At 38.9% G+C, this 72,089-nt stretch overlaps 2 protein-coding genes across 16 annotated transcripts; both read left to right on the top strand.

Annotated features, from left to right (window-relative positions):
* Positions 1-40,602: 40,602 nt before the first annotated feature.
* LOC105035509 (uncharacterized) lies at positions 40,603-42,114 on the top strand. The gene has a single exon (XM_010911081.4). The coding sequence runs from the start codon at positions 40,652-40,654 to the stop codon at positions 41,162-41,164; it is 513 nt and encodes a 170-aa protein (XP_010909383.1). The 5' UTR covers positions 40,603-40,651; the 3' UTR covers positions 41,165-42,114.
* A 520-nt stretch (positions 42,115-42,634) lies between these two features.
* LOC105035510 (uncharacterized) lies at positions 42,635-68,239 on the top strand. Of its 15 annotated transcripts, none has more exons than XR_012138570.1 (10): positions 42,661-42,704; positions 43,931-44,261; positions 44,791-44,865; positions 44,976-45,102; positions 45,313-45,426; positions 45,909-46,107; positions 46,245-46,290; positions 48,651-48,726; positions 66,011-66,333; positions 68,001-68,239. XR_012138570.1 is itself a non-coding variant. In XM_073251799.1 (8 exons), the coding sequence occupies exons 2-8, from the start codon at positions 44,809-44,811 to the stop codon at positions 66,187-66,189; spliced, it is 798 nt and encodes a 265-aa protein (XP_073107900.1). In that variant the 5' UTR covers positions 42,660-42,704; positions 43,931-44,808; the 3' UTR covers positions 66,190-66,563. The 15 variants fall into 15 exon arrangements, 1 of the variants encoding a protein (XP_073107900.1); XR_012138568.1 differs by having other exon boundaries at positions 44,778-44,865; XR_012138569.1 differs by having other exon boundaries at positions 43,931-44,348.
* Positions 68,240-72,089: the final 3,850 nt, after the last annotated feature.

Below are 72,089 nucleotides of genomic sequence, written 5' to 3'. Positions count from 1 at the left end.
ATATATCGTGTTATGATCAAAAAAAAAAAAAGTAATTTTGAAAAGAATTGCATTCAATCATAATACTCTATCTATAAAATCATACATTCTAATTCATAGAAATGCATGCCAATTAATGTAAAGATAAATCAAATGACAAGCTAAAGATCATTTTGCATAAAAAATAAAAACATAAGCTACAGAATGGTAAATCTAAGATTTGCAAAATTTTTCGAGTTTCTTATCTAGAAAAGCTGCACAAAAACATAATAATGGTAAAACATTGAATGAGACAAGGAGAATGACATGTCAACACTAATCAAGATTATGATCACCATTGGAATAGAAAGCTGAATAAAAAGACTAACAATGGTTAATATAGTAGAGAAGATATGCAAAGTGAAGAATTTAATGAGCATATAAATAAGAGCAAGAGCACTTTAAACAGACAAGCTGCAAAAAAGAGTATGGTACAACAACAACGTGCATAGTATTCCAAAAAATTAATAGAAATATGCTACTAGAGTTGAAAATTGGCCTTGGATTTCTTGATTAACTCTGGATACTCAAATAGAAAAGTGAAAATATTTTATGCTTGATATTGTACTTTCTAATGGTAAACATTGCTTTCTCTATAGTGGATTGCTATTGTTTGAATATGGTGCTTTGACAGGAAAGGAATATGACATGCTTCCAAGATTTCACAAGGAAAAACTCGTGGTGGGGCCGATGACATGTGCTGCATGCATGCACAATGAAGAGACAAGAAAACATATATGCATTGTGTGCATGCATAATGAAGAGACAAGAAAACATACTTTAGGTCATTTTCTGGAGCCTGACATATTATATTACTGATTTATTTGTATATATGTTTTGCAATGGCTTCTTCGAGGTACAGATCTTATTTTGCTGATAGAGTGTAGACTCATTTCACGGGGGCACCATTAGCAAGGCAGTTCCCGTAACTATGCCTAAAGTCATCTTCAGGGGCAAGAAAATATATCATCAATGCCGAATTAAAGGCTAGCATTCATATAGAGAGATTTTTGGCCATCATCAATAATTATCATACAATGCAAACATCAAACATTTGTACTAAAATATAGATGATCGGAGATTTGGTGCATTTAAAAAGCATTTTGTTCACAATCCTTCTTCCTGCTCTTTATTCTCTTGGTCCTGTGCAGGGCCGGCCCTGGGGCAGGTCGAATTGGGCGACCGCCCCAGGCCCAGGCCCTGTATTGATATTCCAATAGGGTGCAAGGATGACTTTCTACAATATTATAATAAAAAAATAATTACATAGGTTAATGATGGGTTTTATATGCTACTTAACGAATATATCTATAGAAAATTATTGTACATAAATTAATTTTTTTAATGATAATTAATGTTTAAAATATGTTACTTTTTAATAGAAAAAATCTCATTATTTAGCCCCAGGTCTAAAAAATATCAAGACCGGCCCTGGTCCTGTGCTCCCTCTTTTCCTATTCTACTACTGCATAGTGACAGAGAGAAGAAGAAGGGAGATAAATCCTAAAATAAATCAAGGATCGAAAATTCTTGACCAAGAAGAAAAGAAAAGAAAACCAAAATCTAGGTCAAGCTTGATCTACTAGAAAGAAGGACGAGAGAAAATAGAAGGACAGAGAAGTCATTAGAAATGAACTGAGAATAATTCTCAACAAACGTTAGCCAGCGGCAGTGATTGTTGAGGAGTCACCTTCGGATTCCCCACCTCCCGCTATTAAAATCCTCATTAGAAGGATTTATAAAAGGCATTACCTCCATTCTAACCACTGGTTAGGAAAGAGCACTCGCGTCGGATACTGTTCTGGAAGAATTCTCCTCATCGAACACCGGTTGGGAGGGACGCTTATTGTCGAATGCTCGACAAGAAGTTGATGGTCATTGATCACCGATCGAAGAATACTGGTTGTCGCTTGCCAGTCGAGAAGGATGATGGTCACAGGTTGCCGGTCAAATAAGGATGCCGCATGATGGGGTGGGGAAGTGGGAAGAAAATCTTAGCCATCAGGATGGGAAAGGGATAAGGCTTCGAAATCTTGGTGGGCAAGGCTCTGAAATCATGATGGGATTAGGGGAAGGAATTAAGAGCATGTGGATGTGGCCACAATCTATGGGATGTTGGATCCGAGAGACCAAGACTCATGTTAATTATACAGATATCTGGACCTGAATCCAAAACAAGGCATAGATTCGTATTTGAATCTGTAATCGACTAAATTTCTAGTTAGCTATTTGGATCTATCTTCAGATCTGATTGGACTCAACCATATCTATCTGAATTCTGACCAAATTAGATGTTGATATGGATACAGATGGATAAAATCTGACCTATTTTCATTCCTACTCAAAACCTCTTTTCCTCCATCCAAATCTCCAAAACTTTCTTCCCCACCTTTAATCACTTAGATCTAAAACTCCATTACTCTTTTTGTGGTGGATCTAGCTTCTTATCTCCTCCTATGGCACCCAGAATGAGGTTTCCCTAAAGAAAAATGGTGACTCGAGTCCTAAAGGAAGAAGAAAGGAGAAGGCAGCTCAAGCACATCCCATGTTTCCCTCTAAAGACTCCAAGCAAGGTACCCTTCTCTAGTACAAATGGTGCTTTGGGAAGGAATATAGACTTCAGATTTTTAGAGAGAGAGGGGTTTACCAATGGGGAGAAAATCAAAGCCCGAGGATGGGATTTTCTATGCAAACTTGGAGTTCCAAATTACCTTCAGCTTGTTCAAGAATTTTATCAAAATTTAAGGTGCAGGGTAGGGTAGTGTGGCATTTATGGTAAATGGGGTTGAGATCGTCTTGGATGAGGACATTTTGGGTAATGTTCTTTGTATGCCTAGTGATGGTAAGGACTGTGATGTATTAGAGTAGATGCACCTTGGCCTATATTGTATCACAGGTAGAGATGATGTAGGGGAACTTGAGAAGGTGAATGCTAAGAAGCTTAGTTTAGAGATGAGACTTCACCATATGGTCAGTATGATTTTCTTCTCAAGGGCAGAAAGATATGATTTTTCAAGGGCAGAACATCTATATCATGTATTATATTGTGAGTGAGATTCCTTTGAATCTCCCCGCTCTCATATTTAGATAGATACATGAGGCCGTGACTTGATCAAAGGCCCCATTGCCATATGGGATGACATTCACCCATATATTTAGATAATCTAGCATCAATCTTAATGGTGAGGCCGCTAGTCAGCTAACACATGCAGACATCTACAATAACCACACTCTACATCAAATGGAATTTAATAAAGTACATGGTTGGTGGGTGAAGAGCAGAGGTGCAGATAGAGATGATAGATATAAGGATGAAGATGAGGATAAAATTGAGAGGAGGCACCATCTTCACCTCCTAGAGAGTTTGAACCAAGCTAGGAGTTTCACTTTCCTATATAGGAGGTAATAGGTCCTTCCACAATTCGAGATGAGTCTGAGTGACGTGTAATACCTAAGCAGTACACTCTTAACACATTTGGTAGAGATTTTGTCGATGGCTTCCAGTTTGAGCCATAGTCAAACCGGCTTGAAAATAACACACAACCTACATCATTTAGGCTTTAGGATGATCAACTCAAGAACATCTCAGTACAGATGGTAACATTCTTTCAGCAGCTAGGAGTTTGACTTAGGTGGAGAGCACATATGTGACCCCTTTAGTAGAGATGATCATGGTGCCCCATATTTTCACTATTACACCGATGCTAACCAAACAGAGATTTAGGATCGAGCATCTTCAATCCTTAGTCACCAGGCTATGCATAGAGTATTTGACCTTGAGATGGAGATGAGGAAACAAATTCTGACAATTGCATCGAGCCATAATGATAGCACTCACTTGTCAAGACTGACCATCAAGGTAGGGATGCCATGAGGGATGATTGAGTCGGGGATTTGGCAACTAAGAGAGGAGATGAAAGGTATGAGCGACTTAGGTACCGCTAGCATCACCTCTCTTCTTCAGTCCATGGGTAGGCTGATTGGATAGCTTAAAACACTCATTTCTTCAGCCAAATAGTCTCTAAGATCTCTAGTACCACTTTCAGGCCTCCTAAGCAATGGACTCAGATAATCTATCAATCTTTCCAATTTTTCTCTTCAAGACCTTCTTATCCCCTCATTGACTTTGGGCCTTCTAGCATCACTAGAAACTGAAGAACCGATCCCTCGTGTCCAGAGCATCAGTCCATCATGAGATATCTTCCTCATCCGATGAGGATTAGAGCTTCTCTTATTTCTAGTTTCTATTGATGTCAATATCCCATGTATCTTAGATTACTTATCATGGATTTGTGTCTTACGACTTATCTATGTGACTTGTGTATGTGCTAATATAGAGTATGTCCTTGTGCATCTTGTTTTGTATCTTATTTTGGACCTACTTATCTTTTTTATGGATGTCTTTTATCTTATTGTGCTATGTTTAATCTACCATTGTTTGTAATGTCAAAAAGAGGGAGTAAATATGCTATGCATTATGTGGTGTAAGTAGAAATAATTATTAAAACTGAAATAATTGTAAGGGAGTGAATATTAATTGAAGCAATTGAAATAATTGAGGGGACTAAATATATGCTTGATGGCTTGATGCATGGTTGATTTTTAATTTTTACTCTAATATTTGAACATTCTATTTTATTTTGATACTTGATTGCATGGACAACTTGCTTTGATATGCACTATTTTGAAACTATCATCTAGTATGCATGTATTAGCTCTAAGACTAGTTGCTTGTATGCATATATGCATGGCTTATACACTCTAATGTCTTGGCACACAAATGATAACAATCTTGATATATCTACATGCACAACTCCCTAGCATGAAGATAATCTAGGGAGAATTAGAATATTCTTTATGCAATCCATATTTATGTATGTATATATATGTTGTGATATATTACCTTGAGAATCTGAGGAATATTTATTTACTAATGCTCCAATACAGTTCTTAAAGATTCATGGAATGCTCTGATACAATTCTTGAAGATTCATAGAATACTCTAATACAATTCTTGAAAATTCATGAAATATCAATTAGGTGTTAATACATTAACTGTGATAAACCAACCCCACTTTAACCTAGTTCTGGTCCGCTTGACTGGCCTAGTTGCACAACATGGCCCAAAACAAAAAAAAAAAAGAAGGAAGAAGGCTCTTAATAGGAGCCTTCTTCTCCGAGGAGATTGGATCAAAGCTAAAGACCTAGGGCCATCAAGACTCTAGGGGGCTTCTATAAGAAGAAATTCCCTCCCCTCCACAACACTCTATCATTGAGCAATGCCCTCCTTTTTTTCTATTTCTTTCTTTTTCTTTCCTCTTGAGATTGTCGCTTCCTAGCATTACACCCATCAAAAATTGAGGCTATTTTAGATGCTGTCAGAACCAAGATAAGTCCCAACCTCTCTTCTATTTGTTTTTTCCTTCTAAAGCCTTAAACTATTATCATTGGCTTCAACTTTGCCAAACAGTCAATCAAAAGGAAAACCTCTATTTTCTCCTCTGTTTTTTGGCTGATTTTTTTTTTCCAACTGTTTCAGCCACCAACAGTTGTCACTGAGGCCCTCAAACTTTTTCCTGCATCGACCCTTGGCTAGAGCTGGAGCCCCAGCTAACGGTAAAGAGGCTAGGATCCGAGAATGGCCAAGGAAAGGACCCTTATTTAGCCCTATTTTTCATAGCTTTCGATCGATCAGTCACTGCCATCGGCTGCTTTCCATTATCAAACCTCTGTCTTGTTGCCCCTTCTATTGCCGGTCCTCTAGACACTAACCACCACCCCTATTTTTCTCCTATTTTTCCAAGAAGAAGAAGAAGAAAAAGAAGGGAGAAGAAGAAAAGAAAAACAAAAATAGAAGAAAAGAAAAGAAAGAGAGAGAGAGAGTTTCTCTCTCTCATCTCTTTCTTTCAACTCTCTTTTTCTATTTTTTCTCTCTTATTTCTCTCTCTAGAATCTTTTCTCTATCCTCCAGACACTGGTCACCCAGATAGATGGGCCACAAACCATCCTGGTAGTCGAACAGTATGCCAGCCGCTTTTCTAATCTTTGTGGAGCATTGTGGTATTTGACCCTTATCATGCCAATATCTTAGCCTGACCCCTTAATCTAATTTGATTATGTTGATGAGTTTGACTTGGGCCATTAGGCACCCTCACTTGATCAGCTCTATTATCTTTCCATTCTTGTATGGGAATGGAGCCAAATTCCTAGTAGTACCTTGATCTAATCTAAGTTCTTCAAGTTTTTTATTTCATTTAGCTTGTAAAATGTTGAATTTCAATAACCTTGAATAGATGTATTTGACTTATTGGATTGAAGTGTGGATTCATGAACACTACTTGGATTTGCCGCTGAAAGAGAATAAGCTAATACTTCAAAGTATGTTTTCTAATGATCTTTGAAAAATTATAATTAGTTTATTTAATTTGATTTATACTCTATATTTTCTATTTCATAAAATGGATCAAGCATGTATTATCTTATTATTTTAAATAATTTATTTTGAACATATGATTTGCTTTGACAAATAGATTTGAAAATTTTGATTAGAGCATTTGTAATATATATATATATATATATATATTCTCAGCATGTCTATGATGTGTTCCCATAATAGTAAACCTATCAATTAGTAAGCTAAGAAACTAATTTTGATACTAAGCATCGATGATTAAAATAGTAGTTTCTATTATCTGGTACTTTATATAATGTATTTTTATCATCAGACTCATGCCACTAGGTTATGTGGCCATGCTTCATATCGAGTCTATTATCAGTTTATGAAAAGCAAGTATTTTTTAAAAAAATATGTATTATTTGAGATTTATTCTTTTCAATCAATGTTATATTATTTATTTGCTCAAAAAGCTTAGATCTCACTATAATGTGTTATGTTGCTTATTGGGCTTGTATAGCTCATTATTTTTTATTTATCTATTTTTTATATTTTCAATCATGATTGCTTGGGACTTGGGGAAGCATGCTAGACTTATTGGAGATATTCGTGTTAGTCAATCTTCTTAGGCCCTATTTAGGATTGCTGTTGATAGAAGAGTTTTTAGAGCTTTTGAAAGTACAACTTTCAAGAAATAGAACTTTTGGAAGCAGAATTTTTATGGAAAGCTATTTAATATTTGGTAACTATATTTATAAAATACTTTAAAATTTTAACATATATTTGGTAACTAAAATAAAAAAAAAAATTTTGGTATGATAAAATGATAATAAAAGATATTATATAATATTATATTATAAAAAATAAAATAATAAATTATATTATATTATTATATTTTAAAATATTATTATATTATATAATATTATTATCATATAATATGATATAATATTATAATATATTATAAAATTTTTATATTTATAATGTAATATATAATATAATATAATATAATAGATTATAATATAATAATACTATAATGGATTATATTATGTGTTCATAATATATCATAATATTAATTTATTATTATATTATATTATATTATATATAATATAATAATATAATATTATATGATATAGGATGTAATTATGAGATTTATTGGTGGATATTTTGATTATAAAAAAATTTATTTAAATTAAAATAACTTCTCAATATTGGTCAAAAAGTACTTTTGAAGAGAAACTCTAAAATAGAGCCTTTGTAAGTAGACCTTTTCAGCTTTCTGGAAAAGCTAAAATAACTTTCTAATTTTTTATAACAAATATCCTTATTCCATCAAAAAGCACTTTTGAAGGCTAAAAAATACTTTCGAGCACTCCAAAAACTTTGCCAAATAGGGAATTAGTCTGGTTTAGTTTAGTTTAGATTAGTAATTTTAGATTTTTACTTGGTTTGAATGGATAGTAATTAGTGCAATATTTTGACTCTTGTTTGCTTAGGATACTTGATTATGAGAATGATTTGATTGAATCTTTATTAAATTGATTTTTCAAGGATGGAAGAAACTTTTTTATTACTCTAAAATTATAACTTGATCAGTAGTCTTGCATGCTTGTATGGTCCACCTTACAGGAATATGATATCTATTACGTACTTGGTTTGGGGTGTGATAGATTAAGCGATATTAGAGCTTAGGTTTAAGATCATTAGATATTGTAGCAATATTAAATAGTGGTATGTTCTTTGATCTTTAGGACTCATCAGAAAGGATGACAGCTGGGTAGCATTCAGGAGACGTCTCTGTTTGCTTTTCTTATTGATTAGTTTGTATTATCTTATTTGTGATGCCTATTTTATTTTCATAAAATTAGAATGCTGCCTTACCATGCTCGTAGCCAAAGTGTAATGAGCAGCTTGAAACTTCTCGGGGTAGGGAAATTTGTGTTTAAGGTTCTAATTTGTTGGATTTTGATTCAAAATTTAGTATAAGAGGATTTGCCATAGAATACTATTGGGCATAGTGATTATTTATTTATTGATTATTTAAGTAAATTGGAAGCTTAATTTGATATGGTGGTATACTGTGATATTACTTCTAGGTTGAAAGTCAATTATTTTGGGTGGTAATTTAGGGTTCATTCATAAGAAGCTACTCAAGGTTTAGGTGAAGAAAGACTTTTATGATATTGGATTGAAATATTTCTTGAGTTTCAAACTAATATGTGGATTATATGATGATTTTAAATATGGTAATTGGCTTATGGATTAGTCAAGATGGATATGCTCAAGACAATTTAAGAATGAGAATCAAAAGTTTCTCTTTAGCTTTCCCTGAAATTTGAAGTTTTGGATCTTATCAGTCTACAATATAGAGTAATATTTTGGTTAAAAATCATTTAGTAAATCTAAAAAATACCAGGAGGTTAAATCAGAGTGTGCGGTAGAAGTACGGTGATCTAGATTATTTTAAACTAGCCAGTAATATTAACTCTTTAAAATAGATTGTTTATGCTAGAAGATCTGATTTATTTTTTTTCTTTTAGAGAATTTCATTGATAATGGAAAGGACAATGTTTTTGATTTTGATGTCTTTAGTGATTTTCACTAGTAGGTCACCTATCTGTTGCGCTAAGAAAAATTTTTAACATATTGGTTTAGGGCTAGTGGACCATTAGCTCTTGATTTCAGACTTGAAATATTTTAGTATAGATTTCTTTCTTCTAGGTTTGACGTTTATTGTTTGAAAGAGTGTGAGATGTTTATTGATCTTATATTCTATACTCAAATGTTCATTTACTAAGAGTAAATTAGAGTTTATTCATGATCTTGTGATGGATCGATTAAATCAAGAGTAGTTGACATTTTTATAAGAAACTTGATTTTCTTATTTAGAATTAAGATATTAATTTTGATTATAAAAAATGAATGGTTCTAATTCAAATCAACACCTACGGTATTGAACTTTTTGTTATAATATAATTTAATGATGTATCACATTGACAATTAGAATACTCAGAAACTTGAGGATGAGACTAGAACTATGTATCTCTAAATTTTTGAAAGCATAAGATAAGAAAATTTTGAGGATGAAACTTTTTAATGGGGGAGAATGTGATAAACCAGCCTGAGTTTAATCTAGGCTGATCCACTTGACCGGCCTAGTTGCAAAATATGGTCCAAAACACACAAAAAAAAAAGAAAGAAGGAAGATGACTCCCAATAAAAATAGGAGGCTTCTTCTTTGATGAGATTGGATCGTAGTTGGAGTCCTAGGGCTCTTCTATTAGAAGAAATCCCCTCCTCTCCACAACACTCCATCATCAAGCACTGACTTCCTTTCTCCTTGTTTTTTCATTTTTCTTCCCTTTTGAGATCATCGGGTCCTCGCATTGCATCCATCAAAAATGGTGGCCAAAGATGCCATTGGAACCAATGTAAGTCCCACCCTCTCTTCTCTTTGTTTTTGTTTTTTTTTCTAAAACCTTAAACCACCATTATTAGCATCAATTTTGCCTAAAAAGTCAATCAAAAGGAAGTCTCTATTTTTTTTTCTCTTTTTTTTTGGTTGTTTCAGCCACTAGCGGTCGTCGTTGATCAGACCCCACTACAAGAAATACCATTTTTTGCGATGAATTTATTTACGATAAAAATATATTTCATCGTAAATAAAGATATTTACGATGAAAATAAAATTTCATCATAAATACATATTATTTATGACAAAATAAATCATCATAAATAATAAAATATTTATTTTAATTTTAAATTTTTAAATATTAATGATGAAAATAGTTTCATCATAAATAATGAAACTATTTGTAATAAAAATTAAATTTTTATTGCAAATACATATTATTTATGATGAAAAATTTTTATCACTAATATTTAAAAAAAAATAAAAAATTTTAAAAATTTAATAATTAAAGATTATTTGTGACAAAAATATTACATCATAAATAATAGAGCATTGACGATGAAACCTAAATTTTTGTTGTAAATTAATATTATTTATAATAAAAATTTTTCATCACTAATATGTGAAAAGAATAAAAAATTTTAAAAATTTTAAAATTATAGATTATTTATGATGAAGATATTACGTCACAAATATAGGAGTATTCACAATAAAAACTTATTTTCTATCACAAATACTAAAGTATTTATGATAAAAAAATTTATCACTAATATTTGAAGGAAATAAAAAATTTTAAAAATTTAAAAATTATAGATTATTTATGATGAAAATATTATATCATAAATAATAGAGTATTGATGATGAAACTTAAATTTTTATCTCAAATATATTTTATTTATGATAAAAAAATTTTATCATGAATATGTGAAAAAAATAAAAAAAATTAAAAATTTAAAAATTATAGATTATTTATGATAAAAATATTACATCGTAAATGATGGATTATTGATGACGAAACTAAAATTTTCATCACAAATATATTTTATTTATGATAAAAATTTTTCATCACTAATATGTGTAAAAAATAAAAAATTTTAAAAATTTAAAAATTATAGATTATTTATGATAAAAATATTACATCACAAATACTTGTATATTTATGATGAACAAAAAATTTTCTGTCGTAAATACTCCAGTATTTAGGACATAATATTTTCATCGCTAATACATGAAAAAAGATAAAAAATTTAAAAAATTATAAATTATTTATGATAAAAATTTAACGTCATCAATAATCGAATATTGATGACAAAAACTTAATTTTTGTCATAAATATTTTATTATTTATGATGAAAATTTTTTTTGCTAATAAATATGAAAAAATAAAAAAAAATTATAAATTTAAAAATTATAAATTATTAACGATGAAAACTCTATTTTTGTCATAAATAATATGTATTTGTGATGAAAAATCTATTTCTACTGTAAATAATCACTATTTACGATAAAAAATTTTCATCGCTAATATTTAAAAAAATAAAAAAATTTAAAAAATTATAAATTATAGATTATTAGCGATGAAAATTTTTTTATTGAAGGATGTTTAGATATATTATAATAATTTTTTTTATATCTATAAAAATAAATATTAGATAATTTTTAAAAAATAATATGTGCACAAGAAAAGTATGTAGAATATTAAGATGTCTCCGATCCTCAATCTTTATAAGGCTCTATCTGTGGCATCTTGAACTAATCCAAAATCAATTCTTGGAGGATGGATCAAGAGAAAGATGGTTGGAAATTGAAGCTGAGGATGTCGTCATTCCTTTAGCTGCCCATTTGAATCTCGCTCAGATGACATTCGATCTTTTGGACCTTTTGCTCGAGATCTTCCTCCCGATGAGATTTTATGAGGCACGGAGAGTAGCCCAAGGTCGAATCTCCGTTGGAGGAGATCAGAGAATATTGACATTATTCTTCTTGTCTGGACCCTGATAGGATGATGATTGTCGATCGATCAGGGCAGAACGATGCGCACCTCCAGGGAGATTTTCTAGAAGCAGTTTTGCTAGCTACATGGAGAGGGCACAATTTGAGAAGCATGTTGCGGGGGTTGTCATTGCTTTGTGGTTTGTTGTAAATACTGGACGGTGTTGGTCAATGCTTGGACCTATCGAATGAGGTCGTTGAATCGTTACGGGTCCTCTATAATAGGTGGTGGTATAGGCCCTTGAGGAGTGGATGCTTGCACTGTATCATCCATGCTTCATTGAGATGACTGTTGATAAGAAGCGGTAGAATTATTGCAAGTTTTTGTTCTTACCATAGTTCATCCATTTCATTACTAAAATATTCTGAAAAGTTGATATATTTACTACATCAGCTATATATATATATATACATACACACATATATACATATATTATTGCATTATTATGGCTAAGAGATGAATCAAAAATGAATGGAAGAAAATAATACAGGGAACAAGACTTGGTCAGGAGAAATTCTTTTTTAAATAAAAAATTATTTTTTATTAATTATTAGCGATGAAAAAAATTTTCGTCGCTAATTACGTAATTAGTGATGAAATAGAAAATTTTCGTCGTCAATAATATTTTCCTGGGATTGAATTTTTTCAGCAAAATTTTTTTTTTTACGAGAATTATTAGCGATGAAAATTAATTTTTCATCACAAATATTTTTTGTTCGAATTATTTGCGACAAAAATTGATTAGTAGCGATGAAAATTTGCATCGCTAATAGCCCGCATCCCATCAACTCCCATTAGAAACTCAATTTTCTTCCTCGTTCCCTCCCCCCCGACAGTCCGGCTTCCTCCCCCTCCCACGAGCTTCCTCCCCCCGGCGTCCCGCATGCCTCCGATTTCCTCTGTTGCCGCCGCCGTCGAGGTGAGTCGACTTCATCTCTATTTTTTTTGGGGGGGTGGGTTTCGGCAGGGGACGGGGACGAGGAACGTGCCGGGGCCGGCATGTCGGGGATGGCACACTTGGGCCGGGATGGTGGGCCATGGCCACGTGGGGCCTACGGGCCGCGATGGCGATGGTGGGCTGCAACCATGTGGGGCCTGCAGGCCACGACGGTGATGGTGGGTCGGGGACGGTGACGTGGGGCCAGTGACATCGACTCTTCTTTTTTTGGGGGGTTGGGCTCGGGCCAGGGATGGGGATGGGGAACGGCACGGGGCCAGCGTGCCGTGGCCGACATGCCGTGGTCGATGTGCCGGGGATGGTGCACCAGGGCAGGGACGGTGGGCCGCAGCCACGTGCAGCCTACAGGCCGCGGCCACACGGGGCCTACATGCCAAGACGTGCTGGGGCGTGCCAGGGCCGATGACAGTGGGCCAGGGAGGGGCCGGGGCTGGGGCCACCGAGCCAGAGCCGGTGACAGTGAGCCGGGATGGGGTCGGGTCGCGGCTGTGCCGGGGCCTGTGGGTCGGGCCGACGACGGCGGGCCAAGGAGGGGTCGGCGAGTTGGGGCGCTGCTGTGCTGGGGATGGTAGGCTAAGCACGCATGGCTTGTGGGCCATTGGGCCTGCGGGCTGGGCACGCATGGGTTTGGATGGGTCAGGCCTGGGTTGGGGTGGGTTGGGCCTAGATGGGGCTGATCGGGCTGGGTCCGATCGGGCTATCGTGGGTAGGGTGGAGCCAGGTCGGGTTAGGCTGGGGTCGGGGACGGCGGAGTCGGGGTGGGGCAGGTCAGGCAGGGTCGGGTCGGGCTGGGGCTGGTCGGGTGGAGCTGGGTCGGGTCCGATCGGGCTGGCCTGTGGGCCACGGGGCCTGCGGGCCGGGCACGCATGGGTTCAGATGGGTCGGGCCTGGGTTGGGGTGGGTCGGGCCTAGATGGGGCCGGTCGGGCTGGGTCTGATCGGGCTACCGCAGGTCGGGTGGAGCCAGGTCGGGTTGGGCTAGGGCCCAGGATGGTGGAGCCGGGGTGGGGTGGGTCGGGCAGGGTCGGGTCAAGCTGGGGCTGGTCGGATGGAGCCGAGTCGGGTTCGATCAAGCTGGGGTGGGTCGAGGATGGTAGGGTCTAGGTTGGGTCGGTTTCGGCTCGGGCTGGGATGGGGTGGGTCGGGCTAGCATGGGTCGGGTCGGGTTGGGGCCGGAGACGATGGAGCCGAGGCAGGGCGGGTCAGTGGTCGGGTCTAGTCCAGTCCAGTCCAGGTTGGGTTGGGGCCGGGTCGGGTTAGGGCGGGCCGGGTCGGGTCGGGTCGGGTTCGGGTCGGGTCGGTTCTGGGTCGGGTCGGGTCGGTTCCGTGTCGGGTCGGGTGTGGTCCGACAGGTCTGGTGTGGTCAAGATTGGTTGGGTCGGGTTGGTTCTAGGTCGGGCCTGGTCGGGCCGGAGTGAAATTATTATAATTATTGCATATTATTTTTTAATGTTACTGCTGAAATTATTTAATTATTTGACTAATTATTTTTTTACTAACACAATGCACATTATTGTTACTTGTTATAATTAAATTATTTTATGTGCTGTTTTGTATGCTGCTAAAATTATAAATAAAAAAATATTTTTATTTTAAAAAAAATTTTATTAAAATTTTTAATAAAGAAATTTCAATACAAAGTTATTCTTTTTTGATAAATTAAAAATCTATATTCGAATGCACGTTCAAAGATGGTACTTAAATTACATTGAGCCGTAGATTCTCGTTCAAGTTTCGATCTTTATCAAGATCAAAACTTGGATGTCCCGTATTCGAACTTTTTAAAAAAGTAATAATATTATTATTATTAATAGTTGATATTTCATTTCATTATGTGGTATTCAGTAGTTATCTGTCCATTATTCTCTGAGTATATGGTGGATAGGGTGCATAGGCACCATATCCACATCGTATCCTTGGAGAACCCTAAGAAAATGCTGCCAAAATTTCTACGAAAATGAGATGAAATATCCACTAATAACAATAATGAGATTATTACTTTTCTGAAAGGAATAGAGCCACACATGTTAGTAATGATTTGAAAAGGATAGGATCATGCATTTTGTATCAAGTGATCTAGATCTGGATCCGGATCGAGATTTTAGCTGGAATTCAGAATGCGATTCAGTCCGAAATTCAAATCGAGATCTAGAATATCACTAAATTTTATTTTAGTTGTTAATAATTTTGTATTTGTTATTAGATGAATATCAACAAAAGTTGGATGAATGCTAGAGGTATTTTTTTGCCTGAATATCAAAAAGGAGTTCAAGACTTCATTGACTTGGCACAGCATAAGGCTGACAGTGCTAGTCAGATAAAGTGTCCATGCAAGAGATGTGTCAATTTGATATATCATCACATAACACTTATTGAGGAGCATTTGCTATAATATGGTATGGATAAAAAGTATACTTGTTGGATATGACATGGGGAGGATGATCCGAATGAAGTGGTGCGCGACGATGACGATACTGAAAATGATAGTACTGATGGTGCTGAACCTGTCGAACATAGTGATATTGAAAAATTGTTAGATGATTTACATCAAGGTGCTTGTTCAAATGTAGGCATGAATACTGCTGCATCTGAAAGCAATTTTGATCATGAGCATAATATTTGGCTTGAGGTAGAAGGGACTTCTAAACAGTTTGCAAAGATTGTAAGGGATTTACGAGAGCCACTCTATCCAAATTGTATAAAGTTTTTCAAGTTAGAGTTTTTGAAAAAAATTGCTTCATATTAAAACTGTGAATCATTGGAGTCAGAAGTTATTTGATCAAATTTTAACATTGATTAAAGTAGCTCTGCCTGATGGAGAGAGACTTTTGAAATCATATTCTGAAGCAAAAATATACATGCGGGAAATGGGACTTGGTTATACTCCTATACATGCCCGCAAAAATGACTATATATTATTTTATAAGGATAACAAACAAGCAACTGAATATCCGAAATATGATGAGCCTAGATACAAAATCGATAATAGGAAAGTAAAGAAGATACCTTAAAAGATTTTGAAATATTTTTCATTAATTTCAAGACTTCAAAGGTTGTATATGTCCATAAAGATATTTGAAGAAATGAGATGGCATTATGAGCAGTGATTTTTGGAGGAGAACATACTTAGCCACCCGACCGATTCTTTAGTGTGGAAAGACTTCGATGCAAAGCATTCACACTTTGTGAGTGACCCACGTAATATCCGGCTTGGTCTAGCGATAGATGGATTTAATCTCTTTGGCAATCTGAGTACCTCTTATAGCATGTGACCTGTGATGCTAGTTGTATATAATGTGTCACCTTGAAAGTGCATGAAAGAACATTTATTTTTATGTCACTATTGATTCCGGATCCGAAAGCACCAGGTAATGAAATTGATATATATCTACGATCTTTAATTGATGATCTGAAGGAGTTATGAAAAAATAGAATACAGACATATGATTCTGTGAGTCGAAGTAATTTTAAGTTGCATGCTTCGATTCTATGGACCATAAATAATTTTTTGGTATATGAAAATTTATCTGGATGGAGCACTAAAGGATATCTTGCATGTCCAATATACAATAGGGATGCATCCTTTTTACATTTAAAGCACGGATGAAAAATATATTTCATAGGTCATCGATGGTTCTTTTTTGCTAATCATTCTTGGAGGACCCGTTATAATCAATATTTTGATGGTAAGTCCGATCGACGTTCTTCACCTAAGGAGTTAAGTGGAGCAGAAATTTTAGAACAACTTGAAGTCATTGAAAACGTCCAATTTGAAAAAATATCGGATACTTACAAGCAGAAGCATATTGAAGCTGAACTGAATTGGATGAAGCAAAGCATCTTTTTCGAACACCGTATTGGAAGCAGCTATTACTTCATCATAATCTAGATATAATGTACATTGAAAAGAATATTTGTGATAATATCATCAGTACTATATTGAAATTTTAGGATAAATAAAAGATGGTATAAAAACTCATCTTGATTTGCAGAAAATGAGAATCTGGTCGGAGTTGTATTTAGTTCATCGAGGTGAAAGATTTTTTATGCCACCTGCATGTTATTCACTATTTGGAGAAAAAAGAAAATTTTTTGTGGATGGTTCAAAACCATAAAGTTTTCTGATGGTTACGCTTCAAACGTATCGTGGTATGTTGGAAACAACGACGGTAATATCTCCGACATGAAAAGTCATGACTCCCATGTGATGATGCAACGTTTGCTTCCTATGGTCATGCATGGTTATTTGGATGGTGATGGTCAAATTGCAATGATTGAGCTGGGAGTATTATTTCAAGAATTGTGTTACCAAAATTAAAGATTAACTTACTTGAGAGGTCAGAGAAGGATATTGTACTCATTCTTTGTAAGTTAGAAAAAAATTTTTCACCATCATTTTTTGATATTATGGTGCATCTGACTATTCATCTTCTAAAGGAAACTCTTTCGACCAGACCGGTATATTATCGATGGATGTATCCTATTGAAAGATAAAGAAATTATACATACTTTATCATATCAATTATAAGATATAAATATATTTCTAAAATTTAAATTTATTTTTATTTGTAGATTCTTGTGCACCTTAAAAAAATATATGCGTAATAAAGCAAGGCCTGAAGGGTCTATAGCGGAAGCATATGTAGCTACTAAGTGTGTCACATTCTGCTCGATGTATCTTGACAATATCAAAATAAGATTCAATCGTACAGATCGTAATGCAGACCATAAATGGGGTGATAATGAACTGACATTGTCTATATTTAAACAAATGGTTCGACCTACTGATGCAAGGAGATATGAATTTATGGACATGAACAAGCTATCCAAAGCACACTTTTACGTTCTAAATAATTATGAAAAAATTAAAGATTTTATTGAGTAAGTATCATCTTACCATACTATTTAATTTTTTAAAAAAAAATTATATCGATATAAAATTAAAAATCATAACTTCTTGCAGTGAGCACAAGAGTATACTATGTAGAGAGAATAATATGGATATCGATGATTGACATAGAAAAAAAATTGCAAAATAATTTGATAATCTTGTAAGTTGCATTAGTGATACATTTTTTATTTACTTATAAATAATATTATTTAAACCAACATAATTTTTTATCTTATAATATAGATGAAGCATAAGTATTTCAATAAAGAAGTGGGTGCGATCGATGAGTTGCACGATTTAGCATATGGCTCGATTGAAGGGTTAATCACTATACATCCTGTATCATTGGAGGAATAAGATTTCATACAAGAAAGCTTGAGATGCAACGACGGATCCAGAATAGTGAAATTGCTATAACAGGATATGAAGGAGAAAAAGAGATTGATTATTATGGTGTACTGGTAGATATCATCGAACTAAAGTATGGGTCTAGTAATTCTGTATTTTTATTTCAATGTGAATGATGGGATATTAGTAATAAAAAGATCGATATTCATATCGATTCATAATTTATCAGTGTAAATCTTGCACAAATATGGTACCAAAATGAGCCCTATATATTAGCAACTCAAACAAAATAAGTAATATATTTGAAGGATCTAAAGTATCGAGGTAATTGATATATTGTACAAAAAATAATATCTAGAGGCGTATATGACATACCAACTCAATTAGAGATGGATGAAAATTCGAATTTACATGAAGAGGAAGCTTTTCAGCAAGAAGAATAAACATTAGCTGAGCTTTTGATTGATGAAGAACTTGTAATGGCACCTTTGAATAGGGCTGATCTTCCGTCCAACGAAGTTGAAGCTGATTTTATATTTAATCTTGATGAGTCGGAGGGTGACGATCAGTTCATAAATGACGATGATAGAAAATGATACATATATCGATTACTGTGATTCGCATGAGGATCTACACATCGAGAAAGAAACGAATATTGATGAGTAGATCTATATTCTTCATTCAATTTTATCTTCCAATAATGGTATACGATATAATTGTATTCAGTAGAATATTATTTGATTTCTACTATTATAATTCAACATTATATTTATTTATATCTCAATTCCTGCAGATATGGCATCAGGAGATAGACAACGACGTTCGCGTTCACAGCTCCCTGTAGATGCCTCAGAGGTTGAGGCACCTCCATCGATCTCCATTACTGCATCGACTTCACTGTCAGAGGGTCCTGCACTGGCAGGTCCTAGTGAGGCGGGTCTCAGTGGTATTAACTATTACACTTTATATATAATAAAATTTGATTCTTTTATTTGGATCATACTAATGATTTATTTATTGTTGTTTTAGGTGAGTCTTCATCGGTGGTGAGGCGAGGGCGAGATCTATCGAAGAACCTCGCTCAGGAGCATTGGAGATGCGAGCACCCGAGATAGTCTCCGGATCGAGATACTGATTGGCTACACCAGACCCAATAGGGGATGGTGTGACCCATGGCAGACTTAGTTGGACATCATATGCCGCAGTTATGCCTCCGTAACACTCTTTGATTGGCATCATGTTCTATCAGCTTAGAGAGAGATTTTCTACACCTACTTATAGGTAAAATAAATTATATTGTGAATATTTAATTTGCATAGTATTCTTTGAATATTTGTTATTAGCAGGGTGTATTTGATATCGCTGATTTTAAGGAGGATTGTGTGAGGCAAGCCATCGACATTCAGTTATCATTGCATTTCAAGGACTATCACTATCACATGCATCAGTATTGGTATCGGATGGTGCAGGATCATGGGGAGGAGGCAGTGCGGCAGCAGCTTTATGACAGTATTACCATAAATGATTGGACTACTATATGCTGGCAGTATGAGGATCTGTCATATCAAGTTACACATCTAAATTTTTTTGTATAGTTTAATGACTTGATCATTTATTCTTAAATTAAATTTTTTATCTACTAAATTTATTGGTAATTTTACAGAGACGATGTGCCTAGAATATGGTGAACTGGGCGAGACAGACCATGCCGCATTATGGGGGTTCGAGATCATTTGCTCGTCACATGGAGCACATGATAGGTAATTTTTTATTTCTAATTAGCATATAATTTTTTAGTTATTTAAATTTTTTTTAATTAATTTTTAAATTACAAAGAGATGCTGAGAGTGATGAGCTTCCTGGTAGGATCGATATCTGCTAACGAACTCACCAGCGACGGTCAGGGGAGTGGACGACAGGGAGCCAGAAACTCTTTGTAAATTTTTTTAATTACTTTTCATTCACAATCTAATTTTTATTATAAAATTAAAATAATTATAATTTAAATTTTTAAGATCATATGACAGAGATTAGATCCCAGCCTACCCATGAGAGCTCGACCGCACCCATAGATGATGAGATCTGTGATCGAGTGCTCGGTATGAGACCCTGTTATGTTAGGGGTCTAGGGTATGGGATCACTGCTCCCTCATCCTCACGCACATCTAGGGCGGACATCCATTCTGTGTGCGAGGCTCGGCTGACGGAGGTGCAGATACAGGCTGTCGAGGATCGATAGCAGGCTGTCGAGGATCGACAGTGAGCTCAGGAGTTGGCTTCACGCGTCGATGACTATCAGCACTTTTAGATATAGATGATAGAGCAGATGGTACAGATAGAGCAGACAATACAGCTGATGATGCGATAGCAGGCCGATTCAAGCTCCATCATCGATCCAAGCTCCGTTGAGCGCTCTCCATTTTCAGTTCGTTCTCCAGATGCCAATATTTGATGGCTTACTGATGTATATTTTTTTTTATTTCAAATATCTTATAATTTTAATTTAATATAATAAAATAATAAAATTTATTTATCAATTTATTATATAAATTTTTTATTTTAATTTTTTAAATTTATAAAAAATATTATACATATAAATTTAAAATATATATTTATAATTTTTTAAAAAAAATATGACTAAATTATTAGCGATGAAATTATTTTCGATGAAATATTCATTGCTAAAAATATTTTACTAACATAATTTAATTTATCAATAAATATATAATTAATAGTGATGAAAAAATATTCATCGTAAATAATTAAGTTATTTATGATGAATTTTTTCATCACAAATATTATTTAATTTTTTTAAAATAAATTTTTTATTAAATTAATAGTGATGAATTATTTTTATTGCAAAAATAGTTTTTTGTGATGAAAATTTCCATCACTAAACCTTTAGTAAATAATAGCAATGAAAATTTTTCATCGTAAATACCTTTTTTTAGATTAAATTTTTTCATTCATTTTTTTAATGATGAAAAATATTCGTCGCAAACATCTTTTATTAGCGATGAAATTTTTTTTTTGTCATAAAATATTATCAACAATGAAATTATTTGTGACGAAATATTAGCGATCAAAATTTCATCGCTAATATTATTAGCGACGAAAATCAGTTATTAGCGACGAAAATTTTTCGTCACTAATAACCTATTTTGTTGTAGTACCCTCAGGCTTTTTCCGGCATTGGCCCTTGGCTAGAGCCACATTTTAGTCACCAGCAAATCAATTAAGACTTGTGAATGGCCAAGCAAAGGCCCTTTGTTCAACCCTGCTTTTGGTAGTTTTTAGCTAATTGGTCTCTACTATCGGGCACTCTCCACTATCGAGCCTCAAGCTGCCTTGGTGCCTCTTCCATTGTCGATCCTCCAGCACCTAATCACCGCTCTTGTTTTTCCCCTATTTTTTCAAGAGGAAGAAGGGAATAAAAAAAGAAGGGAGAAGAAGAAAAGAAAAAGGAAAAGAAAAAAATGAAATGAAATAAAAAAAGAAAAAAAAAGAGAGAGAAAGTTTCTCTTTCTCACCTCTCTCTTTCCCCACTTTGTCTCTCTACTTGCTCTCTCTTATTTCTCTCTCTAGCATCTTTTCTCTTTGTCTGGTCTTGGAATTATAGCAGAGAGCCTATCCTTATGATCTTCACTATTACAAAATAGGGCTACAGCAGCGGCGGCGGTCGGCTACAGATGGTGGCGGTTGCTGGTGGCCTACGAGGGTGGGGATGGGTGGAGGTGGTGGACGGTTGACTACTTAAGTCATTATATACATATTATTCATTTCTTCCATAACTGATGTGGGACTATCACAATCAACTATAGGTTGGCCCTATGGCAACGGTTATCGATAACCGCTGTTATAGACTGACCTATGGCAGCGATTATTGGTAACCGCTATCGTAGATCTAGTCTATGACAGTGATTGATGATAATTGTTATCATAGGTAGAGATATGGTAGCGATTATACCTAACCGCTACCATAAGTAAATATGGCGTGGTTAGTAAATCGCTGCTATAGAGGCAGAATATATTTTTTTTTATTTTTCTCTATATATGATATAATTTTAGAATTTAAAGTCTATCTTTATCGTTTATTATCTAAATAATTATCATTAGAGTATCGTCACAAAAGATCACCTCGATCCGACAGTCCTAGATATGTGATCATTAAAATTTGATTTCGACGGACACAAACGACCGCATGATAATCTGATAGATAGAGACCATCGATGGGTCTAAAATTTACAATGATGATTTTAATGATATTTATATTACACTATCAAAATTTTATTTTAATCGAACATCATTATCATGATTAATTTAGTATGGGATGATTTGGGCCGTTAAATTAAAAATGAGTGATGAAAAGATCAAATGGCATCCGATTATAAGATGATTTTTTAGATAAATGATCTTTGTTACTAATTTGATCATTTATATGGTAATGATCGTAAAATTCAAACTGTATGTATATGAATGATCAAAACTATATGTCGCTTGCTACTCATTCTTAATTTTCTTAAGTAATTATACTTATATTTTTGTACAATGTACTCAAATGAATTCCAACATATACGTATGATTTGAATTTTATGATTCTCACCATATAAATAATTAAAGTACTAATAAAGATTATTTATCCAAAAAATCATCTCAATCGGACGTCGATTGGTCATGTGATCACTTATTTTTTATTTAACGGTCAAAATCATCCCATACTAAATGGATCATGCTAATGATATTCGATTGAAGTAAAATTTTGATAGTATGCTATAAATATCAACGAGATCATCGTCACAAATTTTTGAATCCATTGATAGTCTCTATCTATCAGATCATCGTACGATCGTTTGGGACTGTCGAAATCGAATCTTAATGATTGACAAAGCTAGGGCTATCAGATCGAGATAGTCTTTTGTGAGGATACTCTAATGATAATTATTTAGATAATGAACGATGAAGATATACTTAAAATTTAATTTTATTATTACAGATTCACGTAATTATCTAAAATTATTTGTAAGTATCGACTAAATTTTTTTAAAACTCTAATTTGAGGGGTAAAATAATATTTTTTTATAAAATCATCATCGCAGCCATGTAGATCTCAAAAAGTTATATGAAATCAAAAAAAAATTATTAAAATTTAATTTCTGAATCAAAAACTATGAAATGACAAAATTTTTACCTACGACAGCGGTTATCCGTAACCGCTGCCGTAGGTTATGCCTACTATAGCGGTTATAAATAACCACTACCATAGATCTGACTTATGGCAGTAGTTATGAATAACCGCTATTGTAAGTTCTACGACAATGGATTTTAAAAATTACTACCATATAAGTGCTGTCATAGCCCTTTTTTGTAGTAGTGCTTGGTCCATCCTAATAGATGGACTTTGAACCATCCTGATAGTCGAACAGCATGCTAATCTCTTTTTTTGATTTTTGTGAAGTGTCATAGGATTTGGTCTTCCTCGTGCCGATATCTCAATCTGACCCCTTAATTTGACTTGATCTTGAGTAGTTCAACCCAGGCCATCAGGCACCCTTGCTTGGTCAGTCCTATCCTCTTTCTATCATAGTTTGGGCATGGAGATATACTTGCAATAGTACCTTAATCTGATCTATCTAAGTTCTTCAAAATTTTATTTCATTTGGCTAGTAAGACATTGAATTTCAATAACCTTGAATAGGTGTATCTGATTTGTTAGATTGAAGTATGGATTCATGAATATTATGCTTGGATTTGTTGCTGATAAATGTAGGTAACTAATGCTTCCAGGTATGTTTTTTAATGATTTTTAAAAAATTATAATTAGTTTATTTAATTTGATTTATTTTCTCTATTTTTTGTTTGATAAATTAGATCTAGCATATATTATCTCATTATTATAAATAACTTATTTTGAATATATGATCTACTTTGAGAAATAGATTTGAAAAATTTGACCAAAAAATTTATAAAATCATTATTATATATGTTCTTAGTATGGCTATGATGCGATCCCACCAATGGGAATTATATATTGGACTTACAACTTGTAATCTAAAAAACTAGCTAGTTTCGATATCGAGCCATCAGTGATTAGAATAGTGGTTTCTATTATCTAGTGCTTTATGCAATATATTTGTGTTATCAAACCCATGCCACTAAGATATATTGCCATAGCTTGATATTGAGTCTATTATCAATTTAGAAAAAGCAAATATTTTTTTAAAAAATTTATATTATTTGAGATTTATTCTTTTTAATTAATATTATATTATTTATTTGCTCAACATGCTTAGACCCCACTATGATGTGCTATATTGCTTATTGGGTTGGTATAGTTTATTATTTTTTTTATTTTTAAATTCTGAATCATAATTGTCTGGGACTTGAGAGAGTGTGCTACACCTCTTGAAGACGTTCGTGTTAGTGGGCCTTCTAAATTTTGTTTACTTTAGTTTAGGTTAGCTATTTTAGATTTTTACTTGATTTGTGTTGGTGCAAAAATCCGCTTGCGCCGGAAAAGCTGGAGTCGGAGAAGCCGCGGTCGCCGCCGGGACCTGCAAGGGAAGTCTAAACCGGAGGTGGGGTTGCTCCGGCAAGATCCTCCGACGCTCAAGTCAGTTCTCTGCCTCAACAAGAATGGAGTGCTCGAACGAAGAATTTAGCAGAGTTTTGAGATAAGGAAGAATGAGCTTAAAGAATAACATATCTGGGTCTCCCTTTTATAGGCGGAGGAGGCAAAGGATTGATGGCGACATTTGTAACCGCCTGGCAGCGGGCCGCCCATGGTCAGGGGAATTGATTGCGAAAGGTAGTGGGGTAGACCCGTGGCTATCGTCATAGCCTGCCACGTAGGGCCTGCTGTAGGTAGTGGGGCGGCGTCCGTTGTCGCTAGTTGTCAGCGAGTAGTGGGATCGTGCAGCACCTGCCACAGGGAGTGGAGTAGAATCGTGGCCATTGATACAGCCTGTCAGAGAGTAGTGGGTCCGTCGTAGGGGGTGGTGGAGCCGCGTGGAATCTGTCACAGGAAGTGAAACAGGTCCATGGCTGTTATTGTTATCTGCCAAGGGACGTGGATCTGTTGATCAAGGCTCGGTAGTGGTCGGAGTTCGGCCTTTGCAGGAGTCCGGGAGGAGTCCCCCCTTTGGTTGAGGTCGTGGGTGGAGTCCGGCTCCAGTAGCCGATACTGAGGTCGGAGACTGAGGTCGGAGCTTGGTTCCCGTAGGAGTCCGGGTGGAACCCTCTCGGAGCCAGAGTTGCAGGAGGAGCCCGGCTCCCGTAGGAGTCCGGGCGGAGCTGTTTCGCTGTCGATGGCGGAGCCCGACTCCCGTAGGAGTCCGGGCGGAGCCGTTCTGCTGTCGATGGAGGAGCCCGGCTCCCGTAGGAGTCCGGGCGGAGCCGTTCTGCTGTCGATGGAGGAGCCCGGCTCCCGTAGGAGTCCGGGCGGAGCCGTTCTGCTGAGGATGGAGGAGCCCGGCTCCCGTAGGAGTCCGGGCGGAGCCGTTCTGCTGTCGATGGAGGAGCCCGACTCCCGTAGGAGTCCGGGCGGAGCCGTTCTGCTGTCGATGGAGGAGCCCGGCTCCCATAGGAGTCCGGGCGGAGCCGTTCTGCTGTCGATGGAGGAGCCCGGCTCCCGTAGGAGCCCGGGCGGAGCCGTTCTGCTGTCGATGGAGGAGCCCGGCTCCCGTAGGAGCCCGGGCGGAGCCGTTCTGCTGTCGATGGAGGAGCCCGGACTCCTACGACCGGCTCCCGTAGGAGTCCGGGCGAGCCGTTCTGCTGTCGATGGAGGAGCCCGGCTCCGGTAGGAGTCCGGGCGGAGCCGTTCTGCTGTCGATGGAGGAGCCCGGCTCCCGTAGGAGTCCGGGCGGAGCCGTTCTGCTGAGGATTTTGGCTGCGGGTGTTTTATACCCAACACCAGTCCCCCTACTTCCGAGTTTGAATTTCAAGCGAAGAAAGTACACACAGAAAGAGATGTGCGCAGCCGAAATTGCCCCTTCGAACCTTGCGCACTGCCGCCCTCATTTAATGCGCGCACGTCAGAGTCCGTTTTTCGGTGAAGGTGACTTGAAAAGTCTTTTCGGAACCCCCGCTGAAACGCGATCCCAAGCATCGCTTTGCGAGAATTCGTGGGCGGTCAACCCTCGATGGCGGTGAAGGGGATAAGTACGCCACGTGGCACACACCAGTTGGCCCAGGAATACCCATCGTCATAACTGCGCCAGGATCCATCGGCTATTTAAACCCTTCAGTCCCTTCGCGATTTCAATCCTGTTGCTGCTCTTTCATCTGAGAGTCTTGCTTCTCCCGCCCCAGTCCCTGTCTTCTCCCCTCACCATGTTCTCTACTCGTGGGGCTGTTCTTGAGGGAACCTTTAGGGTTTGGAGAAAGGTGAGGAGGAGAATGGCGGCCGGTGAGAATCTCCGTCGTGCCAAGGGGAGCTCGAGGAAGAATTCCTTCAACAACAGGGGTTTAATAACGGGGGCTGTCGGTGAAGCTATTCTGCCTGCGAATCTCGGGGCAGCAAGGCGGGGTGATACCGGTCAAGAGGGCAGAATAGACGTCACAAGCCGTGACGGGATCCTTGACGCCGTCGGGGCCGAAAGACCAGAGGCGGTCCGCGTTGACGGCGGGGCAGTAGAACTTGTTGCGGGGACGGTGGAAGTAACGCATGCCGACCTTGCCGGAGCGTCTCGGGTGGCGGTCGTCGTGGTGCGTTCGGAGATGAGGCATATCTCTGGTGTCCCAATCGCTCCTGAAGTGGCTACGGTTCTTCTTGAAACAGGTCTTCGCTACTGCCGCCGTTACCCCCACCGCCTCCGGAGATCTATCCCACCCCTTTCCCGCTAAGGTTGGGACTTCGGGAACAGAATGAGGCAAGATGGGGCGAGAGCTGTTACACGCACTGGAGAATGTGACTGAGATGGATAGAGACGGAGTTCGTGGCTCGGAGCGGCCTCCAGTTCGTCCTGCCCGAACCGTGCTCGCAATATTTGCGATGACTTGTATCTTCTTTTTTCCTGACCCACCGGGTCCTGTAACGTGTACTTCTGTTAAACGAAAAAGTAATTTCAGTACTTTGTTTGCATCTTGTGTTAAATAGTTGTCTGCCGAACTTCTTCATTTTCCTTTCCTTCTCTTTGTCCGTGTTACGTCGTTCCCAGGTCGTCTGCGACCTTTTTAGTTCATGTGGGGTCGTCATTCGTCGAGCTTCTTTTCGGCTTTTATGTCGTTCGGAGATACCCACTTGTCAGGTTTGCTTGGGTTTTTCTCCGCTGAAGTCGGAGCTAAGTTCGGCTCCCTTGATAATCCGAACGGAGAAGCCCTCCGGAAGTTGGAGTGGCTCGGTTCTCGTAAGAGTCGGGGCAAAGTTTTTCTGCAATAAAAGTCATAAGTGAAGTCCGGCTTCCGTAGAAGTCCGGGCGGAGCCGTTCTGTAGCTGATGTTGGCGGCGGAGCCCGGCTCCCGTAGGAGTCCGGATGAAGTCTTTCTTGCGGCGGAACCCGGCTCTCGTAGGAGTCCGGGCGAAGTCTTCTTAGCGGCGGAACCCGACTCCCGTAGGAGTCCGGGCGAAGTCTTTTTTGCGGCGGAACCCGACTCCCGTAGGAGTCCGGACGAAGTCTTTTTTGCGGCGGAACCCGGCTCCCGTAGGAGTCCGGGCGAAGTCTTTCTGGCGTAGGGACCCGGCTCCCGTAGGAGTCCGAGCGAAGTCTTTTTTACGGCGGAACCCGGCTCTCGTAGGAGTCCGGGTGAAGTCTTTTTTGCGGCGGAACCCGGCTCCCATAGGAGTCCGGGCGAAGTCTTTTTTGCGACGGAACCCGGCTCCCGTAGGAGTCCGGGCGAAGTCTTTCTGGCGTAGGGACCCGGCTCCCGTAGGAGTCCGGGCGAAGTCTTTTTTGCGGCGGAACCCGGCTCCCGTAGGAGTTCGGGTGAAGTCTTTTTTGTGGTGGAACCCGGCTCCCGTAGGAGTCCGGGCAAAGTCTTTTTTGCGGCAGAACCCGGCTCCCGTAGGAGTCCGGGCGAAGTCTTCTTGGCGTAGGGACCCGACTCCCGTAGGAGTCCGGGCGAAGTCTTTTTGGCATAGGGACCCGGCTCCCGTAGGAGTCCGGGCGAAGTCTTTTTTGCGGTGAAACCCGGCTCCCGTAGGAGTCCGGGCGAAGTCTTTCTGGCGTAGGGACCCGGCTCCCGTAGGAGTCCGGGTCTTCCACTTTGCTCATGTCAGGACGAGGTTCTCCTCCTGTTCCTGACAGGACTGCGGGGGCACATTAGGGCATTGCGAGGCCTCTCCCCCCATCCGGTCTAAAAGAACCGGGCCTTCGACTTTGCTCAAGTTAGGGCGAGGTTCTCCTCCTGTCCCTAACAGGGCTGTGGGGGCACATCTGGGCGTTGCAAGGCCTCTCCCCCCATCCGATCTAAAAGAATCGGGCCTTCGACTTTGCTCAAGTTAGGGCGAGGTTCTCCTCCTGTCCCTAACAGGGCTGTGGGGGCACATATGGGCGTTGCAAGGCCTCTCCCCCCATCCGGTCTAAAAGAACCGGGCCTTCGACTTTGCTCAAGTTAGGGCGAGGTTCTCCTCCTGTCCCTAACAGGGCTGTGGGGGTACATATGGGCGTTGCAAGGCCTCTCCCCCCATCCGGTCTAAAAAAATCGGGCCTTCGACTTTTATAAGGTTGCCCTCTCATTTTTGATGCCGTCTGCTTGAATTGTCCCAAGACAAATGGGCACGCATTTTTCGATTAGGACGAAATTACTGGTAGTACATCCGTAAGTTTTTCGAGCTCCAAGGTCGCGGGAGGTCGGCTCCTCCGAGCTCCTTGAGATAATAAGTTTCAGGTCGGACTACTTCTTTGACCTCATAAGGTCCTTCCCAGTTTGAGGTGAGCTTCCCCTGGCCCTGTGGTTGTGAGACAGTAGCTCGCCGGAGCACTAGATCCCCTGCTTTGAATGCCTTGTTCTTGACTCGGGCGTTGTAATATCGGGCAACTTTCTGTCTGTAGGCTGCCATTCGAACCTGAGCAATCCCCGCCTTTCTTCCAGTAGGTCGAGGTTGGCTCTGAGACTTTGCGCGTTTTGGGGTTCGTCGAATGCCACGACTCATGCCGACGGGAGTTTAAGCTCGATCGGGATGACGGCTTCCGTACCAAAGGCTAAAGCAAAGGGAGTCTCTCCTGTAGGCAACCTCTGGGTAGTCCGATAAGCCCATAGCACATGATAAAGTTCGTCCGCCCAAGTTCCTTTTGCTTTTTCGAGCCTGGTCTTAATCCCCTGCAAAAGGGTTCTGTTTGTTACCTCGGCTTCGCCGTTCGCCTGGGGATGGGCCACTGATGTGAATTTGTGGGAGATGTTTAGGTCTTCACAGAATTCAGCAAATCTGGCTCCCGCGAATTACCGCCCATTATCAGTGATGAGGGTTCTAGGCAAACCGAACCTGCACACGATCGATTTCCAAACGAAATCCTGCACTTTCGCTTCTGTGATTTTGGCTAGCGGCTCGGCCTCGACCCATTTGGTGAAGTAGTCGATTGCTACGAGGAGGAATTTCCTTTGACCAGACGCCATGGGAAAGGGGCCAAGAATATCCATCCCCCACTTGCCAAAAGGCCATGGGGCACTCAAGGGTGTAAGCTCGGTGGCAGGTTGTCTCTGGACGTTGGCATATCTCTGGCATCGATCACACTTTTTGACATATTCGATTGAATCACGATGCATTGTTGGCTAGTAATACCCTTGGCGGAGTAGCTTGTGGGATAGAGACCTGGCACCCAAATGGCTTCCGCAAGCTCCCTCGTGTCTTCCCATAAAGCGTAGTCAGCTTCTGAGGGTCGGAGGCATCTCAAGAGAGGCAAGGAGTACAATCTTTTGTACAATTTGCCCTCATAAAGGATGTACCGGGAGGCTTGATTTCGGAGTTTTCGGGCTTCTTTCGCGTCCTGGGGGAGAATCCCATCTCTAAGATAGGTTATTAGCGGGTCGACCCAGCTGGGCTCGTGGTCGATCTCCAATACGAGTCGCGGTTCTTCCGTACTCAGATGTTTTAAAACTTCAAAGAGGATGCCTTTTGGCAATTCGGCCGGAGCCGATGTTGCCAGTTTGGAGAGAAGATCGGCTCTGGTGTTCTCCGACCTTGGAATTTGCCTGATGTCGAAATTGCCAAAGGCAGGGACGAACTCCTTCACCTTCTCAAGATATTTGGCCATACTGTCCTCCCGCGCTTCAAAGCTCCCGCTGACCTGCCCCACCACAAGTTGGGAATCGCTGTGCACCCGGAGCTGGCCTATTCCGAGCTCCCTGGCGATCCTCAATCCTGCGATCAGAGCTTCATACTCTGCTCCATTGTTTGTTGCGGAGAATTCGAAACGCAGAGCGTACTCCGCAACGACTCCCTCCGGGCTGGTCAAGATCAGGCCTGCACCCGCGCCTGCCATGTTGGACGATCCGTCCACATGGAGGGTCCAAAAGCTATCGGAGGAACTGGCTTCTTCGTCGGGAGAGTTCGGTTGAGTCCTCAAGTCGTCAATTCCGTTTTGCTCGGGTTCGGCCTCCTCGGGGATGGTGCATTCTACTATGAAATCCCCAACACTTGGGCTTTTATCGCCGGTCTAGGTTTGTAGTTGATGTCGAACTCTGTGAGCTCGATGGCCCATTTCGCCATTCTCCCGGAGATATCAGCTCGGTGCAAAATCGTCTTGATCGGTTGGTCGGTGAGTAACGTCACCGTGTGCCCTTGAAAGTAAGGCCGGAGTCTCCGAGCTGCAATCAACAAGGCGTAGGTCAGTTTTTCCAATTTAGTATACCTGGTCTCGGTGTCCCTCAATACGCGACTAATGTAGTAGATCGGTCGCTGGACTTTCATTTCCTCTTTAACAAGGACAGCTGCAAGGGCTGTGGGAGAGACTGCCAGGTACAAAAATAATTCCTCCTTGGGCTCGGGCTTCGCCAGCAGTGGGGGCGAGCTAAGGTAGCTTTTTAATTCTTCGAATGCCTGTTGGCATTCAGAGGTCCAACAGAAGTCCTTCGGCTGCTTAAGGGTTTGAAAGAAGGGCAGACATCGTTCGGCCGACCTCGCGACAAAGCGATTAAGAGCCGCGACTCTTCCCGTGAGGCATTGAACCTCTTTGATCGACCTTGGGGCAGTCATATTTTGGATGGCGCGAATTTTCTCCGGATTAGCCTCGATCCCGCGCCCTGACACCATGAAGCCCAGGAACTTTCCTGAGGTTACCCCAAAGGCGCATTTGGTCGGGTTCAGCTTCATTCTATACTTCCGAAGAGCGCCAAAGGTTTCCTCGAGGTCGGCGACATGATTTTCGGAAGACCTGCTTTTCACGAGCATATCGTCCATATACACCTCCATATTCCGGCCGATCTGCTCCTTGAAGATTTTGTTCACCAGTCGTTGATAGGTTGCACCCGCGTTCTTGAGGCCGAACGGCATAACCTTGTAGCAGTAAAGGCCGCGTTTAGTGATGAAAGCAGTCTTCTCTTCATCTTCCGATGCCATTCTAATCTGGTTATAGCCGGAGAATGCGTCCATGAAAGTGAGAAGTTCATGGCCCGAGGTAGCGTCCACCAGTTGGTCGATCCTGGGGAGGGGGTAGCTATCCTTTGGGCAAGCTTTGTTCAGCTTTTTGAAGTCGATACACATCCTCCATTTGTCGTTTGCTTTCTTGACCAAGACCACATTGGAGATCCACTCGGGATAATTGACCTCCCTGATGAATCTGGCCTTGAGAAGTTTATCCACTTCCTCGGCTATTGCCTTCTGCCGCTCCGGGGCATGACTCCGGATTTTTTCTTTTGTTGGCCGATGTTTAGGGTCGACCGCCAGATGATGTTCCATGACTTCTGTACCAATCCCTGGCATATCCGCCGGGACCCATGCGAAAACGTCCGCATTCCTTCGGAGAAAATCCACGAGATGCGTCCGCACCTCCTCCTCCAGGTTGGAGCCAATTAACACCACATGCTCCGCATTCCCATCATTCAAAGGAATTGGTATTAGGTCCTCGATCGGACCGCCCCTCTCTTCAGTGAGGTCATCGCGCGCATCCAACCCATCGACTGGACAGAGGTCTGCTTGATCGCTTCTTTGCAGGGCAATATTGTAGCAGTGCCTAGCCAGCGCTTGGTCTCCCCGAACTTCTCCAATCCCCTTGTCAGTGGGGAACTTCAACTTCAAATGGTAGGTTGAAACAACGGCTCTGAGGGCATTGAGGCCGGGTCGGCCAAGAATTGCATTGTAGGCAGATGGCGCCTTTACCACCAGGAAATTCACCAGGGCTCTGGACTGCCTTGGATGTTGACCCACGGTCACAGTTAGAGCTATCATTCCTTCCGTCGGAACGGCATCACCAGTAAACCCTATCAAGGGGGAGCACATCGACCTTAGACGACCGCCAAGAGTGGCCATTCTCGAAAAGGCACTGTAGAATAAGATGTCGGTCGAACTTTCGTTGTCGACGAGAATGCGACGGACGTCATAATTTGCTATGTTCAAGGAAACTACGACCGCATCGTTATGAGGGAATTGGACTCCCTGGACGTCTTCTTCAGTGAAGGCTATGGGCTCTTCAACTTTTTGCCGCTTGAGGGGTGCAGCTGATGTGCTGATTGCCTCCTGCCGGGATTTCCCCGAGATGACGTTGATGGAATCCGGCGAAACTGGTCATTCGGCCACCCTTTACCAGCAACCATAGCCGGAGGTAGTTGTGCAGAAACCTCGCGGGAGGGCATCGGATGGGGAAAAGAGGATTGGATGCCGAAAAAGATGGCCGGAAGCGGGTCCGTTGAGCGCTCCTTCAAGAACAAGGGTGCTGCGAAGACATGCGCCCTTTCCTCTAGCGCCAATCCTGTTGGTGCAAAAATCCGCTTGCATCGGAAAAGCTGGAGTCGGGGAAGCCGCGGTCGCCGTCGGGACCTGCAAGGAAAGTCTAAACCGGAGGTGGGATTGCTCCGGTAAGACCCTCCGACGCTCAAGTCAGTTCTCTGCCTCAACAAGAATGGAGTGCTCGAACGGAGAATTTAGCAGAGTTTTGAGATAAGGAAGAATGAGCTTAAAGAATAACATATCTGGGTCTCCCTTTTATAGGCGGAGGAGGCAAAGGATTGATGGCGATATTTGTAACCGCCTGGCAGCGGGCCGCCCATGGTCAGGAGAATTGATTGCGAAAGGTAGTGGGGTAGACCCGTGGCTATCGCCATAGCCTGCCACGTAGGGCCTGCTGTAGGTAGTGGGGCGGCATCCGTTGCCGCTAGTTGTCAGCGAGTAGTGGGATCGTGCAGCACCTGCCACAGGGAGTGGAGCAGAATCGTGGCCATTGATACAGCCTGTCAGAGAGTAGTGGGTCCGTCGTAGGGGGTGGTGGAGCCGCGTGGAATCTGCCACAGGAAGTGGAACAGGTCCATGGCTGTTATTGTTATCTGCCAAGGGACGCGGATCTGTTGATCAAGGCTCGGTAGTGGTCGGAGTTCGGCCTTTGCAGGAGTCTGGGAGGAGTCCCCCCTTTGGTTGAGGTCGTGGGTGGAGTCCGGCTCCAGTAGCCGATACTGAGGTCGGAGACTGAGGTCGGAGCTTGGTTCCCGTAGGAGTCCAGGTGGAACCCTCTCGGAGCTCCGTAGGATCTCGGAGCCAGAGTTGCAGGAGGAGCCCGGCTCCCGTAGGAGTCCGGGCGGAGCCGTTCTGCTGTCGATGGAGGAGCCCGGCTCCCGTAGGAGTCCGGGCGGAGCCGTTCTGCTGTCGATGGAGGAGCCCGGCTCCCGTAGGAGTCCGGGCGGAGCCGTTCTGCTGTCGATGGAGGAGCCCGGCTCCCGTAGGAGTCCGGGCGGAGCCGTTCTGCTGTCGATGGAGGAGCCCGGCTCCCGTAGGAGTCCGGACGGGGCCGTTCTGCTGTCGATGGAGGAGTCCGGCTCCCGTAGGAGTCCGGGCGGAGCCATTCTGCTGTCGATGGAGGAGCCCGGCTCCCGTAGGAGTCCGGACGGAGCTGTTCTGCTGTCGATGGAGGAGTCCGACTCCCGTAGGAGTCCGAGCGGAGCCGTTCTGCTGAGGATTTCGGCTGCGGGTGTTTTATACCCAACAATTTGAATGATGATAATTTATGGAATATTATGATCTTGTTACCTTGGGATACTTGATCATGAGAATGTTTTTATTGAATCTTTATTGAATTGATTTTTTGAGGATGGAATGAAATTTATTATTACTCTAAAATTATAATGCATGCTTGTATGGTCTACCTTGAAGGTATGCAACATCTATTATGCTTTTGGTTGGGGTGTTACATTGATGCTCTGCTTCAATATATTTGTATATGCTTCAATATATTTGTATATGCCTGCTATAGAATGCTTAAATGATCCTTAATGATATATTATATAGACATTATTCTTCTCTAATATATTACTTGATTTATTCTGCTTATACTATTTTGTTATCATTATAGAAAGGGAGATTGTTAACTTAATGATTAATTTTGATGATCACAAAGTGATTAAGATGGTTACTAATGCCTATATATCTTTGGAGTAGTTTAAAGTATATTTGAGGGAAGTCTAAGAAGCTTGAGCTAATAAAGATGCATGGAGAAGCCTTGAGGATCAATCTTTCCAAGTTGGAGACAAGCTGGAGGATTTTCAAAGGCTTCAAAAATATGAAAAGATGACTTTGGATGGATAGGAGGTTATCTTGAGTTATTTGTTGGCCAAAACATTGAATATTCAGCAATCTGGACATTAAGATATATTTCAAGAGAGCTAGGGGCCGACCCTCAAGTTAGCCTCTGAGAAAAAAGATGGCAAACATGCTTGGTACACTGCAAGAGGCGACACTGATATCAACTCTTGTGTGAGGAGCAACCCTAGTGTTAACCTCTAATATGCCATAGGTGGAAAGAGAGAGCTGAATTCTCTATTTTTCCATAGGTGGCAGCCCTTATATTGACCCCTGATCAATGGGTCAATCCTAATGTTGACCCTTATGCCATTACAGTACATAATGGCTAGTTTTTCAGCCCAAGAATATTATATTTAATGCCCTCCAATCACTCCACAACAAATCTTCAATTGTTGGTATCGGCTCTCTAGTAACCATTCGACTTAAATAGACTTCTAAAAGATGGAAATCAATCATAAGAATCCAAGAAAAACAACTTTTAAAGAAGAAGAGTATTTATTGTGAGAAGTATTGATTTCAACTTCAACCATCACTTCAAAAAGCTTTCTCTGAGCATTTCCAGCTGAAATATGCATTTGAAAAGCTTCTCTAAGTATTTTTTAAATTATTTTTATTGTACTCATTAAAGAGCTTGCTTGTTTTCATTGATTAACTCATGCACCTATTATACTTATGAGAACAAGATTTAATTGAGCTGAAACTTGGGGAAGAGGTTGATCTATATCTTGAAATGGAGTATACAGGATTTGGTCATATCAGAAAATGAGTGGCTAACTTGGAAAAGCTAGGATGTTTGACCGTTAGGATCCGACATTGTAATCATTTGTACACAATTAGTGAATAAAAGTGCTCTAGTAGAAAACTTGGGGAGTGAAGGTAGCTGCAAGATTTGACACTAAACCACTATAAATCTTTGATGTTCATAATGTTTTGAAAAATAAATTTATTATTGTATATTGTTATTAAAATTTTTAAAACCTAATTCACTTATATTCTTAGGTTGCTTAACACTGTAATATAACTTTAGCTCTATATTTTCCCCCTACAAACTTGAATATTTTAGAGATTGAATTATTAACATCTGGTGAAGTTCTTGGTGGGAAAGCCCAAAGGCCTCGCAACCAAACCAAGTCTATATACAAGTCGCTTTATCAACACTCAAAAGTTGACCCTACACATATTCAATCCTTTTAAACCCATAGAGTATCGTGCGTAAATCTAATTATTTATATATATAATGTAAACCAAGACATCTTTACCTAAAAAAGCTTTCTTTTTATATGGTTATGGTTTTTTTTTGGATAAATTAGATAAAATTAAACCAATGTAGAATAAGTGCACTCATGATGGTCGCCACCATGGAACAACCTTTTTTTTCTTTAGTGAACATTTTTTTTATGTGCAATAGTCACCACCACTCGAAGTTTCAGGAAAGAAAGGGCTGAGAAATAGATAGCTGCATAACACATTTCCTCTCATCCTAAATTTTGAGTGTGGGATGCTTGCTTAACACAAGAATTTTAAATGCATTGGTGATGCGCAAATTTTCTTTATTGCACTCTCTTACTTACCAGCTGTATTAGAGAAGCTCGCGGTGAGGGGGAAAGTTTGTTATCAAATCAATTCCATAGTGCAATTTTGCACTTGTTACCAAAGACATGGATGTTCGGTAAATCCAAGGCAGCTGAGTTATATATGCATATGAAAATGCTACCCCTACAAAGAAGACCCACCACTCCCACGACATTGATAGAAAACGTGTCGAGTGTGCATAAAATTATCTCACCCCATTATTTTAATCTATTATTGAGAAATGAGATAAACACTAAGCAATGACTGGCATAAAACTAGTGCATTGCCGAGCACACACACAAAAAAGAAAAACGCACACTCAACACGCTTCCTTACCTTATAAAAGAGTCGAGATCAGTCACTTTTTTTTTTTTTCTTGATAGAGATCACTTTTACCAGAAAAAAAAAGAAAAAAGACATCGCTTTTATTTAAAGAATTTAAAGATAAAGATCAAAACCAAAGGAACAACATGGTAGCGATTGGCCTCCTCTGCTCCCGCATCTCATGCGAACCACAAAAATCACATGGTTTTTTCCTCACCATCATCACTCGCCCCCCCGCTACCAGCTTTCCAGCTGTCTTAGTGTCCTTGTGTCATATAAACGACAACAGTAACAACACCCAGCCATACATCCAAGGATTCGTCCAAGACCAACCAAAATAGAGCACAGACACTTTTGGGCCCATTTGATCCAGCGCACACACGAAAACGCCCAAGTGAACTGCCAATCAAGCATTCAATGACAACGCTTTACTGTTTTGAGGGCCCTCCACCAAATCTGTTATTGACTATGGTAGAAATTATAATGTAGCTTATTACTTAAAAGTGCCAAGGATCGAATGGTTTAAAATTATCACTTTTCATTAAATTTTTTTTTTTGTTACAATAATAATGATAATTATTAATAAAAAATTATTAGATAGATCCAATCTACTAGTTCAATATAAATCAAGCATGTATCAAGCTGCCATGTTGGCCCATATTTCAAGAAATTATTGGTTGGATCTCATCCAAAATGGATCTTTGGTACTTAGGACAATGGAAAACGGGATTAAATATACGGTAACACATGTTATTAAGGAAAGAAAATATATTAAATGCATGATAAGATGTGTGTTAAGAAGGGCAAATGAAGAAAAAATGATTAAATAATCTATGATCTATTATGGATCTGATCCAACTAACAATTGATCCATATGTCCACCAGGCTCGCTCTTACTTGTCCATTCCCACTGTTAACAAATCCGGTTCAACTTAGGGGGCTTATACAACTTTATTTATCCACTAATGTTAGCTCTTCCTATTTATCTCGCTACCAGAGAAGATCTTGAAAGATCGGGTTTGCTTGACGATGATGGCCGCGGGCCGCCCCTTGATAGTTTTCTTATTGGTGCTGCCCTTGCTTGCCACAAAGCTTCCCTTCACAAGCACTCCAGTGACCTCTCAACATCCAGATGGACTAACGTGGTGGGCTATTATAGGCCTAGTTTACAGCTTTAGCTAATAGACCAGACCTATCTAATAATTTCTCTACTATTACTTATCTGAATCGTTATTGATCAAATTAGTTTGAATATATTATTTTATTAAATTAGCAACATAAATGGTGAACAAAGACCTATCTTTCTCAATAAATAAATGGCTTAGTATCCTAGGCTGTGATGCACTACGTACTCGACCAAGTTTTTGCTAGATTTCCGGGACATCAAGTGCTTCATGAAACCAGTGTGGTGGACGAAGCTAGGTTTGATGCTTATGCTAACCATGTGAGCGGCCCTAACAACATGGTAACATCAAATATTGTTATGTTAAATTTTTACCAAAAAAAGAAAATATCGTTACCTTGAACAATGCCGCATATAATTGGGGGGACAAGATAAACCGGGACAAGCTTAGATCTTGACATATCATATTTTAATTGCACGTTATCACGTGGCAACCCGAAGGTTCACAGAATGGAGACGTGTTGGCATAATCACGAAACGACCCCGTGGGCTCGACAGGAAGAGAATTAAATAACCCTGAGGAGCACCAGAAACCACATGGTGGTGAGCTCCACCACCCTACACCCCGCGACTCCCTCGACCATTTTGTCTCTGGTCTGCTTCCCGAGGTGGCATCCCCACGTGGCGACCCCTGACCGTGCAACGAAGCTCTGCCGGACCCGCAACTCGACACGTTTCCATTGATGGACCAAAATTACCGTTCTACCCCTGATCGTTCCGTGAAAAACAGGGGTGAGTTGTCATCCGGTGAGGTCACCTCTAACGGTTTCTATCCTTCACTTACGAGTGCAGATAAGGCGGCTTGGTCGCGAACGGCGCCCACCCAAAACCAACAGGACAAAATTGGTTCTGGATTCGTTGAACCCCAACTTGTGAAGCGGATGAATAACAAGCCCACCTACTCAAAGAACCGCTTGGCTTAGTTTAGTTTGGTGCTTGAATTGACCAGATACCATATACTTTAATTTCAGTAAGTAGTATTTTTGTTCATTTTTTTTTTATCTGGAACAAACTGAATACGCCAACAATATGATTCCATTAATTCAAAACACTTAGAAAGCACGTTCCTAGCAGTGTTACTACTATCATTACCCACTACAATAATCCAGATGTATAAGAACTAAATTTATAATATCTAATTACTAAATAGAGAGGTATAATTATCGAGATCCATCCTAGTTAAAATTAGTAAATCTGGTCCGGATCTTGATCGGACAAGACAGCAGATCAGTGGATCAGCTGTTCAACCATTGGATCAACGATTGAACCGGTAGGTCAATGCACAAACAGAGGAGGAGGAGGAGGGGAGGGGGGAGGGGGCCGACCAGAGGTAGAGGTGGAGGGAGGAGATCCCATACGGAAGAAGAGGAGGAGGTAGAGGGAGAAGGGAGCCGAGCGGAGGGAGGATGTCCCAGATGGCGAAGAAGGAGGCGGAGGGTGGAGGGGGTCGAACGGAAGAGGAGAAGGTGAAGGGAGGATGTCCAACCGGACGACAGAGGAGGAGATGGAGGGGGGAGGGGGCCGAGTGGAGGAGGAGGCAGAGGGAGGCCCCGGACGGCGGAGAGACAAAGGGGGAAAGGGGTTGAGCAGAGGAGAAGGAGGGCGGAGGGAGGAGGTCATGGATGGAAGAAGAGGAGGTGGAGGGACCGATCCTAGGCCCTATTCACCGAGATTTGTAAAAAAAAAAAAAAAAATGTTTGTGATTACTTATTGGAGAAGGAGGATCCAGTCGTCCTCGTCGGCTCGTCCTCAATACCCGTCTGTCACTACCGTCGGTTGCTCGGTCCTTCTCCTTCATTGCCGTTGTTGCCAACTTCATCATCAAGGAAGGAGAAGATGAAGAAGCTGGATGGACCGACGGGGTCTACAGTCTTGAACTCAAGAAGTCGAAGGGATGGACTGATGAACAGTAAAAAATTTGGTTAAACGGTTTTAGCTCAATCGAATTAAGCCAGATCAAGTGGTTCATGGTCCAACCAGTCGGTTCAAACGGGTTTAACTGGATTTTAAGTATAAACGGGTTAATTAGATAATCGTCCCAGTCTCATGACTGGGTCATCGGATTTTCGGTCCGACCAATCAAACTGGGCCGGAGTCCTAGTTTATATATGAAAACATATTATTCATAATGTTTAGATATGATTTATATATACATTAGAATATTATAGGAAGTTAGGAACTGTCTCTAGAAAGACCTCAATGCTTACATCCCGTTGGTGTAAACCTAGATCAATCTCATTAAGATTATACAAGGCAAGACGGAGACTAAAGGGGACTCGTATGCGCAGCTACCCCACAGACCGCTGAAAAGACACTGAAATTTTTTACCAAAAAAAGAAAAGACTCGGGGACGATGAGCTACGGAACAAAACCATAAATGTTCGGGGAATGAAGCACACGTAATGAGTGCATGGTCTTCATCAAAGCACGCATGTTCACGTGATTTCCATTTGACGGTGGGAGAACAGCGCGGTAACCTTGTAGCCCTTCGAGGTTTTACAGCGACTACACGAGTCGGTTACAAAAGTGGCATAATTTTCGGCTTTGGATCCCCAGACGACGCCCTTCGTGTCGTCGCCATTCTCGCGGGCAAATTATAGTCATCCAGGCCAACCAGCGGCCCTGCGCCCTCTTTATTTGGAAACCACCACACTGTGATTGATCAGATAATTGTTACTGTTAATGGCGATTGCAAGAGGCAGCATTGTTCTTATTTTAGCCCATGACGTGAGTCCCGGCCTCCGTTAATTATTCCAAATCCAGGCCCTTTTCTCCAAGTATACCCTAGCCACAGCTGACCACAGCCTGGCATTCCTCTCGCTTGGCGACAAATTGCCTCCCCTATATAAATTGCCTCCCACTCTAAACGCCCAAACCAAAACCACTCAGAAGGGCAGCGCCGATGGGGATCTGCACCTCGTGCGAGGCGGCGACGGCGGCGGCGACGCCGGCGGCGACGGCTAAGGTGATCCTCCCGGACGGCGAGCTCCGGGAGTACAACCGCCCGGTAAGAGTCTCTCACGTGCTCCAGAAGGACCCCACGTGCTTCGTCTGCGACGCTGACGTGATGGAGATCGATGGGTTCGTCTCCGCCGTCGGCGCCGACGAGGAGCTCTGGCCGGGGAACCTCTACTTCCTCCTCCCGAGGACAATGCTGAAGCACCGGCTCCACGCGGAGGACCTGGCCGCGCTCGCCGTGCGGGGGAGTGCCGCGCTTATGAACTCGGTCCCCGCCAAGGAACGGATCCGACAGGGGACGGCGATGTCTCCGCTGGTGTTCGACGTCGGGTCCGGGGAGGGCGCGGCGGTGGGCGGCGAGGTTCCGGCGGCGAAGGAGGAGAGGAGGAAGCCTGATAAAAAGGGCCGTGGCATTGGGCGTAAATTTACGCCAGAGCTGAGTGCAATTTCGGAATAGAAAAAGTCCTGGGGTATTCTCTTGCGGTGGGTGCTGAAATCTTAAGCTTATGGGTACTCGGATCATCGGCTTGGGCTGCACGATCTGGACCGTCGAAATCTACATCTGCAGTTTCGACTGGGAATCAGGAATAAACGCTGATCAAGGGATCTGGGATTGGACGGACGGGTTTCAGCGCTGTAGATAATATGATGATGGGAAAGGCGTTGAGTTTAGGGTTGGATCGTTCCGCTGATAGTGGACGGCAATTTTGCTCTCTTTCTGTAAATAAATCACTGTAATTGAGGAAGTTAATTAATTACGGGAACCAGAAAATTAATTAGATTTCTCTGGCACTGAAATGTGGTGGCTGGGCCCAGCTACTTTGGGTTGGACTTGGATCTAAAATTTGTGGAAAACCAAGATCCGGCCCGATCATGACTCGAGCCTAACCTCGGGCCCAAGTGAACCAGATTGGCCGTGGAGTGGATTATGATTTATTGAGTCACAAATAATTTTTTCATTGATTTTTACAATACTAATCATTTTAGTATATCTTGAATCACATTCAACTATTATGATTTTAGAAAATTCTTTGGAAACATCAATATTCAGAAAGGTTGATGAAGGGTTTGAGATTTGTTCGGATTTGAAACTGCACTCTGTTTTCCATCTCGTCCAAGTTAGGTCCAACGTTCAAGGTAGGACTTGACCGAACTCGGAAACCAGCCCAAGCCAATGCCATCAATGCAAGCCCAGCCTAAAAGTAAATGAGTTTTATATATTTCAATCCAAATTTAATCTGAAATCTTTGAGTTGAGCCCATAGTCCGTTCTAACACCGGTCCAATCCGAACCCAGTAAGCTCGGGCTGGCCCATAAATGAACTATAATTATGCCGTATCCACAAATTTGAATTTGGGACCAACTACAGCCACATGAGAAATTCTTTCTGCAGCAGTGTAGAAAATCCAATGCGAAATGTATCACCTTATTTAATTAATTTTTATTTTTTTAATATATATTTAATATTTATAAATTATTTTTTATTTAAAAATTTTATATGATATAAATATTTTTATTTTTTATAAAAAATTATGACATTTAATTTTTAAAAAATCATAATATTCACGTATCATAAATTTTTTTTATAACACAAAATTATTTTTATCATTCAAAATTTTTAAATAAAAAAATTAATTTATAAATATTTAATACATGTTAAAAATAATTAAATAAAAATATATTATGACATATGTGATAAAATATGATCTTGTTATAATTTTTTATAAAAATTAAAAATATTTTTATCATAAAATTTTTTAAATGATGAAAATATATTTATTTTTTAAATAAAAATTATAATATTTGAAGTGATATTACGGCATTCGGGTTAAAATATAATATTTAAAATAAAAATATTTTTATTATATAAAAATTGACCTATAAAATTTTAAATATGTATTGACAAATGATGATATATATATCCATCGGACGGTGCACCGCGGCGCCGCCCACTCTCCCTCGGCTCCCTCGTCCTCCAACTCCTCTCAGCGGCTTAGGTGAGATCTCTTCTCCTCTCATCTTCCTTTCTTCTTCGTAAGATAGATTTCTGCTTGTAGAACCATGGAGCCACGGAACCATGGCCCCTTCACGGCCGCTAGCACAACCGCTTCCACCTTAGCCTCTGCTCGGTTCCCCCTTCATCTCCCCCACCGCTCCGCCTTGCAATCTCATTTCTCGGACCGAACGACATTCCCCTTGCCTTCTATTCCCTCGCTTCCAAACTTCTCCCTTCCTCCCTCCGCGGTGCCCTCCGAGTTCTCGATCAATCTCACTCCGCCTTCATGACCGGTCCAATCCAAGAAGAAAACTCTGTGATAACAGAAACTGCACCTCCTCGTCTCTCCAGAAGCCGCTTGGGGACGTCCCAACCCACAGCACCCAAAACTCTAATCTCCCCCCCTCCATCCATTTGTTGGTCTAATCATTCGTCCCAGCTTTCATCTTTTACATGTTTTCTGGTTGAGTTAAATCTTCCAGTGATTTTGTATTATGGCTAAGAAAGAGAATATGTTGCAAGGTGATGTTGCTTATCGACTAAAACAGCAGCAGCAGCATGGAGAGAAAGGATAAAGAGACCACGACAGTTTTTGCCACCATTGCGTAATCGTGCATTTACTCCATCTCTTTCTTCACGCACACAATTCCTATTGTTTCTTTGCATTGCCCTGTTTTGGTTCTGTCTGATCTCTTTTTTGGGTCTTTTTGGGATTAGATTTTGTTCTGCTTTGATTCTGTCCAATCTCTTTTTGGGTCTTTTGGGATTAGATTTGGTTCCCTCCCATTTCTTCTTGGATAAGATCACCATTGTAGTTTGCTATCATGGTTGGTTTTTTCTTGTGATAAGATCAACCTTGTTGTTATCCCCACACCGGATCTCCTCCACCCAAATTCCCCAACCCTAAGCACCGGATCAATGCGCTGTTGTCTTGGATTATGCTTCAAAGCAATTGCTGCAGCCCCAGTTCCAGCAACAACCACATCCCATTTAGGTCATGTTTGGGATTGCTGTTGGCAGTGGAGTTTTTGGAGCTTTTGGAAGTAAAGTTTTTGAGAAGTAGAACTTTTAGAAGTGAAGTTTTTACAAAAATCTGTTTGCTGTTTGGTAACTATATTTATAAGATGCTTTAGAACTTTAACATATACTTTTGAAAGCCTATTATATCTCTTGATTTGTGGATCATTACTCTCCATTATTGAAGATCACTAGTAATATGATTGTTAGGTGGAATAAAGTGGGTTAGGGTGGCCCAAGACTCATAAGAGGACCATCCCAGTAGGTCAAATGAGCTACAGTACAGATCACTTTATTCTCCAAGTTATGAGCTGGTTTGAATTATTTCTTGTTGCATATCTTGGTTCTTTTCTGTTGTTAATTTAGCCATTATTGTAGAATTCCAATGGTTTAAATTTTAGGGTTGGATGCACAAGCTTTGGCTTGGGATGGAGTAGTTCTTGGCCAGGAATCATGCCTTTACGTGCATTGGAGCTGTTCGGGACATAAACAGAAGTGAAGGGGACTGAGCATCAGGATTTTTCTAAAATTAACAGCTTTGGTTAGATATGAAATCATTGGATTGCATGGGTGGTTCCAGATTTGATAAGTCTTGGAAAGCACGATCTGATCTCTGATCTGTTTGAGGGTGACTCTATATAGGCATCCTCAGTTTGTTAAATGATAGTGCTCCATGTTTCTATTTTTAAACTGTGCTTCACTGATCTTTTATATAGTTCATCCTGTGCACCCTTTCTTAAGATATGCAAGAACAATCTTTTCTGCTCTCTTTTTTATGCTCTTCTTATTTCATTTGTTCTACCCTCCCCGACTTATGGCCTGTGTGACAGTCTTCTTTTTTTTTTTTTTTGGTAAAGTATGTGACAATTACTTGTAAGCTTTTGCTTGAGCCTATAATGGACTCATGAATAATGAGTAACAAATATGATATTATATTTTCATAGTTTAAATGTTTCTTAGGTTGTAGATATTTAATTACATCATATTTCTATGTATTGTTTGTTATATATTTATATATATTGAAGAGTTGGAAGTTTTATAGATATGGACCTGACAGGTTTTGATTACAGCTCTGATGGTTTATTGGTATGGACCTTACACCCTTCAAGCTGGACATTAACGAACTTTTAGATGAATTCACCAAGGTCCTCACATAGTCTGTTTCATTTTTGCAGTTTTCCTCCTAAATTTACATCTAAATGGTGTTGATTCTGAAAAAACAAAAAAAAAATGCGTTCATGCTTTTAACTGGCAGGGAAACTTTACCACGCTGGCAGATATAAAGAAGATGTGGATGACTAAGAAGTTTTCTTACATCCATGAAGCCAAACCAACGTCCAATTTGGCCTTGTTTATACAATCTCTCTATGCTCATTGCATCAGTATGTTATCATGCTCCTCCCTATTCTCTTGCTATTTCTTAACAGCACGAGTCAGAGCCAAGTTTCAGAAAATAATAATGATATCATGGTTGGAGACTTGAAGGAAGTATACCATATTTGTCTTTTTTCTGTTTTATTGCACTCAGGTTACTATAAATTCTCCTTGGTTGGGGATATTAGTAAAAAGTGAATGGTTACTGTCTTGTGCAGGTCATATGATTTCTACTGGTGTTCTGTCACAGAGATTGGGTGGACTTTATTCCCTTTACTGTCTTTATGAGATTCAACCATACAGACCTCACTTCAAGATTTATTTGTCTCTTGGTATGCTTCGTACTTGGATTTTTTTTTTTTTTTGATTATTCAGTTATATTAACAATTAGAGTTGATTGCTTTAAGCTGATGAGTTATTTATTCCCAACTAAATCTTATGGAGATTGTTAATGCTTCAATTCACAAATGTAAATGCGTAAATTTCGTTCCTATGTATTTGGTGTTGGCAGATAAAGGCATAAGTCATTCTTGGATTTATTCTAACTTACAAAGAAGTCTTTTTACTAGAGACAAATAAATGTTGTCCACTTTTTTATTTTTTAAGGAGATAAAATAAATGCTGTCTTTTGACATATTCCTTTGCTTGTCATTGTTATGCTTGTGATTTGCTTACATCTTATGATCATAAGCAAATTTTCATGAACCTGAATCCTTTTGTTTGCCGGTAAAACTGAATTATTTAGATTGAGGATTGCATGCATTTTTTATGTAACTTTTCACCTCGATTCCTATTTTCCTATTTCTTGTGATAGGAGAGTTAAAGAGGCTAAAAGCTCTGGTTGTTGATGCAAAAGAAAATAATATAGGCATTGTACCTGCTTTAGTCAAAAGAATGCTAGATGGGAATATGTTTTTATTTGGCTTTGTTGATATAGTTGGTGGTTCTATAACTCAGAGAGTTGATGAAATCACAAAGCTACAGAACAGGCGTGCACAGATTGCATGTGAAAAGTAACTCATTCTCCTCCTCCTTCACACACACACACACTCTCTCTCTCTAATACACACACCCAACATTGTTGGGCTCTTCTCTAATATTGTACTGATAGTAGTGTGCAGCTTCTGATTTCTATCTTTTTCATTGGCAGATTATTAGCAAATACTCATATTGAGGACTATCTGCAGATGGACCTTGTAAGTGATTTTATTCTTCAGTAAAATACAAAGAGAGCCTATATTTTAAGCATAACTATAGACAAGAACAATCTGATTATCATACAATTAGGTCCCAAAAGAGTTCAAACATGGGACCAGAATAGCTGATTGGTCAATGCATGCCATCTTGCTAACAATTGTCCGTTATTGATTACTAGAACACTATACTAATACACTGTATCTACCATTTTTATTTATGGATTTGAATGTAAAAGTTTTTCAGTTGTTTGAGCCTAGCTGTCACTATGTATTCATTTGTCAGATTGTGACTTGGTAATTTGGAGTTTTGAGGACCCATGCACTGGACAAGAATGAAGCATCCAAATTTTTGATATTTCAGAAACATGGAAGAGCAAATAAATATAAAAAATTATATAGATGTTCCTTTTAGATACACTTAAAATTTATTGATTCTTGCTGTTGCCTAGTGTTTCCTGAGATATTTATGTCATGGTCCATGTATTTAGTAGACCATTAGATGCATCAGTTACATAGCATTGGATAGCCTAAACACATTATTGACTTGGGGCAAGCACTAAAATTATTAATGTTATGCTACCAAAAGTAGCATTTTTGATAACTTTTGCTTTCAACCTTCTCTTAGCTTACTATTAAATCATCAGAACTTTTTTCCATTTTGTAATCCATCAGCAAAAATCTGTTCTCTGATGTTCTCTATATATCCTTTGTTGCCTTTATAAAATGAATGGTATGGATCTTGTGAAGAGTATGAGCGAGAATTAATAATGTAGACTATTTATAGTTTTCCATGTTGAGCATAGTCTAGTATATACATAATCATAAAATCTCGGTGACTCTGTATTTTTCTTAGTTATATGGATTTTGTATAGACATAGCCCTGGAGTGATACCTTGCTTCTTAGGTGTTAGCCATTGTTCCCATATTGATTGACTTCATACCTTGATGGGTCACTATTTGTCAAGTCTCAAAATACTAGTGGCCATGAAGGGCTAGGATTATGTCAGAACTTCAGCAACCTGTTGTGCAAGATTCCATCATTCTTGAAACCCTATCATCGAACGAGATGTTCTTCACAAGCTTCTTCTCTTTTTCATGTTTCACTGAAACATGCCCAAGATCAGCTGATTAAAACAGCCAGTGAATTCCAGATTTGGAGGTTTTGTTCTTGAACAAACCCTATCATTGTGCCCCGTAACTTGATGATTTCAAGCCAAAATATCAATTTTATTCTGGTCAGTGAGAGAGAAGGAATTAAGCATTTACTGGAGTGATCCAGCCATTATAATACTGTTTAGGGATTGCTGTTGAGTGGTTTTATATATATTGCTGTTTGGGTTGCTGCTCAGATTGTTGGCTGGCAAAATCCAGCTTCCCCCCCCCCTCCATGCCATGGCACTATTCTTGGTGAGCCCAATGACAGTGAGCATTTTCATAGTATTGAATTATCAGTGAGTTAGAGTGTAATTGAGGGTGCCAGGTTTAGGATCTCAGAATTCAAAGGACAATTTAATAGCTTGGAATTTTTTGATTAGTTGTAGGTTTTCTGATGATCAAAAAGGTAGAGCTTGACACCATTGAGCTTGTGGAATATGCTTTCACATGGTAATATGTTATAAGTGAGGCTAGTAAGCAAGAACAGGCAGAAACCAATGTTTTTTCTTCCTCCAATGTGACCCTCCTATGTGATCATGATTGTCTTCTAAGAAAAGTTTGAAGATGCTCCTTTCTGACTATGATAGTCTGCTAAAGAAAAATATGTAATAGGATTCACCTAATTTTCTATATTTTATAAACAGCCAATTGAGGAATGAAGTGGAGAATTGATAAAGATAGTATAGGTGTTTAAAATAAAGAATAAGATGGTGCCAGTAGATTGAGGTGCTTAGATTTCTGTTGCAGATGAGAAGGGAAGCTGAAGGTATTATGGATTGAAATTGTTAGTTAGGACCGTGAATGGCTTGCATAAGACAAGGAGTACCCTTTAGTTGAGACAGGTGGTTGTAACAAGGCCTTGAACCATGGTTCTTAAGTTCTTTAAGATGCTGTTTATCTTGAAACTCCAGTTGCTTGTTCAGCCATACTGTAAGTTTGAACTTATATTATGAATCTTATCTTCGTGTCTAGGACTACATATAACTGAAATATTGCAAATACATCCAAGGGTGTGATTTGATAACTATGTTTAACTTTTGAACATAAGCTAGCATGTCAACTTTGAGTACCTTACAATACAAAAGCTTGGATTATTCCTTTCTATCCTTTTATATTGTTACAGAATATTTGGCATATCTGTTTATCTGCAAATTATTGGTTCTCTTTCTTAAATGTGGCTGATTTTTTTGACCTTGCCCATTCAGCGCACAGAACTGGAGCTGGAAATGCTCAAGAAAATGTCAAGAGAATATGCAAAAGCAAAGGAACTGGCTGTCAAAGGCAATTTCTTTACCCATTTCCTAAACACTTTAATAGCACAGTATCTGAAGAAATTACACGATCAACTGTTTTAGCATATTAAATAAAGTTCTTGTACTTTTGATTGTGTGAAATATTGCACTGCCTAATTTATTAACTAGCAAATACTGCTGGCAAGTTTTAAATGATCTATGAATCTTGTTGACAACGTGAAAAAAGAATCATAAGCCTAACCAAGACACACTTGACTTCTTTAACTTTTTTCAATCTGGATAAGAGTCCATTTCTTGTATTGTTATCTTTTACTTATAGTTGAAATTTGGATTGTTATCTTTCCATTATAATGGAAAATTTTGTTGAGATTTCCTTTTAGTATGGTATTCTAAGAATGAATGGGTTGTTTGCCTCCATGAGAGCCACTATAGCTCACAAAGGTTGACTTAAAATTGTATATTAGTTTTACCTACCCTGGCAATTCTTCTCCAAGGCCATGTTTACAAGGTTTTGCAGTGATGCAATGCAAGGAATGTAATGATTGAGTTGGCATGGATGTGCCATGCTTGTGACTTTTCATGAGGGCTGGATATTGTCATTTGTCACATCGAAGATGTTATCCTGGAGCATTACATTTAATTGTTACTTGACCAAGATTTTGAAACTTCGTTTCAGTCCCCTAGATGAAGCTTGGCAATTTCAGCCGTTTCACTTTGAATTTTAAAGTTCTAGTCTGAATAAGATCTCAAAAAATAGAAAAGCCAGAAAAAAATCAAGGCAAATTATTTCACATCATTTTATTGTATTTTGAATTATTTATGATCATAATTCTGATGTTTGAGTAATCCAGTTCTCTCTATTTATGCACTTTATCTATTCAATAATATCAACTTCAACACAGTTGAAACTATTAAGTTACAAATTGAACAAGAAATAGTATATGTGCAGGACTTTTTTCTATTTCTAATATTTTGAAGAGATAGTGAAGAGAATGACTAGGGCTTCTTGGATAAAAATTTGGAATTTCACTTATTCTTAAGCATAGCCTCGACAAAGTCTTGCCATTTAGTGTTGGAATTTGGGGTTTGATGCATGCGTGTGTTTCAAAACTTCATTTTCTAAACACTACAGCGGAGAGTAAGATTAAAACAATTTTAATCTGAATTATGCATACATAAAAACATAAAACCACATGGATCTATTTCATATGCTAAATTGATATATGCTGAAATTCAGATTTTGATCAAATCACATATCTATTTCGCACTCTTTTTTCAAAACTGGATCTGGAAGAGACGAGGCTCTCTGTTAGCCGCACAAGTATCCGACCTCTACAAGTATCCACTCGGGATCAACTTGAAACATCATCTTTAATCAAAATTTTGGTTCTCCAAAATTTAGCCTGCTGAATCTGAACGAAGTCTGGATCGCGATCAACACTTGATCTTTCTCCTTGATCTTCTTCTCCTCTTCTCTAGAGTTTCTCCTTGCTATGTGCTACTACCAGATGCTAGAAACCAGTAAGAAGAGGCACCCAAACTCCTTTGGACATGGAACTCCTTGGGATGCGCATCCCAAGGAAGGGATGTATAGAACACCCAAGAGAAGAGAAAGGGAGAGGAAGAGAGGGTGTGGGGAGAGCCTTTGGATGTGAGGGGCTGCTGGTTTTGATGCTCAAGGATCTTAGGGGAGGTTTCTTTAAATAGACATAAGGATTGAATCCTATTCAATCTCATAATACAAGTCCTACTTGTATTAGGATTCCTATAACTTAAGTTATGCAATTTACATTAGGAAGTCCATTAGGCGCCAACTATTGGAGCCCTTGCATCCATAAGTAGATACCCTCTTTTGCACCCAAGAGGCACCCCATATGAAAATCAAAAGCCTTTTAATTAATGGACACCCCCAAATTGATCAAATCAAAGTGGCGTCTTTTAATAATTATCAAGGAGATTCATAAGCGACTTGCATCCTTAATTTATACGATTCATAACCTTAGACACCCAATAATTGGAGTCTCATAAATCTTATTCATATAGGTAATTAGCAGGTAATTAAGTTAGAATTAACTTATCAAATAAATAATTCCAACGAAAAAAGGAATTGGGTCTAATCATGTGCTAGCAAGGTTACCATGAACCCAATGGGTTTCTCTAAACCCAATTGACACTTCATAAGCTCAATTACTTATTCCAGGTCTAATTTTTTGTTGTGTGACCTCATAGGTTCAATTCTATCTGATAGTGAGATATACAATGATTTTATCATTGTATCATTGAAATTCTTTTCAATGGATCAGAACAATTTTACTCTAACTCAAAAAGGATTGTCGATCCAGAACAACCCTAGTGAGCTTTCATAATCCACCAGTGACACCTAGCAGTATGTAGTGGCAACCCAATAGAACTGAAATGAATCTCTATGTGTAGTTAACGTGTGATTTAGTCTCTTTATCGTGAGTTCCGACTGGATGGCAGGTCATGGATAAATCGTCAAACCTCAACATCAGTCATATGATAGATTGATTAGCTCAAGTCCAGTTGTGATTTCTATGAAAATTTTTTTCCATCAATCACACTGCTGTGATTACAGACTCTTGGATTTAGCCTCTCAAATCCCATAGGACTACTCTCTGTCAAGGTTGATAGATCTTATTTTGATGTGCATCCCACTCTACAATGGACCAACTGTCGTCAACATCCACTACAAAGGCTCATTGAGATTCATGTTTATGTGTCAAACTCCAGCAGCCTCACTGCGAGTAGCAGTACCATCTCAAGTCAAAGGATCAATCACACAACTACAGCATCGAGACAATCACTGACGATTGAATAGAAATTCAAGTGATCTCTCGTATGGTCACGCTTAATGCTAGTTATTCTCTAACAACCATCCGTACTTGTCGCCCTATATTTTTACATAGTAGATTAGAGATCCATCTATCTCAAAGGAAGCGATTTGTGCGTCAGTCTGTCCGGTTCCATTATCGTCCTCATGATGATCCTATGATCGGGAATATTTAGGAATTAAATACATGTCTCTAATTCTCAACACTTTGAGAATATGTATCGAAGCTAATTCCATGGACGATTCAAGGATACATCACACTTGAATGAAAAAGAAATTATCCTTTTATTGATTATATCAATATATTAAGTACAAAATTGTGTCCTAGATTTATTATAATGTGTCAGTCATATTGGCTTCTAGGACATACATCAAATAATCTTCTACTTGGACTAAAGTCAATTGGCTACAAATCTAAGTCTCATCTTTTCAAAGTGGACTTTCATTTTCGGTTGGCTCAACTGCTTAGTTAGTGGGTCTGCTACGTTATCTGCAGAGTTTACTCTTCGCACCTCAACATGAGGTAGTCGCGTACACTGCTGCTCTATGTGTTTGGACTTCTTGTGAGATCTTGAGCTCCTTAGCAAGGGCTATGGTGCCATTGTCTTTGCAGTACTGTGTTATGGCATGACATCCAGTTTTATAACTAACATTAGAGTCAAAATTTATCCTACACATCTACAGCATATTCAGCCTCCATTGATCGTATATTCAGAATCCTTCTAATATATCGAATAAGAATACACCCTCAACTCGTAACTCAGAATCCCCTTCAAAGATCAAGAACAAGTCCTTAGTCCTTCTTAAGTACTTAAGGATATTCTTTATAGCTATCCAGTGCTCCTCGCTTGGATTCGATTGATACCTGCTTGTGACACTCACAACAAGGGCAATATCAGGTCGAGTACATAGCATGGCGTATATGAGGCTCCCTATAGCCGAGGCGTAAGGAATTCTACTCATATACTGTACCTCTCAGATGTGGTCAAACACATGTCTTGGAGAGACTAATACCATGCCTAAGAGATAAGAGACCTCTCTCGAAGTTTTTCATGCTGAATCTCTTTAGCACCTTCTCTATGTACAGCTTTTATGACAGGTCAAGCATCCATTTAGATTTATCCTTATAGACTTTTATTCCGAGAATATAAGATGTCTCTCCTAGATCTTTCATGGAGAATTCTTTGGACAACTATCTTTTGACCGTGGTCAACATGGGAATATTATTCCTAATGAGGAGAATATCATCCACGTACAGTACGAGGAAGGTGATTGCACTTTCACTGACTTTTTTGTATACACAGTTTCTCTTCATTTTTGATGAAATCAAACGATTTGATTGCCTTATCAAAACGATAGTTCCAACTCTAAGAAGCCTGCTTTAATCCGTATATGGATCTCTGCAGCTTGCAGACTCTGTGATCATCATCACCAGATGTGAAACTTATAAGCTGCTCTATATAGATATCTTCCTCAAGATATTCATTCAGAAAAGCAGTTTTCATATCCATCTGTCAGATTTCATAATCATAGTAAGCTGTAAAAGCAAGCAAAGTGCGGATGGATTTCAGTATGCCTACGGGCGAGAAAATTTTCTGATAGTTAATGTCCTCGCACTAACTATAATCTTTAGCTACAAACCTAACTTTATAGGTCTCTACCTTACCATCTGCACCTATCTTCCTTTTATAGATTCATTTACATCCAATAGGTACAATACCTTCAGGTGGATCCACTAAAGTCAAGACTTGGTTCGAGTGTATTGAGTCAATTTTTGACTTCATAGCATCTAATCATTTTTCGAAATCGATATCAGACATCGTCTCGTCAAAGGTATTGGGATCATCACCATGGCCCCTATCTCTTATAAGGAACATTTCCTTTACTTCCTCCGTAAACATACCCATGTACCTTTTAGGAGGTCGGAAGACCCTGCTATATCTATTAGGTGGCAGAGGAACATCAACTATTGGCTCATAGACTATGGGTTCCTGAGGATCTATAGCTCTAGACTCTTCAGAGATCTTCTCTCCAAGTTCCACTAACGTTCTACTGCCGCCATCCTGGATAAACTATTTTTTCAAGAACATGGCATTTCGACTCACAATCACATTATGGTCTTATGGAAAGTAGTAGTATCCCATGAATTCTTTTGGATATCCTATAAAGCGAGCTATAATAGATCTATCCTCTAACTTTTTTGCCATCTGTCTCTTGACATAGGCCGGACATCCTCAAGTCTTAAGATAATTCAGACTCGGCTTATTACCGAACCATATCTCATACGGTGTGGTAGGAACGACTTTGAAGGAACCCTATTCAACAATGAATGAAAGTTAATAAGACATGTCCCTAAAGAAATAAAGGTAGATCAGTGAAGCTCATCATAGATCTGATCATATCCTATAGGGTCCTGTTCCTGTTCCTCTTTTCGGATACCCCATTGAGTTGAGGTGTTCCAGGGGGGTCCACTGAGAGACTGTCGTTGTCCTTAAGATATCTCAGAAATTTTCAACTAAGGTATTCACCTCCTCGATCAGATCGAAGAACTTTAACGGATTTGCTTGTCTGCTTTTCTACTTCATGTCTGAATTCTTGGAATTTTCAAAAGCCTCAGATTTGTGTTTCATGAGATACACATATTCATACCTAGACAGATCATCGGTAAAGGTAATGAAGTAGCTGTAACACCCCTGGCCTGCACATCAAATGGCCCACACACATTGGTGTGTACCAGGACAAGTAACTCTGTGGCTCTTTCTCCATGTCCTACAAAAGATAATTTGGCCATTTTTCTTCGAAGGTAGGATTCACAAGCTGGATACGACTCTGGATTAAGAGAGCTAAGGATCCCATCCTTTTCCAGTCTGTTTATCCTATCCTCTCCAATATGGTCTAGTCTAGGTGCCACAAGTACTTTGATTAATCTCCTCTCTGGGTCTCTTTTAACCTACGGCACTTTCTATTTGCTCGTTTAGGTTCACATTCGCATCAACATGCAAATGATAAAGACTGTCAATTAAAAGACCTCGTGCAACTAATTTGTTTCGTAAATAAATGGAACAAAAGTTTTTATTGAAAAAAATTTCATAACCTTTCTGTGCTAGTCCAATATGGAAATTAAATTCCGACTAGTTACAGGAACATAATAACAGTCTTTTAAATCTAATCTAACACTAGACAGTAATCGAAGAGGGTAAGTGCCAACGGCCTCTGCAGCAATCTTTGCTCCATTGCCGATCCGAAGGATTATGTCACCTTCTCTCAATCTCCTACTTCTATCAGACCCTGTATAGAGGTACATTGAGCACTCGAGCCAAGGTCTAATATCCAACTAGAAGTAGAAGAAATCGTGAGGTTAGATTCTATTACGAGCATACCTTCGAAAGGTTTGTCATCCTTTCTAGTCTTTAGGCTCTCCAGGTATTTAGGACAGTTCCTCCTCCAGTGGCCTTCAACATGACAGTGAAAATACTTTCCCTTTGCCTCAGCCACCTTTGGACCATCCTTCTTTGACTTGCTCTCTCTCTTTTGCTTTGCAGATTTAGCCTTCTTCCTTCCAACAGACTTTTCTTAGAAGTTCACTCCACAGCGAGAACAGTATTTCTTGAACTCTTCAAAGTACCCTCCGTTGTGACCAACATGTTGACAAGTTCGGGAATAGTGCAATCAAGTTTGGTCATATGAAAATTCACGATGAATTGACTATATGAACTGGTAAGGGATTGAAGAATCAGATCCATCTACAATTTTTTTTGCATATGAAGCCCAAGCTTCCTAAGCTCCTCAATGTCTTGGATCACTGTCATACAGTGCTCATGGATAGATTGCCCCTCGTGCATTTTGAGGTTGAAGAATCTCTTGAATACTTAGAAGGCGCAGTACGGCTTTGCTCACCATACAACTCTTGTAGGTGAGTGATCATAGTCCGGACAGTGGGCATATGCTCGTGCTGGCTTTGCAACTCGTTTGACATGGATGCCGGCACATAACATTTGACCCGACTGTCTTCATCCGTCCACTTCTCAAAGGCAGCTCTTTGCTCAGCAGTAGGACGGTTTGGTAACACAATAGGATCCTGGTCGAGAACATGACTTAACTTTTCTGAGGTTAGGACAATCTTGAGGTTTGTGAGCCAGTCTTTGTAATTATTACCAGTCAAACGATTGGTTTCGAGGATGCGAGCTAGAGGGTTTGAGGCTGACATGATGGTTTAACTGCGAGAGTAGAGATTCAAGTTAAACTTTTGTACTTAATATTTTAATTTGCTTTTAGGGATTTTAAGATGTAAATAATGACTCCCACTAATTTTTTGGATCCCTCTACTCTCCTGGAAGGAAACGAAAACTCTAACGCGACAAAGGATTCCTAGTGGGTGCTGCAGTCCCACCGATGACATGCACCTCACCTAACAGTTATTGGTAACATGCATACCGATGTGTAGGCAACTCTTTGCCCGGATGCTTCACTAAGCATGTTGCAGTCACTTGGTCTCTAAGTCATGTGAGCTCACCTAACAGTTATTGTCCATACTTTTTAGTTAAACCCGACCCACCATTCACAAGCAGGTGCAAGACCATCATTAGGTTCTTCACCTAACAGTTATGGACCCAACCCCATCCCTACCCTGGAGCAACTCCTTGCTAATAGAGTGGTGTGTTCTCGATACAACTAACCATTGTGATCAGTCAAAAACAATCAATGCCGGTAACACGCCCGCACATCTACAATAGTGGAAGACCTACAGACTTAATATTTGTGGAGAGGTTTGGGTTTAGGTCTCATTTAATCAGTCATCATATGACTGATCTAACTGGCATGGGCTAAATCAAACCGTTAAGAAATCTAATTCAAGACTCAATTTTCTAAATTGGCCAGGTAAGTGGAGAATGATGGGGGTCCCTCTGTTGCCTTCTTAGACACCAATGAATTGGTCAGGTCGGCTAACGGAACAATTAAATAATCACGTCTTATTAACTTGCCTTAGACATCAATAGGTCGATTGATCAGAATTGGTTAGCTCAAGCGAATCGGGCTCAAACCAACGAGCCAAATTAGGTCCTTAAATTAATCGATTCTACATATGGGACTCAATCGATTTGATTAACAACAATTGTATGATTATTAACTTAATTGATCTAACTCAATTCAATATTTAACTCAATTTGATCAATTATTTAATCGAATTAGATCCATATGACTCAAATCAAAAATCTTAGATGTAATCTTATTACATGACATAATTTTTGATTTTTCTATGACCAAAACTCTCATGCACAAACATAAATTTTAGATTCTAAAATCATATTTCAGATTTAAATTTTTTGCATAAAAATAAGTTTTAAAACATGAAAATAATTTTTAGATTTTAACATACAAATATATATCATATATATGCATGTATAATTAGATCTAAACAAAATTTCAGATCTAAGCATGATATCATATATCTCATATATTAATCATGAATGAGATTAGAAATAAATTTATGATTTAAATATGCAATCATATATCACATATATGAATCAAAATTCAGATTATAAAAAAATTTCAGATTTCATGTATGCATCTATATTTTACATGAATATTAACTAGAACTCTTTTTAGATCAAAATTCAGATCTATGCATGTAACAACATATCAACTATATATTCTAAAACTAAATCTAAAATTAAATTTCAGATTTGAAAATCCATCCATACATCTTATGTATCAAAAAAAAAATTAATTTTAAAATCTTTTCAAAAATATGTATATCAAAATTCAGCATATGAAAATTTGTGGCTCTGATACCACTGTTGGAATTCGGGGTTTGGTGCATATATGTTGTTTCAAAACTTCATTTCCTAAACACCACGGCGAAGAATAAGATTAAAATAATTTTAATCTGAATTATGTATGCATAAAAATATAAAATTACATGGATCTATTTCATATGCTGAAATTGATATATACTGAAATTCAGATTGTGATCAAATCACATACTTGTTTCGCAATCTCTTTCTTCAAAACTGGATCTGGAAGAGATGAGGCTCTCTGTTAGCCACACAAGTGTCCGGTCTCTACGAGTATCCACTCAGGATCAGTCTGGAACAATCCTCTTTAATCTGAATTTTGGTTCTCCAAAATTCAATCTGCTAAATCTGAATGAAGTCTGGATCGCGATCAACACTTGATCTTTCTCCTTGATCTTCTTCTTCTCCTTTTCTCTAGAGTTTTTTCTTGCTATGTGTTGCTACCAGATGCTAGAAATCAGCAAGAAAGAGGTACCCAAATCCTTTGGACGTGGAACTCCTTGGGATGCGCATCCAAGGAAGGGGTGTATAGAACACCCAAGAGAAGAGAAAGGGAGAGGAAGAGAGGGTGTGGGGAGAGTCTTTGGGTGTGAGGGGCTGCTGGTTTTGATGCTCAAGGGATTTTATGGAAGGTCTCTTTAAATAGGCATAAGGATTGAATCCTATTCAATCTCATAATATAAGTCCTACTTGCATTAGGATTTCTATTAACTTAAGTTATCCAACTTACATTAGGAAGCCTATTAGGCGCCAACTATTGGAGTCCTTGCACCATAATTAGACATCCTCTTTTGCACCCAAAAGACACTCCATATGAAAATCAAAGGTTCTTTAATTAATGGACACGCCCAAATTGATCAAATCAAAGTGGCGTCCCATAATAACTATCAAGAAGATTCATAAGCGACTTGCACCCTTAATTTATATGATCCATAACCTTAGACATCCAACAATTGGAGTCTCATGAATCTTATTCATGTAGGTAATTAGCAGGTAATTAAGTTAGAATTAACTTATCAAATAAGTAATCTCAACGGAAAGAGGAATTGGGTCCAACCATGTGCTAGCAAGGTTACCATGAATCCAATGGGTTTCTCTAAACCTAATTGACACTTCAGAAGCTCAATTACTTATTCCAGTCCTAATTTCTTTGTTGTGTGACCTAATAGGTTTAATTCTATCTGGTAGTGAGATATATAATGATCTCTATTATTGTATCATTAAAATTCTTTTCAATGGGTTGGAATAATTTCACTTTAACTCAACAAGGATTGTCGATCTAGAACAATCCTAGTGAGCTCTCACAATCCACCAGTGATACCTAGCAGTATGTAGTGGCAATCCAGTAGAACTGAAATGAATCTCTAGGTGTAGTTAACGTGTGATTTAGTTTCTCTATCATGAGTTCCGACTAGATGGCAGGTCATGGATAAATCATCAAACTCAACATCGGTCATATGATAGATTGATTAGCTCAAGTCCAGTTGTGACTTCTATGAAAATTCTTTTTCATCAATCATACTGTTGTGGCCACACTCTTGAACTCAGCCTCTCAAATTTATAGGACTACTCTCTATCAAAATCGATAGATCCTATCTTGATGCGCACCCCACTCCTACAGTGGATCAACTGTAGCCAACATTCACTATAAGGGCTCATTGAGATCCATGTTTGTGTCAATCAAACTCCAGCAGCCTCATTGCGAGTAGCAGTACCATCTTAAGTCAAAGGATCAGTCACACAACTACAGCATCGAGACAATCACTGACGATTGAATAGAAATCCAAGTGATTTCTTGTATAGTCACGCTCAGTGCTAGTTGTTCTCTAACAACCATCCGCACTTGTCGCTCTGTGTCTCTACACAGTAGATTAGAGATCCATCTATCTCGAAGGAAGCGATTTGTGCGTCAGTCTGTTCGGATCCATCATTGTCTTCATGATGATCCTATGATCGGGAGCATTTAGGAATTAAATATGTCTCTAATTCTCAACACTTTGAGAATATGTATCGAAGTTAATTTCATGGACGATTTAAGGATACATTACACTTGAATGAAAAAGAAATTATCCTTTTATTGATCATATCAATATATTAAGTACAAAATTGTATCCTAGATTTATTATAATGTGTTAGCAATATTGGCTTCTAGGACATACATTTTGTTGTGCAAGGTTCCATCGCATATTTGGTGAGACCCTGAGAGAGATTGGTAGCCGAAGAGGACTCGATGAGATTCTGAGAGAGGATGGTAGCCGAGGGGATTCGGTGAGGTAGCCGAGGGGGTTCGGTGGGACTCTGGAAGAGGATGGTAGCTGAGGGGTTCGGTGAGGTAGCCGAAGAGGACTCGGTGAGACTCTAAAAGAGCATGGTAGCTGAGGGGGTTCGGTGAGACTCAGGCTGGGGTTGGTAGCCGAAGGTAGCTGATGAATTGGTAACAATTATGGGAGTTGATAAGGAGGGTCGACTAGTATCTGGTTGGTACGATTAAATGGGTCTAACCGTCCAGCCTGCTGATTGAGGGTGATCTAGCTTGATGCGGATCAACTCAGGTGTGAAGCCTCTGTGCCTAGTGGATAAAGGCTAATAAACTCTGCCTTCCAATGGGCATTTCCTTTTGGGAAGCTGGTTAGGGGCTACGGTCTTAACACGTGGTATCAGAACGAGGTTGCAGGTTTGAAACTTGGTAGGCCCTCAGAGTGTTAAAAAAAAATATCGTTGGGGAGAGGAATTGTTGTGCAGGTTCCAGCGCACATTTGGTGAGATCCAGGGAGAGGTTGGTAGTCGAAAAGGACTCGGTGAGACTCTGGGAGAGGATGGTAGCCGAGAGGATTCGGTGAGGTAGCCGAAGAGAACTCGGTGAGACTCTGGAAGAAGATGGTAGCCGAGGGGGTTCGGTGAGACTCAGACTGGGGTAGCCGAAGGTGGTTGAGTATTGGCAGCAATTATGGGAGTCGATAAGGAGGGTCGACTAGTGCTTGGTTGGTAAGATTAAATGGGTCTAACCGCCCAGCTTGCTGATTGAGGGTGATCTAGCTTGATACGGGTCAACTCAGGTGTGAAGCCTCTGTGTCTAGTGGATAAAGGCTAATAAACTCCGCCTTTCAATGGGTATTTGCCTTTTGAAAAGTTGGTTAGGGGCTACGGTCTTAACATGTGGTATTAGAACGAGGTTGCAGGTTTGAAACTCGGTAGGCCCTCAGAGTATTAAAAAAAAAATATCGCTGGAGAGGAATTGTTGTGCAAGGTTCCAGCGCACATTTAGTGAGATCCAGGGAGAGGTTGGTAGTCGAAGAGGACTCGGTGAGACTCTGGGATAGAATGGTAGTCGAGGGGGTTCGGTGAGGTAGCCGAAGAGGTTCGGTGAGACTCTGGAAGGGGATGGTAGCTGAGGGAGTTTGGTGAGATAGCCAAAGAGAACTCGGTGAGACTCTGGAAGAAGATGGTAGCCGAGGGGGTTCGGTGAGACTCAGGCTGGCGTTGGTAGCCGAAGGTGGTTGGTGTATTGGCAGCAATTATGGAAGTCGATAAGGAGGGTCGACTAGTGCTGGTTGGTAAGATTAAATGGGTCTAACCACCCAGCCTGCTGAATGAGGGTGATCTAGCTTGATGTGGGTCAACTTAGGTGTGAAACCCCTGTGCCTAGTGGATAAAGACTAATAAACCCCGTCTCTCAATGGGCATTTGCCTTTTGGGAAGTTGGTTAGGGGCTACGGTCTTAACACATCTAACATTTAGAACATAGTTGATTAATGGGTAACAAGAACCAAAATGGTGCAATCCCACCTTCATGTCTAGTTAAGAAAAAGCAGTTTAATTTGCTGACAGTTTATACTGTGATGTGAAAATATGTCCATGCTTCCATAAGGTGTTTTAAGCACTTAAATCATGAAGCCATGCCAACCCTTTGTTCAAATATAATAACCTTTTAGTTGTCTTAGGATTTATACTTAAAACTTCGGACAGAATATCTTTTATCCTTTAAAAGAAATGACAGTAGATTTACTGATGCATTAGATTAAAAAGACAGATTAGAAGTTGACAGATGCTTAATATATGAACCAGATTCAGTTTTTGTAATCAGATTTTTTGTTTGAACTTTGAATTCTATTCATAATCAGATAAGCAGGATCTCTAGAGAGTAGAGAGTCTTTATCAACAGTCCTATCACCCCCCCCCCCCCAACAAAAAAAAGGCAATAACAATTTCAATTAGTTTCAGCGGAAACTAGCTGAAATTGAACAAAACCAAAAATTTCAGTCAATTTCTGATCAGTCTTGGTTGAAATTGGTTCATTTTGATTGACATATGGATTTTAGCTTAAAATCTTGTAATGGACATGTTCTTAACACGGCAAAACATTGACTAGGGATATTGTTATACCATCCGTTAGGATATGCATTATGGATAATTAGTTTTTGCTACTTAAATTGCTTCCTCTGAAAGATAGATAAAAACAATTTGATGTTTGCTAACCAAGACAGGAATACTTGGTTGACTACATTCTTTGGGTAATCCCCAATCCCTGTGGTTGAAATGTTGGTGTCAACAGCAACTAGCTTGCACTTTTGATTTATTTAATCCACTTGTGCTGAAGCTTTGTAGGCAATGCAGAGTCCTTAGTTTTTTATTTTTATTTTTATTTCTTAAATTAAGATGAATATTGATCACATACATTTGGTTAAGACAGGAATACTTGGTTGACTACATTCTTTGGGTTAAGCTATCCCCATGGCTGAAACATTGGTGTCAAACAGCAACTAGGTTGCACTTTTGAGTTATTTAATCCACTTGTGCTGAAACTTTCAAGGCAATGCACATAGCCCTGAGTTGTTGTTGTTGTTGTTTTTTTTTTTTTTTATATAAATTTTAAATAATAAATTAATTTAACTAAAAGGAACATCGATCAGATACATTTGGTGAATAATTTAGTTATAAGTCAACATGGTGAAGAAGACCTTGTTGGTCAAGATGGATAACCTTGCTAGTTGGTGTTGAATAAATCAAAACTTCCTGTTGGTCATTATTAGAAACCAGAATCATTTTCCATGTTTTAATAATTCCATCCACTTGATCTTCTTAAATTCCGATTAGTAGTGGACAATTTGACAATACATACATAATAATGGAGGAGGCGGTGAGTTTACCTTGGTTCTTATTTCTATGGTCTACTGAGACAAAGTTTGAAAGGTCTTACTCCAACTAGCGACCCAGCTAAAAAAAGCCATGAAACAGAAGTAGCATCATAGCCTTGGGATTGCATTAATTGTATAAGCATGCTCCCTCAAGCTAGTCAGCAACCAAAAAAAGGGACACCATACAAATGGCATTGGGAGGTAGAATGCTCAGTTGTGGTTGGGTAGGGCCCGGCAAAAGTTGGTAGTGGCAAAGGAGAAGACCAAGTTGAGTCCTGAGAGTCTTAGTTTGCCATGGTTAGCAACAAGAACTATTTGCACTACTAAAATTTTGGAATGTGAAGATCAAAATCATGGTGATGTTGAAGAAAATATGAAAATAAACTTAAAGCTCTTAAGGTAGCATTGAGGTACCAAAGGACCACCATGATTGTAGAGAAGAAAAACAAAGCCATTTATATGGACATTAAGATAAAACATAGCAAGATGGTGATAAAAAATGAATAAATAATACATATAGATATATTTGGCTACACTCGAGTGAATCTCCATTCAGATTTGATAAGGCTTTTAGATTGGATGATAGGGGTCCCATATTGATGACTGAGTATGCACACACACATGCATGCGCGCACACACACACATAGATCCAATGAGAATATATATATGTATTTATGTATGTCGGTCGGTCAGTCGGTCAGTATGTATGTATCTGTCTACAAGAGTGAGTGTGTGTGTGTACATGTATATATATATACACACACATATACATATACACACATATACATGTATATAGGTATATATATATATATAGATAGATAGATAGATAGATACATATATATATATCTATACATACATATACACATACATATACACACACATCTACCTACACACACACACACACACATACACACATACACACACACACACACACACACACACACACACACACACATACACATATACATATCCATATGTACATATACACATACATATACACATACACATATACACATATACATATACATATTTACACACACACACACACACACACACACACACACACATATATATATATATATATATATATATATGTATACATATATAGTTAGGCTAGAATCAGGTCGACCAAATTTGGATTTAGATCCGGTCAGATCAAAACTATATAATAGAGTTTCAGATCAAAACTCAATAATAGAGTTTTTACATCAATGATTTAAGCCGTTGAATGTGATCTGCTATCTCGAAACTGCTTGCACATAAAAAAATCATATTATTTGGACCCCTTAGACTATGTATCAAGTAGTCAAAAATTGGACAACATAAATAAAATTGAATTAGATGTATTTTTTGGTCACTTGATGCAAATGCTAGAAGTCTTCAAATCATATGATTTTTTTGTCAGTAGTTTTGAGGTAGTAGATCACATCCAAAAGATTTGGATCATTCATGTAGAACCCCTATTGTTCAGTTTAGATATGACTGGATCTGAATCCAAATCCAATCGACCTTATCTAAGTCTGCCCCTATATATATATATATATATATATATATATATATATATATATATATATATACATGCATACATATATTCGATTTAGATATATCCAGATTTGAGTACAGATACACTCATGTATCCTAATCTATCTATATATATATATGTATGTATGTTTGTGTACCTATATATCTATATGTGTGTGTGTACAAGATTTTACATCCTAGCAGGATAGGGGGTGTCGTGGCTATCCCATTCTGTTTCTGTAAGAAAATACGACTAGGATGGGATCGAGACTTCAAATCCCATCCATACAGGGAGAGAAGAAAAAAGAGAAAAGAAAGAAAGCAAGATGAAGAAGGGGAAAAGTTGAAAGGAAAGAAGAAAAATGAAAGAAGGGAGGAAGAAGAAAAGAAAAAAAAGGAAAAAAGGAAGAAAGGAAAGAGAAAGAAGAAAAAAAAGAAAAACAAGAAAGGAAATGAAAAGGAAAAGAAAGGAAGACGAAGGGAAAGAAAGGAAGGTAGAAGAAAAAGACAAAAAGAAGGAATGAAAAAAAGAAAGAAGTAAAGAAAGAAAAGGAGGGGGAGAGATGAAAATATCTATCCCGACAATTGTCGGGATGGTATGAGACAGGCGGCATCTTGTCCCTTAGAGATACCGGGACACCTTTGTCCCACAAGATTGAAAACTTTGTGTGTGTTTGTGTATGTACATACAAACATACATATATATGTATGTATATACATACATTACATACATACATACATACATACATACATACATACATATATAATATATATATATATATATATATATATATATATATATAATGTATGTATGTATATGTACATATATGTACGTATATGTACGTATGTATATACATATGTATATATATATTCATATATATGTATATGTATATATATGAGATGGACCATGCTCCTCGTGAGAGATGTTATCTACTCTCAAATCAAACCAAAAAATTACATATTTTGGTGGTCTTCATTGCACATGATAAAGCATCGAAATGAGAATCCATCTTATTAATCACAATCTAACATGTTAAAACATATATAGATTGAAAATTAATAAATTTTAATGCTTAGATTGTGGTAATACATAGTGTCATATCATTTTAACTATTTATGTTTGTGCTTAATGCATGGGTTAGAGATCATCAAAATATATGATTGTTAATTTCTATGCATTTTTGGTGGTATAGATCATGGTATAAATCATGGACTAATGAGCTCAACCTGTGTACATGATAACCTCAAATCATGCAGAGCAACACTGAGTGTATACAGCATACCGTAATTTCATGAAGCCCATTTGAGAACATCAAGCTTTTAACAGGCTTGTAGCAAAATTTTCAATGTGTCTGGTACTGACTATAAGGCGCAGGTACCTTAAGGCAGTTTGAGGTTTTAAAGCCTATGACTGATCTTAGGCTGTAATGAGTAGCTGAAAAGGATTGGCAGCTGCACCATAATTCGTGAAGTTTGCAGTGCTTCTTCAGTAGTAAAAGTTTGTTGTACTCGCACTCATCTCAGGGCTTCTTGGATCTGGAACAGAGGAGGTAGAAGTGGAAAGCTCCTTTCCCATCAATCTGCAGAAATGAACGTTGCCCGTTATGTGTAGCAAAAGCATAATAGAGCAAAACTATTGTTTGATCGAACTGTCTGTCAGAATTACTTCATGTTAAATTGGAATAAAACCTCTAGACTATTTAATCATACTGTCATAAAATCTTCAACATCTGCTTGTCAGTCTGTTAATTGGGCAGCCTTACCCATCCTACAATTCCACCATGCAAAACTGCATGTCACAGGACATAATCCTACCAGCTTCTGACATTATTTATCTTTTGCAACATGGCTTGTAAAGTTCCAACATCATTCTTGCTATCTGTTTTTGTTAGGGTAAATCCTTTTTATCGGATCAACAAAGCTGACTTTGTTTTTACCACTAGTTTATATACCTCCAAGTACCTTCTTCTTTAATGATGTATTTATTTTATTGTCTTTTCCTGTTTAAAGAGGCTAGCCGTGTGGTGGAAGTTGACGACATCAAGCATATAGCAGAACATGACAAAATGGTGGGGGACATGGTAGAGGAGATTGTGAAGGAATGGGATACTCAAAAAGAAGCATTTTATAAACAGACAGGAATTAACCATCAGAATGAAATTGTGGCAGTTAAAGTTTTGATGAGATAGAACACCTGTTGAATGAATAAGTGCATCTAGTATACCTGCTATCAGCTGATTTTACTGACTGTATATTTGCTCAGCACCAGCAAGTGACAGTTGTTAAGTGCTCATGGCTAGCCGCTTGTTCAAAGCCTCTATTCATATCAACAGGTACCTATTGAACACCTTTTCTAATCTTACCATTTTGTCTGTAATTGGTTTTACTAGACCAATCTATCATTTTAGTTTTTGCAAGTATTTATCCTTGGAATCTACGGCCATTTTCTGTTTGAATAGACACCGATTTAGCTAAGTGGTCTCTATATGACAGCCATTGTTGATTTGTAATTACCAAAGACACTGGACACTTCAGATAATATCTTTATATAATAATTGCTGTATCGAGATATGTTACGTCCCCTATGATATGCATCTCTGGTCTTAGCCACCTTTGCTATTTAATGTTTTGTCATCTCTGAAAAAAAATCTTTAATCATTAGTTGACACCCAAATTTTGAGTGATGATCTTAGTGTTTACCTGACTAAGCTATTTAGCAGCGTGCATGTTCACTAAAAATTTCTCAAATGTTCAAAATAGGCCACGAATTTTAAGTTCTCTGTATGATTGGGGAGCGTATACCTCTGAGCTACCAATGGAGGAAAAAAGGGGCGTATGCTTCAGCATATGGTTTGGAGCCATGAGAAAGTTACAAGCTGCTCTCCATCTTAGCTACCTTGTGTCATACACAAGACCATGGTCATAGAGGGGATGAAGCTATACCTTTTGAGACATGGTATGGGTCCACTGCAATCTTATGTCTGTGATGGGCATCGAGCCATTTAGTCCAGTGCATTGAATAGCTTTCTGGCTGTTCCAAGAAAGACATTTGTTGAATGCATGTCTAAAGGGTCTCTGAATCTCTTCTTAATATGTAGTGTAATTTCAAGAATGAAAACATTGGAAGAATTGGCAGCATCTGGAAAAATTTGTTAGGTGTACATATCCTTCAGCAAAGGTTACAGCTGTGTGCTTCAATTGTATATTTTCTTGTCGTCGCATTGCAGTTCCTTCTCCTAACTCTGAAGGACTTTTCTCATATATCATTGTGAAATTACACCATGAAGTTACATGGACATCCTAGATTTATTTTGAATAAATACCTAAATCAAAAGATGGTTAAAAAAAGACCAGGAGAAAAAGATGATATTGATGTCAAGATTCATAAGTTTGACTTTTGTATATTGATATTGGTATGCACATTTAATTTTTTCGGTATGCACATTTATCTGGTGGGAAGGGATGCAACTGCACTTTTTTAAAAAATATGTCCGTAGTCATTTTGAATTGATATGGATCATGCATTAGATATAGTAATAACTAGGCCATTATAATAGTCCAAATAGCAGATTCACCTGTTATATTATAATATCTATTTATATTTTAAATGAATATGAACAGAACTTTGGAAATTTACAATGTGTATTGTTATATGAAATTTTTGTAAGTAACTAAGACTCAATTATATTTGCTGAATGAAAAATGTACTAAAAGGATAATCTCTTATAAATATAGAAGTAAGGGTTTTGTTATGGTGCTCTAAAATTCTTTTTAGTTTTTTTATCACTAGCATTTTTTTGAATGTTCGGTTTAAGATAGATGGCATTGATTTATCTACCATAGTCGGTTTTAACCAGTTATGTTACTGGCGTGGTAAATGATTTGAATTGCATAGATATTTTTGTACCTAAAGAGATAGCAAGTTCCTTGCATCCTCACCATGTTTAGCATCTGACGTTACCGTACTTCCCCTCTTTAATGGACTCTTCTGATCATCGAGGTCATTGTCGAAGGCGGCGATGCAGGGGACAAGGCATTCATCATGATCGACAAGGTGGCGGTGGGCCCCATGATTCGGGCAATTACATGGGGTTCGGATAAGGGTGGCAATTCGTGTTCATGTGTTGTAATCATGTAGATACAATTTGACACGAACATGATTATGGAGAACAACATGATTACGATACCAACATGATTATGGAGACTACGAATATGACATGATTAATAAATGTGTCAGAATTTTTTAATATGTATACGATTCTGTTTATGAAATGTGTTATCTATTTAACATGATTATTAAATGTATCATTCGGATTAACACATTTACATAATACGTTTTACATAAAATACATATTTTTAAAAATAAATTTGTTCTAATATATTTAAACAACATATTTTACACATATATATAGACAACAATCAAGCAAATTATAACTTACAAATATCATATAAATACATAATGAAATGAGAGAGAGAGAGAGAGTTGATTTTGGTGGCAGTTTGTGGGGCGGATATGTTTATTTAGTTTTATTTTAAGATTTTTAATAAAAAGATAAAAATAATCATTGACTTTGTAAAATATTATAAAATTATATATATATTTTTATATATGGGTTAAACATGTTATAAATGGGTTCACAAGTTAACATGCGATACGATACATGCGATACGATACGAAATTTTTTGTGTCATAAATAGATGGACACGATTCGATATGATCTTGTATAAGCCTAACACCAACACGAAAATTTCATGTTATGCTGAAAACTGCCATCCCTAAGTTAGAGGGAGAAGTAGGGTGCTAGTAGTCTATCCTTGTAATTCATGCACTACCACCACTGGCGGGAATGAGAGGAGAGAGGAGGAGAGAATCGTGGGAGGAGAGCCGCTCAGAGATCGTGGGGCTTACCTTGCTCGGAGATTGCGGGACATCACCGATGGAGAAGGATGGTGCAAGGAGAGGGAGGAGGAAAAGGAGGATCATGTGAGGAGATCAGAAAAATATTGCTTGAGGAGGATGGCACAATGAGAGGGAGGAGGAGAGGTGGCCGACATAGAGAGGTGGTGAGGGGACGGAATGAGGAGAGGGAGGAGGAGAGGCAGCGAGGGGAGGGAGGAGGAAAGAGAGGAGGGAGAGGCGGTCAGTGTGGGGAAAGAAGACGGCGAGGTGAGGGGGGTAGGTCAATGCAGAGAGGCGGCAAGGAGATAGTACAGGGAGGGAGTAGGAGAGGCAGCAAGGGGTGGGGGCCAGTGCAGGAGGTGGCCAACATAGCCAAGAGGTCGTGACGAGGGAAGGGGAGGCGGTTAAGGCAAAGAGCCGACAAGAGACGATGCAGGGAGAGAGGAGAGGCGGCAAGGGGAGGGGGCCTACGTTGGAGGCAGTCGACGCGGTGGATAGGTAGCCGATGTAGGGAGAGATGATGGTGAGGGGAAGTAGCTTTGGTGACCCCTAATTTAAACTTTCTTAATTACCTTTATTTAATAAAAAAATTATTAAGGAGCACTAAACCAACTGCTAGAAGTAATCATGATCGTATTTATTACATATGTTAGTACTCTGTATTCATATTTGGAACAAAAATCATATGGGGCGGGCACTATAAAATATCAATAAGACAGATTTCATAGTGTGCCACGTTTCTCTTAGTATTGATATTAAAGAATAAGTCTAAAAGTTAAAGTATTTTCTATTAATGGAGTTATTAATCCCATAATTAAGGCATTCTCTTTCTTCCTCATTTTCAGTACATACTTTTTAGCAGTACATACTATATAATCATATGATATACACAAATATATAGTTAGGTAATACATAATGTAAGCTTTTTTGATACATATTCAGTAACAATTCAATACATATTACAGCTAGATTGAAATGTAGTTTACTGAACTTAGTATTCGTCGGTATATAATATATGATTAGTTGATACACACGTAGCAAAATATTTATCTAGTATCTTAATATACATCTTTAGATAAAGCGATATATAATTTTCAAAATATAACATTCACCAGTATACGGCACATGAGCATATGATACACACTAGACCGCTTACTGATACATATTGTAAGCTTTTTTGATGTATACTTACAGATAAATTAATACATAGTTTATCGAATTTAGTATTTACTAGTACATAGTATATGGTCAGTTGATATACATTTAGTAAAATATTCATTTGACATCCTAATATATACCTTTAGATAAAATAATATGTAGTTTTCATAAATTTTTAGATATAAAGATCTTAGAAAAGAAGTGGGATTTGAAAGAGAAAAGAGGGTGTTGCCCAGCTATGCAACCCAAGAGGGGGGGTGAATTGGGTTTCTAAAAAATTTTAAGCCCAACAGATTACTTATGAAGAACAAAACAAAGACTTTAATTCAATATTAATTCCCTAAGGCAGGAATGCAAGAATATAATAAAGAAATAAAGTGAAGAGATAAAGCACACCACAAACACAAAGATTTATAGTGGTTCGATGCTAACCTTGCACCTACATCCACTCTCCAAGATCCTACTTGAGAATTTCAATCCACTATCCTTTGTATTCAACCCGAATACAAAACGTCGGAAACTCCGACACTAGCTATCCCAAGCTAGATCACTTGTTTCTCGGGTACAAGTAAACCCAAAACACTCTGATTTCAGGTTCGGATCAACCTTTCCTTGTTTTGGAAATCCTCCAAAAACAAGAACAAAAACTCATAAAGAGTAAGAAAATTTAGAGCACAAATTAATACAATAACAGCTCCTTAAATGAGCGAATATAACAATAAAAGCTTTACTCAAATGAAGAACCCCTTTTTCGGATTTTCTCAAAGTGGATGAACGCTTGAATGCTTGAGAAGAGGTTGATTGTTGATTGAAGATCTCTTGAAAGCTTTGAACGATCTCTAGATCAAGGTTGAAACAATAGGCGTGAAGAATTCTCTCCTTGAAAGCTCTTGCTTTTCTCTTTCACAATCTCTCTGGTATATTGTGGATCCTCTCTCTTTTTCTTTTTGGATTTTTCATTGATCTCAGGCTTTTTCGTGCAGATTTCAGATCCTCTCTTCTGTTCTTCTCATTTTTTTGATTTCACGTTTGATCCGCTATTTAATCTGCAATTTCTTTCACCATTTTAAGCATTTTGTAGCATTAGAAGCAAGAGAAAACAATTTAGGTAGATAAAGAGCCGTTAGAGCAATTTTAGGAAGCATAAATGGCAATTAAAACGGGCAAAAAAATAGTCGTTGCTGACATTTTTCGTCGCAGGGGTCGACTCATGAGTTGACTCATGCATCAGGAGTCGACTTATGAGTCGACTTCTGTTGCACAGACCAGAAGGTCTGATTTGTGAATTTTTCGGCTCAAATCAGCAGAGGTCGACTCATGAGTCGACTCATGCCTTGTGGGTCGACTCATGAGTCGACTCACAGGTCGTGCCAAGTCAAAAATCCAGCGTGCCATGGGAATTTTTTGCGTACCAATCAGCTCATAATGCCATGAGTTGACTCATGAGTCGACTCATGCACTTCAAACCTTCATAACTTCAAAAATATAAGTCCAAACACAATGAAATTTTCACCAATAGATTTCAAATCATTTGTTCTACCAAATGGTACTATCAAATCAGGATTTTAGTGAAATTACGATTTTGCCCTTGAAGAGCATAAGGACTTTTTCATTTTTAAAATTATTTGTATCCCTTCAATCTGCTTTGTAATCATCAAAATCAATCTAGGAGCAACAATCTTCCCCTTTTTGATGATGACAAAATATTTGAACAAAAATATTTATGTTAATGCATTAATTTCAAAAGAATTCATTATAGGTGTATATGCTTGAAAAGAGTATGATTCTTTTGGCATGTAATATAAATGCAAAAATAGTTTGTCCATTTTCTTGAAGATTTGAAAAGGGTATTAGATCATTTTGAGTTCAAGATATATCAGAGCAAGAGAAGAGAAATAAATTTTGCAATGTATCAGAGCAAGAAAAATAATAATTTTTTTACAATGTTATCAGAAAAGATTTTACAATGTATCAGAGCAAGAAAATTTTATAATATATCAGAGAAAATTTCACACTGTATTAGAGCAAATG

This window comes from Elaeis guineensis, chromosome 2 (genome assembly GCF_000442705.2).
Source record: "Elaeis guineensis isolate ETL-2024a chromosome 2, EG11, whole genome shotgun sequence".
Lineage (NCBI taxonomy): Eukaryota > Viridiplantae > Streptophyta > Magnoliopsida > Arecales > Arecaceae > Elaeis > Elaeis guineensis.
Note: the sequence above shows the minus strand (reverse complement) of the source record. Positions and strands in the feature narration are given on the sequence as shown.

Bases quoted from the DNA above. Each gene is read 5' to 3' on its own strand.
- LOC105035510 (XM_073251799.1), top strand. From the start codon at position 44,809: ATGGACCTTACACCCTTCAAGCTGGACATTAACGAACTTTTAGATGAA. The intron at 44,866-44,975 runs GTCCTCACATAG...TTTAACTGGCAG, and splicing joins TTTTAGATGAATTCACCAAG to GGAAACTTTACCACGCTGGC. The intron at 45,103-45,312 runs GTATGTTATCAT...TGTCTTGTGCAG, and splicing joins TCTCTATGCTCATTGCATCA to GTCATATGATTTCTACTGGT.
- LOC105035509 (XM_010911081.4), top strand. From the start codon at position 40,652: ATGGGGATCTGCACCTCGTGCGAGGCGGCGACGGCGGCGGCGACGCCG.